The 72089-nt window shown below is 41.9% G+C and overlaps 1 protein-coding gene and 1 long non-coding RNA gene across 2 annotated transcripts; one reads left to right on the top strand and one right to left on the bottom strand.

Moving 5' to 3' along the window:
- Nucleotides 1–764: 764 nt before the first annotated feature.
- On the bottom strand, nucleotides 765–49156 carry LOC139167395 (uncharacterized). The gene is made up of 4 exons (XR_011559123.1): nucleotides 48704–49156; nucleotides 26369–26410; nucleotides 25797–25926; nucleotides 765–864 (listed from the first exon to the last, which is right to left on the bottom strand). It is a non-coding gene; the product is annotated as an uncharacterized lncRNA (long non-coding RNA).
- Nucleotides 48487–58254, top strand: SPRY2 (sprouty RTK signaling antagonist 2). The gene is made up of 2 exons (XM_070751867.1): nucleotides 48487–49498; nucleotides 56468–58254. The coding sequence occupies exon 2, from the start codon at nucleotides 56519–56521 to the stop codon at nucleotides 57461–57463; it is 945 nt and encodes a 314-aa protein (XP_070607968.1). The 5' UTR covers nucleotides 48487–49498; nucleotides 56468–56518; the 3' UTR covers nucleotides 57464–58254.
- The last annotated feature ends 13835 nt before the right edge of the window (nucleotides 58255–72089 follow it).

The raw sequence follows: 72089 nt of genomic DNA on the forward strand, positions 1-72089 counted from the left end.
TCCAAACTTCTGGTTTGCCCATTTGGCTGCTTTTTCTACCGTCCCAGGCTTCAGTGAGGCCTGTACGCATGTGTGGGTATAAGGGTGTAGTGTGTGCATATGCAGTGGCAGTGCAGGGGATGCGCATACAAGGGGGAAAGGAATGGGTATGGACACACGTGTGGGTGCTAGCACATGTACATAAATACTTTTGGCATGCAAACCAAACAGGTTTGCCATCACTGCTACATAAGCTATTGTATTTTGCTATTGTATTTTGCAGCATTAAAATGCTTTGTGATCTGATGGAAGATGGAATCAGAGCAACAGTTTAAAAATACTCTGTCCAGGAACTTTTTAATTGAATAGAATAGAAGAATAGAATTTTATTGGCCAAGTGTGATTGGACACACAAGGAATTTGTCTTGGTGCATATGCTCTCAGCGTACATAAAATAAAATATACATTTGTCAAGAATCATGTGGTACGACACAATGATTGTCATAGGGGTCAAATAAGCAATGAAGAAGCAATATTAATAAAACTTTTAATTAAAACTTTTTAATAATGGCATATACTGCTGGACCTCAGTGCAGAGATCATTTTGAAATACAACAATAGCCTCTGCCATCTTTTTACAAGCAGAAACTATTACTCACTGTTGCAAGTCTTCGGAGAGGGGCGGCATACAAATCTAAGTAATAATAATAAGGAAAGCCATTACAAAAGCAAATAAAAACCCACCAAAATCAGCAAGCTTGGGCAGTTAATCACGTGAATATTTACTGAACCAAAAACTCCTTGGAATAACTGGTATTTTGAGTAAAAAATGTACAATGCTCCAACGTCCAGCTGATGTCTACACCTAGCCAACCTTGGTTGATGCTGGAAGATAAGTAAGGGTAGAGTTGATTAGTTGATACTTTGGTGGGAGACCACCAGAAATCCCCAATTCCCTATAATGAACCAAAAAAATGTGGGCCGCCATTTACACATCTTTATCAGAAAACTACATGGATATATGCATCATGTTAAATAAGCCCAACTGGAATTTTTTTTTATCTTTTGTAGATAACAATCCAATGCAGATTATTATTCTTATTTTTTCCCTTCTCTCTATTCAACAATTCGACCAGATTATCTCAGGGACCGCCTTCTGCTGCACGAATCCCAGCGACTAGTTAGGTCCCACAGAGTGGGTCTTCTCCGGGTCCCATCAACTAAACAATGTAGCTTGGTGGGGCCCAGGGGAAGAGCCTTCTCTGTGGTGTCCCCGGCCCTCTGGAACCAATTCCCCCCAGAGATTAGAATTGCCCCCACCCTCCTTGCCTTTCATAAGCTGCTTAAAACCCACCTCTGCCACCAGGCATGGGGGAACTGAGATACTCTTTCCCCTAGGCCTCTACAATTTTATGCATGGTATATGTGTATGTATGTTTGGTTTTTATAATAATGGGTTTTTAACTGTTTTTAGTATTGGATTATTATTATATGCTGTTTTATTACTGTTGTTAGCCGCCCCGAGTCTGCGGAGAGGGGCGGCATATAAATCCAATAAATAAAATAAATAATAAATAAACAAGAGACTGCCACTTAATTAGTAAACCAGGAAAAGAAGTCACAAAATATGTCTTTTTTCCGAGACACTGCTTGCTGTTTACTTTCTGTAAGTGCTTATGTTAAAAAAAATGAACAATTTTAAAAATTGTTAAAATCAGGTTAAAAATCTAACCCATGGGTGTGGTTTTTTTTACATAAATTAATGTGAGAAATGACTCACATTAGAATTCAATAGAATTTTTCTATTCAATAGAAATTCAATAGAATTCAATAGAATTCAATAGAATTCAATAGAATTTTTCCTAATAATTAAAACATCCAAAGATGTGTAGTATGAGTTGAAACTGAAATGAAGAGAGAACCAATTTAGAACTAACTAAACGTTTCCTGACAGCGCTAACAATCAACTAGTATTTTATTTATTTGTCAAACATGTACTTGCCTTCAGAAGTTGTGGGTGCTCCATCACTGGAGACTGTTAAGTAAAGAATGGACAGCCACTTGTCTGGAATAGTATAGGGCCTTGATGGTGAACCTATGGCACGCGTGCCACAGGTGGCATGTGGAGCCAAATCGGAGGGCACATGAGATGTTGCCCTAGGTCAACTCCAGTGGGCATGCATATACTGACCAGCTGATTTTTGGCCTTGGAAAAGGCCATTTCACCCTCTGGATGCTTTGGGAAAGCTTCCCTGGAGCCCCGGAGCACAAAAAAACCACCTAATGGACAAACCGGAAGTTTGGAAAACACACTTCCGGTTTGCCCGTTGTGATGGTTTTTTGCACTTTGGGGCTTCGGGAAGCTTCCCTAAACCCCCCAGAGTGCAAAAACCAGCACAATAGGCAAACCGGAAGTGTGTTTTCCAAACTTCCGGTTTGTCCGTTGGGTGGGTTTTTTCACGTTCCAGGCTTCACTGAGGCCTGTGTGCATGAATCGGGGCAGCACAGGGGGTGCCCATGCATGGGCGGGGGAGGGAAGGGCTGAGGGGACCTGCACTCATGCTAGCAGGCCCACACACATTCTTTTGGTGCACGAACCAAAAAATGTTTGCTATTACTGATACAGGGTCTCCTGCTTCTGCAGGGGGTTGGATTAAAAGACCTCCAAGGTCCATTCCAACTTTGTTTATCTATTATTCTGAAAGAGGCAACTGTCGTCTGTAGCTAACAGAATGCAAATCAGGGATGAAATTTATTTATTTATTATTTATTTATTCAATTTTTTATGCCGCCCTTCTCCTTAGACTCAGGGCGGCTTACAACATGTTAGCAATAGCACTTTTTAACAGAGCCAGCATATTGCCCCCACAATCCGGGTCCTCATTTTACCCACCTCGGAAGGATGGAAGGCTGAGTCAACCTTGAGCCGGGGATGAGATTTGAACCACTGACCTGCAGATCTACAGTCAGCTTCAGTGGCCTGCAGTACAGAACTCTACCTGATGCACCACCTCGGCGCTGGTTGGACCCAGTTTGGCTTGGTTCAGTAGCAGCGCAAGGCTCCACCCACCCATCCAGACATCGCCATTTTCAAACCATGTCTGGTTTGGTTCTGCAAAGCAATAAGACCGACACAGACTTCAGAGGAGAATCAGAACTGCAGAAAAAACAATTGCTGCCAATCTACCTTCCATTGAGGACCTGTATACTGCACAAGTCAAAAAGAGGGCTGTAAAAATATTTACTGACCCCTCGCATCCTGAACACAAACTGTTTTAACTCCTACCCTCAAAACGTCGTTACGGAGCATTGCACACCAAGACAACTAGACACAAGAACAGTTTTTTCCCCAAATGCCATCACTCTACAAAACAAATAAATCCCTCAACACTGTCAAACTATTTACTAAGTCTGCACTACTATTTCTACTAGTTTTTTCTCATCATTCCTATCATCCTTTTACTCCCACTGTATGACTGTAACTTGTTGCTTGTATCCTTAAGATTTATATTAATATTGATTGTTTCTTCATTTCTTATTTGACCCCTATGACAATCATTGTGTTGTACTTCATGATTCTTGAGAAATGTATTTTTTCTTTTATGTACACTGAGAGCATATGCACCAAGACAAATCACACTTTGACAATAAATAATTCTATTGTTTCTTTTTTTTTAACCTTCTGCACAAGCACAAAGCCTTCTGTGCATGCACTTGGGGAAAAGGAATCCTCAATCTGAGTATTGCATTGACAGTTCTGTGTTAGCAAAAACTTCAGAAGAGAAGGATTTAGGGGTAGTGATTTCTGACAGTCTCAAAATGGGTGAGCAGTGTGGTCGGGCGGTAGGAAAAGCAAGTAGGATGCTTGGCTGCATAGCTAGAGGTATAACAAGCAGGAAGAGGGAGATTGTGATCTCCTTATATAGAGCGCTGGTGAGACCACATTTGGAGTACTGTGTTCAGTTCTGGAGACCTCACCTACAAAAAGATATTGACAAAAATTGAACGGGTCCAAAGACGGGCTACAAGAATGGTGGAAGGTCTTAAGCATAAAACGTATCAGGAAAGACTTAACGAACTCAATCTGTATAGTCTGGAGGACAGAAGGAAAAGGGGGGGACATGATCGAAACATTTAAATATGTTAAAGGGTTAAATAAGGTTCAGGAGGGAAGTGTTTTTAATAGGAAAGTGAACACAAGAACAAGGGGACATAATCTGAAGTTAGTTGGGGGAAAGATCAAAAGCAACATGAGAAAATATTATTTTACTGAAAGAGTAGTAGATCCTTGGAACAAACTTCCAGCAGATGTGGTTGGTAAATCCACAGTAACTGAATTTAAACACCCCTGGGATAAACATATATCCATTGTAAGATAAAATACAGGAAATAGTATAAGGGCAGACTAGATGGACCATGAGGTCTTTTTCTGCCATCAGTCTTCTATGTTTCTATGTTTCTAGAGAGTGAAAAAGCGACCCTGGTAGTGGCAAATCACATACTTCCAAACCAGCAGGGACGGTAAGTCATTTTCACTGCTGATCCAAATGAATGAATTTCCCATGCACGCACAACTCAAAGGACAGAGAGAGCAGCCTGCAAGATGTTTACTGTGCATCTTTACTAACAACTCTAAGCTGGCAGGGAGGTGAGTGAAAGGTACCCACTAGGCATTTCCACTAATCTCTTTGATCAAAGAGACATAATGGGAGACAATCCTTCTAATTGCTTTCAGGAGTTTCAGGCTGAGTACATTATGTGGCTTTTAGCTGTCCATCAAAGGGAAGCGCTTGGAAGTGAATTTTTAGAGGAAGAAGGAAGGAAATCGTTTAGAAAGTCTTATCATCTTTTGATGGTTTCATGTTAAATGATGTATTAGTAGGGGGGGGAAATGTTAATTGTGGAGGTATGGGGCTCCGGACTGTAATTTAAAAGAGACCTAAGCCTCCATTTCCGCACTTACTTTAAACTCTATCCTTTGCTTTTCCTGACATACAGTTTTATTCATTTATTTAGAATAGAATAGAATAGAATTTTTATTGGCCAAGTGTGATTGGACACACAAGGAATTTGTCTTGGCGCATATGCTCTCAGCGTACATAAAATAAAATGTACATTTGTCAAGAATCATGTGATACAACACTTAATGATTGTCATAGGGGTCAAAGAAGCAATGAAGAAGCAATATTATTAAAAATCTTAGGATATAAGCAACAAGTTACAGTCATACAGTCAACATGGGAGGAAATGGGTGATAGGAATGATGAGAAAAAATAGTAGAATAGAAGTGCAGATTTAGTAGAAAGTCTGACAGTGCTGAGTGAATTATTTGTTTAGCAGAGTGATGGCGTTCGGGGAAAAACTGTTCTTGTGTCTAGTCTTGGTGTGCAGTGCTCTGTAGCGATGTTTTGATGGTAGGAGTTGAAACAGTTTGTGTCCAGGATGTGAGGGGTCAGTAAATATTTTCCCCACCCTCTTTTTGACTTGTGCAGTATACAGGTCCTCAATGGAAGGCAGGTTTGGCAGCAATTGCTTTTTCTGCAGTTTGATTATCCTCTGAAGTCTGTGTCGGTCCTGTTGAGTTGCAGCACCAAACCAGACAATTATAGAGGTGCAGATGACAGACTCAATGATTCCTCTGTAGAACTGTATCAGCAGCTCCTTGGGCAGTTTGAGCTTCCTGAGCTGGTGCAGAAAGAACATTCTTTGTTGTGCTTTTTTGATGATGTTTTTGATGTTAGGTGACATTTATTTGTAAAATTTGTACAAGATAACAGATTATAAGTATAAACATGGACATGAGCACATGAAACGAGTACAAATAAATGGGGACAGTTGGACAGGGATGGTAGGTACACTAATGCACACCCTCTTACAGACCTCTTAGGAATGGAGCAAGGTCCATGGTAGACAGTTGAAGGTTGAAATTATGGGGGTTTGAGGATATAACAACAGAGTCAGGTAGAGCATTGCAGGCATTTCTATTTCTGAAGTTGTACTTTCTGAAATCGAGTTTGGAGTGGTTTACCTGGAGTTTCTATTCATTGTTTGCCCTTGTATTATTGCAGTTTTAGAACCCACTACTGGAGCCACTGATATGATGATCTGGAAATGAGTGGAGTTTTATACATATCCTACACATTTTGTTACTTTTTCTCTTCTTAGGTGAATTCTATTTATCTGCTACCCGTCCACTCCTCAAAACTTTGAAAGCAGTTGCAACAACTGTAATTTATTTCATTCCATAAATAAATATAGAAGGTGAATATGTTAACAAAAATTAATGACAAAACCTAACTCCTCTTCTCAAGTTCAAATCAGCAGGACCAGATGGATTACATCCCAGAGTTGTGAAGGAGCTGTCTGATAGATGAGAAAGTGGGGGGGGGGGGAAGAAAGGAAGGAAGGAAGGGATGGATGATGGATGGATGGATAGAAACATAGAAACATAGAAACATAGAAGTCTGACGGCAGAAAAAGACCTCATGGTCCATCTAGTCTGCCCTTATACTATTTTCTGTATTTTATCTTAGGATGGGTATATGTTTATCCCAGGCATGTTTAAATTCAGTTACTGTGGATTTATCTACCACCTCTGCTGGAAGTTTGCTCCAAGCATCTACTACTCTTTCAGTAAAATAATATTTTCTCATGTTGCTTTTGATCTTTCCCCCAACTAACTTCAGATTGTGTCCCCTTGTTCTTGTGTTCACTTTCCTATTAAAAACACTTCCCTCCTGAACCTTATTTAACCCTTTAACATATTTAAATTTTTCGATCATGTCCCCCCTTTTCCTTCTGTCCTCCAGACTATACAGGATGGATGGATGGATGGATGGATGGATGGATGGATGGATGGATGGATGGATGGACTGACGGACGAATGGATGGATGAACAGACAGAGAGACAGAGAGACAGACAGATCTTAGAATGACGTCAGATTGGGATCAGCCATACAGTAGCCTGGAGAGTATACTACAACGCAGATCACAAGTTGGAGAAGGCCCTTTTTAATGTCATCTGATAGAAGCAATGTGGAAGCAATGTGGAGGAGTCAAATGAAGAGACTCCAGGGCACGATTTGGTAACATGGGAAATTAGCTCCTGCTTGGTGAGCATGCAAATTTCAGTAAGATCAGACTTGTAAACTGCAAGTATGAAAGGATCACGCCCTGTTTCCTACAACTCCTTGCATCCTGTTGCTTCATTCACCTCTGTACCTGCTGTGGGGCAAATCCTATTTGCTTGAGTAGGGCAGTATGGAGATACACATGAAATCTTGGCCTCTCTCCTCTCCTGTTAGTAATCTTTGCTAAAGCAACTTGTAATCTGCAGATTATTTCTGTAGAGTATGAGTCTGCTTCTCCTTCCTCTTCTTTGTATGTGAAGAACTGAAAGAACACCCACTGAGGAACCATAGTTCAGTTGATATGGAGGCTGGTGGACTTATGTGAAATTTGGGGAGCAGGTCATTGATCTTGTTAAATCCGGGGATTGAAGAGGCTTGAGATAGGCTTCAAGACAACACCTCTTTATTCAACTATGTACTACATTGATACCTTGTCTTACAAACTTAATTTGTTCCGGGACGAGGTTGTTAAGGTGAAAGGTTTGCAAGACAAAACAATGTTTCCCATAGGAATCAATGGAAAAGCGATTAATGCGTGCAAGCCCAAAATTCACCCCCTTTGCCAGCCGAAGTGCCCATTTTTGTGCTCCTGGGATTCCCCTGAGGCTCCCCTCCATGGGAAACCCCACCTCTGGACTTCTGTGTTTTTGTGATGCTGCAGGGGAATCCCAGCATCACAAAAATGAGCGCTTCACTGGCAACGGAAGTCCAGAGGTGGGGTTTCCCAGCGAAGGGAGCATCAGTGAAATCGCAGCATCACAAAAACACCAAAGTCCTTGAAACCCCACCTCCAGACCTCTGTGTTTTTGCAATGCTGCGATTTCACTGAGGCTCCCCTCACTGGGAAGCCCCACCTCCAGACTTCCATTGCCAGCGAAGCGCCCGTTTTTGCCCTGCTGGGATTCCCCTGCAGCATCACAAAAACATGGAAGTCCAGAGGTGGGGTTTCCCATGGAGGGGAGCCTCAGGGGAATCCCAGCAGTGCAAAAACGGGTGCTTCGCTGGCAACGGAAGTCCGGAGGCCGGGCATCCCAGCAGCGGCGGTGGGTTTGTAAAGGTGAAAATAGTTTGTAAGAAGAGGCAAAAAAATCTTAAACCCTGGGTTTGTATCTCAAAAAATTTGGATGACGAGGCGTTTGTAAGACGAGGTATCACTGTACCTGTATATGAGAATAAAGGCATGCTTCGTTAGATATCCTAATATATTTTTCTGACTCTTTTTTTCAAACTGTTGAATCAGGAAGAAAGTCCACTTTTAGGTGGGAGGGGGAGAGAAATAGAATGTTATTGTCATTTATGTTGGATTGTGGGAATGAGGACAGGAGACTGACTTCAAAGTAACTTTTTACTTGGCAACTGCTCAAGGCAACCATCAACTTAACAGTCTGACAGCTACCCCTTTTATAGGGCGCTGTCAGACACAATGACCAATAACATTTGAGCATTCTCCTTCTCAAATGCCGGACCTGGGTGAAACCATGCATAATTGTCAGTACACAACGGTTTAGCTTATGAATGTTTATATGATTAATAACATGATAATCTTAGAGATTTATGCACACTTTTATTTGTTGAAACAGATGCTGAAAGATGTCTTAATACACTAAAGCTTATCTACGAATATATGAGTTTTATTATGCAGAAGGAACTGTTAAGGTATCTAGCTATTTTGCAACTGTGTGTGAATGTGCTGGAAGGATTTATTTTTGTGGAACTAGTTGGTGATTTTGCAATTTAAAAAAAGTAGAATTAAGATGACGGCTCAATTTATAGTCAGTCGTAAACACACTGGCAATTTGAACTGGGGGAAAAACCCTAATACTGTTCCACTTCAGAAAAAAATTACAAACTACCAAACTACACTTAGTTAACTACCAAATATTGTATACCATCCTTTTCTTCAGAGTAGATATTCGTGAAAAATAAAAGTGAGGCATAGCTATTTGGAGACAGGGTAGATAAAAGTTCCAGTATTAATTTTATTGGTTGTTTTGGGAAGAGTGCTCTTTGCAATACAAAAAGAGTGCTTAGTTTATTTTGACTTTTGTGATAAAGAACATTGTTTTGAATTTTCAAACGTGTGTGTGTCTGAAATTTGTATCCTTGAATTTTCGGGAGGCTCCTATCAGAGAGCCCGACAGAACACCATCCATCCATCCATCCATCCATCCATCCATCCATCCATCCATCCATCTATCTATCTATCTATCTATCTATCTATCTATTCTGCCGCACAAATCCCAGCGACCGGTTAGGTCCCACAGAGTTGGCCTTCTCCGGGTCCCGTCGACTAAACAATGTCATTTGGCGGGACCCAGGAGAAGAGCCTTCTCTGTGGCGGCCCCGACCCTCTGGAACCAGCTCCCCCCGGAAATCAGAACTGCCCCCACCCTCCTTGCCTTTCGTAAAGTTCTTAAGACCCATCTCTGCCGTCAGGCATGGGGGAACTGAGACATCTCCCCCGGGCCTATATAGTTTATACATGGTATGTTTGTGTGTATGCTTGCTTTTAATAATGGGTTTTTTAGCATTTTTTAAATTATTAGATTTGTTCTTACATTGTCTTTGTTATTGTTGTGAGCCGCCCCGAGTCTACGGAGAGGGGCGGCATATAAATCTAATAAATAATAATAATAATAATAATAATAATAATAATAATAATAATAATAATAATAATAATAATAGATTTCTATGCCGCCCTTCTCCTAGGACTCAGGGTGGCTCACAACATACAGCACAAGTATTTGTTGTGGGTTAGGCATATCACACTTGATTAAATAAACCAATGTCAAGAAATCAAACAAGTATTACTCTGTTAATACTGTAAGTATAATTTAATTTAATACTTACATTAAATATGTATTCTGAATATGTAAAAATATATTTTATTGATATGTGTGTGAGTGTGTGTATGTTAGGTGGATCAAGAATTAGTACAGAAGAGCCATTCTTCTCCTGAATAAAAATAAATCGGAATGCCTCTTTTCAGGCTGCTTGCCAACAACATTTGAAAAAAGGAAGAAAAAAATTGCCAAATTAATGAGGTTGCTTTTTTTTAGATGATGAGTTAATATTTGTTTAATCAAGCCACTCAAGATTTCTCTTTGGATTCCAAGGGATTCTTAAAATCCAGAGAAAAATAAGTGAAGGCCTGGAGTTAGACTGGTTACCATATTTTCAGGTACAAAGTAGATATAAAAAGGACCTAACTGAATTTGGAATATGTAAAAAACCTAGTGAGATAGATAAAATCTTAATAGGATCAGATAAAAAAATGTATTACCAAAATGTACAATTATTTACTAAATTATGAAAATGCAGAGGAAGTAGTTAAACATAATATGATAGAATGGATGACAATTTTTGGTTATTCTATTCAGTTAGACGATTGGGAAAAATTATAGAAAATTAATTATAAGATCACAAGATTTCTCTTTGGATATATCTGGAGACAGCTCCAAAAGTCTTACCGGTTAATAAAACAAAGTTTTCAGAGTCAAAAAAGTTTTATTGATTAATCATTGTTACTATATAGCCAGTAGAGGGAGCACTCCTGGTTAATTTCCTGCTGTTTTAGAATTAGCTAACCTTTGGTCGTTTTTTTACTTCCCTTCGGGACTCCAGCATCCTAATTCCTGTGACAAAATAACTTCCTTTCTCAACTTGTAACAAAAGAAAGTAAGGAAACTGGTTTTGAATTGCTGTTAGTACACTGCAATCAAAAGTTCGAGATTTTTATCTTGCCTCTTTATTGACACTATAAAGTTTGTGCAGACAGTCCCATGCATTACCTAAGCACAGAAAATGTTGAAGAACATGTTCATAATGTCTGACCTAGGTCTACAAACAGCATTAAACAAAATGTGTATTTTAAGGATTAGTGTTATGTATATACTCAGCTATTCGATAAATAGCTGGATAGGCTATTTATATATTTGGATTTAGATTTTAGATTTTAGATTTTAGATTTTAGATTTTAGATTTTAGATTTTAGATTTTAGATTTTAGATTTTAGATTTTAGATTTTAGATTTTAGATTTTAGATTTTAGATTTTAGATTTTAGATTTTAGATTTTAGATTTTAGATTTTAGATTTTAGATTTTAGATTTTAGATTTTAGATTTTAGATTTTAGATTTTAGATTTTAGATTTTAGATTTTAGATTTTAGATTTTAGATTTTAGATTTTAGATTTTAGATTTTAGATTTTAGATTTTAGATTTTAGATTTTAGATTTTAGATTTTAGATTTTAGATTTTAGATTTTAGATTTTAGATTTTAGATTTTAGATTTTAGATTTTAGATTTTAGATTTTAGATTTTAGATTTTAGATTTTAGATTTTAGATTTTAGATTTTAGATTTTAGATTTTAGATTTTAGATTTTAGATTTTAGATTTTAGATTTTAGATTTTAGATTTTAGATTTTAGATTTTAGATTTTAGATTTTAGATTTTAGATTTTAGATTTTAGATTTTAGATTTTAGATTTTAGATTTTAGATTTTGATTTAGATTTTAGATTTAGATTTAGACTTAGACTTAGATTTAGATTTTAGATTTAGATTTAGATTTAGATTTAGATTTTAGATTTGGATTTGGATTTAGATTTAGATTTAGATTTAGATTTAGATTTAGGTTTAGATATTTAGATTTAGATTTAGAGGCTCTGGAAGGGCATTTTTGGCTTCCAGAGAGCCTCTGGGGGATGGGGAGGTGTTTTTTACCTTCCCACAACTCCATGGAAGTCTTTGGAGCCTGGGGAGGGCAAAACACAAACCTACTGGGCCCACCAGAAGTTGGGAAACAAGCTGTTTCCGGCCTCCAGAGGGCTTCCAGGGGGTGGGGGAAGCTGTTTTCACAATCCCCAGGCATTGAATTATGGGTGTGAGCACTCGCGCATGCACGAAAGCATGTGTGCAGGCTCTTTCGGCACCCGAGGAAGAAAAGGTTTGCCATCACTGGTGTAGGGTTTCCTGCCTAAGCAGGGGGTTGGACTAGAAGACCTCCAAGGTCCCTTCCAACTCTGTTGTTGTTGTTGTTGTTGTTGTTGTTATTATTATTATTATTATTATTATTATTATTATTATTATTATTAAACCACTGTCCCCAACCATGGCTACGGAGTCTATGGAGAGGGGCGGTATACAAATCTAATAAATAAATAAATAAATAAATAAATAAATAAATAAATAAATAAATAAATAAATAAGTAAATAAATAAGTAAATAAATAAATAGATAGATAAATAAATAGAATGAATAGAATGAATGAATGAATGAATGAATGAATGAATGAATGAATGAATGAATGAAAATGGAGAAGAACTCGGGAGATTGTATCTGGGTTTCCAGCATGTTGTCCAGATCCATCCGGCCAGTGGTAGGCTCCTATGGGTACAGTCAGGTACCCAGTACTGGTAGCAAAATTTTGGTCAGGTACGCAGAACCAATTTGATTTTTCCCCCTTTTTTTCCCCTTCTGGGCTCTGGGTATGTTTTTCCTATCACAGTAAATGTGGTTGAATGTGTATAATTTTAGAAGAGCTGTGTGTACATACACTTTATATAGTAGATAACCAGGGGTGAGCTCCTGCCCAGACAAGGGGGAATGCAGTGGGGTAGCGAAAATGGAGCTCCACCCCACAACATCCAATTTGCACTGAAAAACGTTGAAACAAAATGCCTAAGCCACGCCCACAGTGTGGTAGTAAAAATTATGGTAACCCATCACTGCATCCGGCCGTGCCCCACGTCAAATGTTTAGAGGATGTTTTAGCTTTCCCTCAATTTATTAGTTCCAAATGACCTACCCAAAGCTCTATATAATCAAGCATGACATAGGAAAGACTGGGTGGCCTTCAACTGCAGCCAAGAGTCCAGCTCCTCGACCATGTCTCCATTCTTCCTGGAAGGTCTCAAAAAGATTCCTCACGTAAAGGCAAAGAATTAAAAATTATCTGAATAAGTGGACACAAATGTTTTGTCTAAGAACAGAGCTCGCTCTGTAGGTATCCCATTTGTTTCTATTAAAGCCACGGTCATTCATCCAGAGCTTAATTTGAGGGAGGGTTTCACTCTGGAATATGTATTAGCTAAAAAAAAATATACTATACAAATCAAGCTTTCTTTGTTATGTATAAACTGCCTTTTCCTTGACTGTTCACATTCAACGTTATCACTTCTCAAGTGAAAAGAATACATTAACTTTTCTCTCTCTTATTTTTTTAATAAAGGAATATTGTTTCCTATGAAGTGTGCTTTTCAAAGATCTAAACTTTTATTCAGCCCACCCTTATTTCTTCTTAGTGTTTTATGGGAAAATCTGTTCCTTGACACAAGGTATCTGTGTGTATATGCTTGTCTGTGTGTTTGCTTTTCTTTGGTCATTAATATGGATGCTAACTAGAGCTGTGTTGCTCATTAAGCAGCCAATATATTGATTTAAAAGCAGAAATAAGCAAATGAAATCCGGTAATGCAGTTCTATGATTTTTATCAATGCGATTTTGACTACGGTGTCCGTTTTTTCAAGTAGATCCATGGAAACATCTACTGCCTCAAAAATGATGCCACTGGACAGCCGCATGGTCACTAACAGAATGCAATTCCCTGCAGAGGTTGAAACATTTACTTTGGCTTAGAAACATAGAAGATTGATGGCAGAAAAAGACTTCATGGTCCATCTAGTCTGCCCTTATACTATTTCCTGTATTTTATCTTACGATGGATATATATGTTTATCCCAGGCATGTTTAAATTCAGTTACTGTGGATTTACCAACCATGTCTGCTGGAAGTTTGTTCCAAGCATCTACTACTCTTTCGGTAAAATAATATTTTCTCACGTTGCTTCTTATCTTTCCCTCAACTAACCTCAGATTGTGCCCCCTTGTTCTTGTGTTCACTTTCCCATTAAAAACACTCCCCTCCTGAACCTTATTTAACATTTTAATATATTTAAATGTTTTGATCATGTCCCCCCTTTCCTTTCTGTCCTCCAGACTATACAGACTGAGTTCATTAAGTCTTTCCTGATAAGTTTTATGCTTAAGACCTTCCACCATTTTTGTAGCCCCTCTTTTGAACCCATTCAATTTTATCAATATCTTTTTGTTGGTGAGATCTCCAGAATTCCAAATGTGGTCTCACCAGCACTCTATACAGCGGGATCACAATCTCCCTCTTCCTGCTTGTTTCTTCCTGCTTGCTTACTCCCACAATCTTCCTCTAGCTATGCAGCCAAGAATTCTACTTGCTTTCTCTACCGCCTGACCGCACTGTTCACCCATTTTGAGACTGTCATATATCACTACCCCTAAATCCTTCTCTTCTGAAGTTTTTGCTAACACAGAACTGCCAATACAATACTCAGATTGAGGATTCCTTTTCCCCAAGTGCATTATTTCACATTTGGAAACATTAAACTGCAGTTTCCATTGCTTTGACCACTTATCTAGTAAAGCTAAATCATTTGCCATATTACAGATGCCTCCAGGAATATCAACCCTATTGCACACTTTAGAGTCACTTTAGGCAAACCTTCCCTACCAAACCTTCCCCTATGTCACTCACAAACATATTAAAAAGAATAGGACCCAGAACAGAGCCTTGTGGCACACCGCTTGTAGCCAGGCTTGTATACATTTGCATGGATTGCTGAGCTGATTTCTCCCCATGCATCCTAGTGACCAGAAACATGATGCCTCCTTGCATTTTGCTTATTCAGCTCCATGTCTCTCATTCATTCATCTAACATTTTTAATAGTTAATGAGAACGAATGAATGCTCCCAAGAAGCAATAGGGAAATCTATTTAGCTATTCTGAATGGTTTCAGATCTAAGAATCTTGTAGAATGTACCTGGAATGAATTCCCAGACACCTTATAGCATTAAGGACTCTTAATGTAGCAAAGCTGGGAATAACCTCCAGCTAAAATCTTATTGCTACTGCTGCGTAGCTCTCGCTAGAATTCCAGGGCACTGATTTAAATAAAAATAGCTTTACGAAGGTAAATGTTAGTTATTAAGAAAGCATGGGTCTGTTCTGGGTCCTATTCTTTTTAATATGTTTGTGAGTGACATAGGGGAAGGTTTTGTAGGGAAGGTTTGCCTATTTGCCGATGACTCTAAAGTGTGCAATAGGGTTGATATTCCTGGAGGAGTCGGTAATATGGTAAATGATTTAGCTTTACTAGATAAATGGTCAAAGCATTGGAAACTGCAGTTTAATGTTTCCAAATGTAAAATAATGCACTTGGGGAAAAGGAATCCTCAATCTGAGTATTGCATTGGCAGTTCTGTGTTAGCAAAATCTTCAGAAGAGAAGGATTTAGGGGTAGTGATTTCTGACAGTCTCAAAATGGGTGAACAGTGCGGTCAGGCAGTAGGGAAAGCAAGTAGGATGCTTGGCTGCATAGCTAGAGGTATAACAAGCAGGAAGAGGGAGATTGTGATCTCCTTATATAGAGCCCTGGTGAGACCACATTTGGAATACTGTGTTCAGTTCTGGAGACCTCACCTACAAAAAGATATTGACAAAATTCAACGGGTCCAAAGACGGGCTACAAGAATGGTGGAAGGTCTTAAGCATAAAACGTATCAGGAAAGACTTAATGAACTCAATCTGTATAGTCTGGAGGACAGAAGGAAAAGGGGGGACATGATTGAAACATTTAAATATGTTAAAGGGTTAAATAAGGTTCAGGAGGGAAGTGTTTTTAATAGGAAAGTGAGCACAAGAACAAGGGGACACAATCTGAAGTTAGTTGGGGGAAAGATCAAAAGCAACGTGAGGAAATATTATTTCACTGAAAGAGTAGTAGATCCTTGGAACAAACTTTCAGCAGATGTGGTTGGTAAATCCACAGTAACTGAATTTAAACATGCCTGGGATAAACATATATCCATCCTAAGATAAAATACAGGAAATAGTATAAGGGCAGACTAGATGGACCATGAGGTCTTTTTCTGCCGTCAGTCTTCTATGTTTCTATGGGTGAAGCAGCTTGCAAGGTTCTAGTCCCTGAAGCTTGGATGGTTTCCGTGGCGGAAGCATTTGTGTGGATTGCATCTGTAACATAACATTTGCTCTAACAATGCAAGCCTGCAGAACTCCACAAATGCCTCTTTTATGGGCTCCTAAATCAAAAAGATCAGACTAGCCCAGTTCCTCTTTGGGGAATATACGATCCCTCCAAAACAGGGAACTGTGGTCAATTTTCTTTGCAAATTACTCAGCTCGCTTCCTGCGCTGCGTGGGAGACAGGGGGTGAATTATGGAGAGCCCAGCAGCGGAGGGAGACATGATTGAAGGGAATAGATAAAATGTCAGAGCGAGGGAAAAGGTCTAAACTATTTGAGAGAGTGGGATGCTTAATGCTAAATCACCCGAAATGTTTTGGCCAAACTTTTACATGCATGGTTTCCTGGCCTTAATTCTTTCTTTTTTCTTTTTTCTTTTTGCCCTTTTAAGAAAGTTGGGGGGGGAAATGGGGTAATAAAAATAACCAGCTGTTTCTTGTATAGTGCAGGAAATCGGGGCGATTTATAGTTGGAAGGCGAGGTTTGAAGGGGTTGCTTATGGCAGCTGGGATGCCAGAGAAGTCACTCAGGCCTGTCGACGACTTGATGGCTCAAAACCCATTTCCTGAACAGTTCCTTCTACACTCATCACCTCCGACAGCTATTATAGACAATGGTTTGGACAGGGCCTGGGAGTATTTTAAAGCCGCAGGGATCCCGGTTAGACAATCCAGCTGTCAATTACCTTTTCCCCTGTTGTGAAAAGGGGGCCTCCGGACAATGGCAAAGGCTCAGCGGGTGGGTGTGTCAGCATCAAGGATGTGACCCATTCTGCATTCAAATCTACTTAAACGGTAGAGAGCCTGCCCCACCCCCCCTTGGATGAGGTTGGCTGGAACTAGAAGGTATAGGTGTCCCACCCCCACCCTGCAAAAGTTCAGAAGTCTTGCTCAGGCAGAACCAACTTGGCCTCTGATTAGCATCTGAGCAGACCTTTGCAAATAAAGCATTATCTTTTTCTTCCTTCTTCTCCTTCTTTTTCTCCTTCCTCCTTTCTCTTTCTTTTCCTCTTCCTTCTTCTTCCTCCTACCCTCCCCGCTCCTCTCCCTCCTCCTCTTCTCCTTCCTTCTCCCTCCTTCCTCTTTCTTCTCCTTCTTCTCCTCCTTCTTCTTTCTCCCTTCTTCCACTTCCTTTTCTTCCACCTCCTTCTTCTTCCTTCTTCTTTTTCATTCTTCTCCTTCTTCCTTCTTCTTCTTCCTTCTTCTTCTTCTTCTTCTTCTTCTTCTTCTTTTTTTTTCTTCTTTTTCTTCTTCTTCTTCTTCCTCCTCCTCTCCTACTTTCTTTCTTTCTTTCTTTCTTTAATTTGTTTTGTCACATACGTATTGGTGGTATACAAAGACATACTATTCATATACATGATACTAGTAAATGAGAAACATTAGGACAGGGGATGGAAGGCACGCTGGTGTACTTATGCACGCTCCTTACTGACCTCTTAGGATTTATGTATGGTTTCTCTGGACTGTATGATTGTTTTTTATAAGGGGTTTTTAATTTTTTTTTTTTTTAAAGGATTTGTAGATGTATTGCTTGTTGTGAGCCGCTCCGAGCCCTCGGAGAGGGGCGGCATACAAATCTAATTAATAGTAATAATAATAATAATGATTATTATTATTATTATTATTATTATTATTATTATTATTATTATTATTATTATTATCGGGAGAGGTCAACAGTGGATAATCTAAGGGTAAAGTTTGAGGGGTTGTCCTTTTTCTTCTTTCTCTCTTCTTCTTCTTCCTTTCTTTCTCCTCCCCCTCCCCCTTCTTGTTCTTCCTCCTCCTCCTCCTCCTTCTTCCACTTTCTCCCTCCTCCTCCCTTCTTCTTCCTCCTCCCTCCTCCTCCTCCTCCCTCTCCTCCTTCTTCTATCTCTTCCCACCCCGCCTCCCCCGCCTCCTTCTTCCTCCTCCCTCCTCTTTCTTCCTCCTTTCTCCTCCTCCTCCTCCACCTTCTTCTCTTTGCTCAAGCAGCCCTAACTGCAGAGAAAGCACAGAATAACAGCAGCACTTGATATTGTATCTGTGGCTTGGAAGAGTGGAGGGGGGTTGAGGGGGAGAGTGGAGAGAGAGAGAGAGACCCAAACTTCCTGTGAACATAGATGACTTGCTGAGCGGCCTGTCCATCATAGAGGCAGCTTTGTCCAGCAGTCACTTCCCATTTGAATTTGACTGAGTGAGGAGCCCGGAGTTATTTGTAAAGAACAACAAGGCTTTTTATAATTTCGGGAGGGAAAGTGGTCGGTTGGGGGTGGGTGGGGAAGGAGGGTGCTAATGACTGACCTTGAATAAGGGGACAATCTGGTTTACCCAAGGCAGGAAGATGTCCAACTGGTAAGCCAAATGAGAAGTTGGAAGGACTGGGGAGGGGGGAGGGGGGAGGACAAAAAGGATGTTGAGAGCAGTGGGGGGGTTGCATTGAACCGGAGGTCACTGCTGTTATGTGAATTAGCCCTTGTTTTTTTCTTAATTTTACTTTTTTAAAAAAACGAGTGGGGGAGACCAATGCAAAGAATAACCCAAATTCTTCCACGTTGCACTTCATACTAACTCTTTGGGGATGTTAGATCCAAAACAAAAGGGATCACACAGTATCCTTGCCTTCTCTCCTAGTTTAAGGGAGGGAAAAAATAATAATAATAATAATAATAATAATAATAATAATAATAATAATAATGTGATACCTCTACCTAAGAACGCCTCCACATACATACTTTTCTAGATAAGAACCGGGTGTTCAAGATTTTTTTACCTATGCTCAAGAACCTTTTTCCATTTACAAACCCCAGCCTCCGAAACTGTAAGTGGAAAAGGCAGGGAGAAGCCTCCATGGGGCCTCTCTAGGAATCTCCTGGGAGGAAATAGGGCCTCCACCTTCCCTGTGGTTTCCCCAGTCGCACTCATTTGTTTTTACATTGATTCCTAAGGGAAAAATTGCTGCTTCTTACAAACTTTTCTACTTAAGAACCTGGTCACGGAATGAATTAAGTTTGTAAGTAGAGGTACCACTGTAGTAGTAGTAGTAGTAGTAGTAGTAGTAGTAGTAGTAGTAGTAATAATAATAATAATAATAATAATAATAATAATAATAATAATAATAATATGTTTTGGGGGCCGCCATAGAGAAGGCTCTTCCCCTGGGCCCTGCCAGATGACGTTGTCCAGCTGACGGGGCCCGGAGAGGGCCAACTCTGTCGGACCTAACCGGTCACTGGGATTCATGCAGCAGAAGGCGGTCCCGTAAGTAATCTGGTCCGAGTCCAGGGTCATTAATATTGAAAATGAACCTGCATAACAGAGGTATTACATTTTCAACTTGCTAATGCCCTTGTGAATTTTTTTTTATCATTTTGAAGGTGACTTGCAGAACTTCATAGAAGAGGAAAGCTCAGCTTACGAAATCTTACTGAGAAGTAAAATATACTGCTCAAAAGAAAATAAAGGGAGCACTCAAAGAACACATCCTAGATCTGAATGAATGAAATATTCTCATTGAATACTTTGTTCTGTACAAAGTTGAATGTGAAATTGATTGTCAATCCGTGTTGCTTGCTAAGTGGACAGTATGATTTCATAGAAGTTTGATTTACTTGGAGTTATATTGTGTTGTTTAAGTGTTCCCTTTATTTTTTTTCAGCAGTGTATATAGGAAGGCCTGGGTTTATTTATTTTATTTATTTATTTTATTTTTGTGAATGAACGTTCGAGGCTGGCTTAAAAGCTTCTAAGCCTTTTTTTTAAAAAAACGTCTGATTTAACTGGTCGGTGGGGAAAGCATGGAAGATTTCCTGTGTGGGAAATCTGGTTGACAGTTGTCCCATTGTCCCATTGAAGACTTCTCCAACATAAAGCAAAGTCAGTTCTTCAAACTGTCGAGGCAGAGAAGAGGAATGGGATGGAATGGAATAGAATATTAGAATAGAATAGAATAGAATAGAATATAGTAGAGTAGAACAGAACAGAATAGAATAGAATAGAATAGAATAGAATAGAATAGAATAGATGTTGTTTAAGTGTTCCTTTTATTTTTGAGCAGTGTATAAGAAAGGGCTTTCGAGTCATTTGTAGCTTTCAAGTCATTTGTATACCCAATTGGCAGATTCATGACCCACTGTGGTAGCTACATTGCGTGTTTTAATGTTCTGGGGTTGTTTTTATGAATTTTTAGCTTAAAATTGTAATTGGATTGGTGGGTATTGGATTTGTTATTATGTATTGTTTTTATCTTGTTGTGAGCCGCCCCGGGTTTCCGGAGAGGGGCGGCATATAAATCCAATAAATCTAATCTAATCTAATCTAGATTCCTCATACTGTTTACTTGGATTTACTTGGAGTTATATTGTATTGTTTAAGTGTCCCCTTTAAATTGCTGCAGATAAATCGTGCCGCAGATAAATTCAACCTGGGCAGCTTCCTTTCCTCCCTTAGGTGTTACTTATTTTAGTTCCTCTTATCCTGACAAGCACTTAGATGCTCATTCTGTTTGTACTAACGTATCACCAGTGATGGGCTTCTACGGGAATGATCAGGAATGCAGTTCCGGTAGCAAAATTTGGAGTTCCACTCCAGAGCACCCAATTTGCACTGAAAGATGTTGAAACAAAATGTATAAGCCACGCCCACAGTGTGGTAGTAAAAAATTTGGTAGCCCATCACTGCTTATCACTGACTGAAACCATCATGGTATTGCCATGGTTTTTTTTAAAAAGTTTTTTGTGTTTATAAATTATTATTATTATTATTATTATTATTATTATTATTATTATTATTATTATTATTATTTATTAGATTTGTATGCCGCCCCTCTCCGCAGACTCGGGGCAGCTCACAGCAGTGACAAAAACAATATACATTGACAAATCTAATAATTCAAAATCTAAAATAACACTTGTACATTTAAAAATCTAAAAGCAAAGAACCCCAATATAAAAAACATGCATACAGTCATATCATGCACTAAAACTACATAGGCAGGGGGAGATGTCTCAGTTCCCCCACGCTTGACGACAGAGGTGGGTTTTAAGGAGTTTACGAAAGGCAAGGAGGGTAGGGGCAGTTCTAATCTCTGGAGGGAGCTGATTCCAGAGGGTCAGGGCTGCCACAGAGAAGGCTCTTCTTTAGTCGACGGGACCCGGAGAAGACCAACTCTGTGGGACCTGACCAGCCAACTTCCCAAGAGATAAGCTTGACGACAGCGGTGGGTTTTAAGGAGTTTACGAAAGGCAAGGAGGGTAGGGGCAGTTCTAATCTCTGGAGGGAGCTGATTCCAGAGGGTCAGGGCCGCCACAGAGAAGGCTCTTCTTTAGTCAACGGGACCCGGAGAAGACCAACTCTGTGGGACCTGACCGGTCAACTTCCCAGGAGATAAGCTCGAGATCCAGACCTGAACACCGTATTAGAGCTGAGCTAGGGCAACAGCTCAGATGCCAGCACATATGTTCTAAATTTGATCCTGTTTTTGACCATTCAGTTGATTATTGCAATACTAGATTTGAGAAACCATAAGTCACCTCAAATGTTCTGGGAAGTGACTGGATGGAAAACTAGGTTTAGGGGCCCAAGAAACATAGTCACCATGGTCAAAGTCTACTTTAGCTAGGAATCCTGGCAGCCCGAGTCCAAATTTGTAAAAGTCTTGTCCCCATGCTGATATGATCAGAATTGCCACCAACGTCGCATAGCCTATATGTTTCTTCCACAATAGTCCCAGCATTGCAGTGGGAGTTTATAATATTCTAAGCTCTCCAGAGTCGCCTCCTAGCAAGATAGACAGCAAACACATGTAATAAATAATGATAATTGACCTCACCAATAGAGCGGAAAAGACTGTCCTGAAGATTACTGAATACCTCTGCAAGGGACTTTCCAGTAAGAACCCTCTGCAGGAAAATGTCCTTAGGCAAGGATAATTACAGGTTTTTAGCTCAACACAATATTGATCTGGGAGAAACTAAATATCTCAAGTGGTCCACTCATCCATACTCCGGAAGATCAATGGTAGATGCTGAAGATAAATGTTATATTGTAACCTCCGCTTTTTTTTAAAGAAACATCTAAAGTGAATACTAAGATTTGTTTGTTTATTTATTTATTTATTTTGTCCAATACACAATGAGGGTTTTAGTGGGTATATATCTATATACACATAGTAAAATACATGATGAAGGTTATAGAGGAGATACTCATAGTAAAATATATCTAAGAAATAATAGAAAAGAAGATATAGTAATAGAACATATCAATGAAAGAATAGAAGAAGAGATATAGGAATAGAAGAAAGGTATAGGAGATATAGGAGAGCAATAGGACAGGGGACGGAAGGCACTCTAGTGCACTTGTACTCGCCCCTTACTGACCTCTTAGGAATCTGGATAGGTCAACCGTAGATAATCTAAGGGTAAAGTGTTGGGGGTTTGGGGATGACACTATGGAGTCCGGTAATGAGTTCCACGCTTCGACAACTCGGTTACTGAAGTCATATTTTTTTACAGTTAAGTTTGGAGCGGTTAATGTTAAGTTTAAATCTGTTGTGTGCTCTTGTGTTGTTGTGGTTGAAGCTGAAGTAGTCGCCGCCAGGCAGGACGTTGCAGCATATGATCTTGTGGGCAATACTTAGATCTTGTTTAAGGCGTCTTAGTTCTAGGCTATCTAGGCCCAGGATTGAAAGTCTAGTCTCGTAGGGTATTCTGTTTCGAGTGGAGGAGTGAAGGGCTCTTCTGGTGATGTATCTTTGGACATTTTCAAGGGTGTTGATGTCTGAGATGTGATATGGGTTCCAAACAGTTTACAGCTCAGAAATATATAATTTGCAAAACACAGTCATCCGCCTGGACTCCTAGGCTCTATCCTGCCTGCTAACCTCCATTCTCCTTTTTGGGTGAACGCTAATGTTGATCTGTGCTCTTTCTTTTAATTTTCCTTCCGGCCAGTCTAAGCTTTAGGGAAATTACAGCAAAGAGCTAAACCTCTTGGTAACCAGAGCCAGAATTTAGAAAAAAAAAAAAAAGCATCTGGCAGATCTATAGGAAAGCCATCATTGAGCCAAGCTTACTTAAGCTAGGCTGTATCGCTATCTAAAACAGAGCTGAGGTGGGTGGGAAACTAGCTGCGGAGATGCCAGAAGGTAACCGCATTGCTGAACGAAGAGACAAAAATCTCTACAACTGCATGGCCTGGAAGCATTTATAGCCGAGATGAACAATCTTTTGAAGAAATTTTAGGAGCATGCCAGGAGCCACAGTCAGCAAACAAGTGGGACTAGGACAGAAATTTGGCAGGCCTGGAGGGAAATGGTAATTTTGGAAAATTACATCTATTCTTAATCTCCTAAATATCAAGAGAAAGAATTACCCCTTAAAATATTCCACATGTTACAGCTGTTAAAATTGCACGGCCAATTTTAGATGGCAAACCCCACCATCATTAGAAAGGGGGGAAGGGTTATGCAAGGACTTTGAAAAGTCCTCATACAGCTCTTAAGCTAAGTTAACATTGGAAGGTCTCCCTAACTCTTGGATCGAGTAGGACAGTGATTTTCAACCTTTTTTGAGCCGCGGCACATTTTTTACATTTACGAAACCCTGGGGCACATTGAGCGGGGGGAGGGTGGGGGCTAAAAAAAGTTTGGACAAAAAAATTCTCTCTCTCTCTCTTCCTCCCTTTCGCTCTATTTCTCTCTCCCTCCCTCTTTCTCTCCCTTCCTTCTTTCTCCATCCCTCTTTCTTTCTCTTCCTTCCTTCCTCTCTTTTTTGCTCTCTTTCTCTCTCCTTCCCTACCTCCCTCTATGTCTTTCTCTCTCTCTCTCCTTCCCTCCCTCTCTTTCTCTCTCTCTATTGCTTTCTTTCTCTCTTGCTTTCTTTCTCTCTCTGAGCTTCGCGGCACACTTGACCATGTCTCACGGCACACTAGTGTGCCACGGCACACTGGTTGAAAAACACTGGAGTAGGAGATCCTATATCAGTGATGGCGAATCCACTGCACAGGTGGCACATGGAGCCATATCTGCTGGCATGTGAGCCATTGCCTTAGCTCAGCTCCAATGTGCATGTGTGTGCTGGCCAGCTGACTTTTGGCTTGCACAGAGGCTCTGGGAGGGTTTTTTGGCTTCCAGAGAGCCTCCACGAGGATGATGGAAGGCATTTTTACCCTCCCCCGGCTCCAGGGAAGCCTTTGGAGCCTGGGGAGGGCGAAACATGAGCCTACTGGTGTTCTGTCGGGCTCTCTGGTAGAATCCTCCCAAAAATTCACAGGTACAAATTGCAGACACGCACACGTTTGAAAATTCAAAACAATGTTCTTTATAATGAAAATTCACATAAACCAAGCCCTCTTTTGGTATAGCAAAGAGCACTCGTCTCCAAACAAACTGTTAATTTGTACAAGTCCCTTATCAATTCTGTGATACTTAGCTTGCAGCTGTGAGGCAATTCACAGTCCTTCTTCTTTCACAAAGTGGAACACACTTTGCTCTGCTTTAGTTTCAAAGCGGGGGAAAATCAGCACACAAAAGGTCAAAGTCAGTAAAGCAGTCACGAAACACAAGGATCAGATAATCCTCCACAATGGCCAAACCCACCGGCTGCTATTTATAGCAGCCTCACTAATTACCACAGCCCCACCCAACCACAGGTGGCCTCATTTTCTTTGATAATAGTCTCTCAGTTGTTGTTGCCTATGCATCGCTCTCCGCATGCGTGGCTGTATCATTAACTCTTTTTCTGAATCCAAGGAGGAGCTAGATAATTGATCTCCTTCTGAGCTGTCTGCCACACTCTCCTCCTCCCTGTCACTCATGTGACCGGGGTGGTGGTCATGTGACTGGCTTAAAGGTGGCCAACTCCCATAGAAGCCGAAGCAGGGGATTCCGCGTCCTGACCCTCTTCTTCGTCAGGTGCTCCTGCTACCCAGTGTTGTGGTTAGCTCTGGCCCAGCTCCTGCCCCAAGGAATGTGCAGGTGGATGTGGGGGAAACATCCACATGCTGCAAGCCTGTTTTGCTCCCGATGGAATCTGCCGACGAAGCCTCCTCTGACCAAGGAAGCGTGAGTGACAGGGAAGAGGGGAGTTTGGCAGACAGCCCAGGAGGAGATCAATCATCTGTATCATCCGTGGATTCTGAACAAGAATTAATGACACATCCACGCATGCGTAGAGTGATGCATAGGAGACAACAACTGAAGGATTATTACAAGAGAAAATGAGGCCACCTGTGGTTGGGTGGGGCTGCTGTAATTAGTGCTACAGATAAAAGTGCAACCTGGTGTTTTAGCCTCATGGCAGTTTATCTGATTCATTGTTTCATCAAGATCGTGGTTTTTGTGCTGTTCAAGATTGTGTGTGGACTCTCTGGACTTTAGAATTGGACAGTTATTGGGTGAACAATTGGATTGCATTTAACCTGTGCCTTATGTGTACCAGAAAATCCCTTTGACATTGTGCTGTTTCTGTTTTTCTGTTTATAAAAACTTTTGGGTTTTCCTTTTATCCTGTGGTGTGTGTCTTCCTGAACTAATTACCCTGTAATTACGGGCGGTTGAAACACGCCGGGGTTCATTGGCGGCGCAACAGGCGCTCTGTGGATGTTCCCGTCTGGCAGCAGTGGGGAGGAGTGCACCTACCAGGTCCAAGCATCATGGGAAGCTGCTCTGCCTGCCAACAGGCCAAGGCAAAATGCTGGTAGCCACCATGGTCATGTACAATTTCTATCGGTGGTTCCCCAGCAGCAAGATCCTCTTCCTGGCCCCTTCCCTGAGAGCGAGAGAGAAAGAGTAAGAGAGAGAGAGAGATTGGAGGGTTGGAGAAGAGACGGAGTGGTTCCAGAGCTTTTTCAGTCATGTGCCATCGCCGCCCCAATCAACGGTGTCCCGCTTTACCAAAATTACAATCTGCTGTGAGCCGCCCCGAGTCTGCGGAGAGGGGCGGCATACAAATCTGATTAAACTTAAACTTAAACTTAAACTGGTCACCTTAGCCAAGACTCCAAATGGCGAATTTAAAGCCACATAGCTGTTTCCTAAAACAACACAGTGGATTGCAGCCCAGATGAACTCCCAAGGCCACTCAGACCTGGCTGCTAATAGAGATAATAAAGCCCCTTCCTTCCCTTAGGTGTATTATTATCCTCCTTTCAGTTCGTTATTGCTCTTTCAAATGCTAAGCATAAAAAAGAAAATGTCAAGGAAAGGTTTACCTTTCAAAGGAAATGCCAGCATTAACGATTGCCTCCCACTCACTAAAAAAGAAGAAGAAGAAGTGGTCTTGGATCAATATCATTGCATTAAGCCAGGAGACGAGACACTAAATGCTCAAGGGACACACTAGGAAAGCCATCAGCAGTTTTCTCTTTGCCCTGAATGAGCACTTTCAGGAAACCCATCCTGCAAAGGAAATAACTAGCTATTTGTACTTCTCTGAAGGAGGAGAAATAAAACAGACGGACGGGAACACTGCCTTTCTTCTCCTTGGCTGCTCCTACAGATGAAATATATTTAAATTTCAGAAGGCAAGAGTATCCGCTGCAGCCCTATGAAGTAGCCTGGCTTTAACAGAGTAGGGAGGAACTGAAGTCTTGCTGCACCAAATGAATGGATAACGGAGCGGTTAGGCCCCTTCGAGGTCGTCTAGACAGTGGAAGATTGCTGCCAGTTCAGACTGGCTCTTTAGAACTGGTAGCAGAAATTTACCACCACTTGCCAAAATGGCAGTGATGACCAGCAGTCCACACTCCTGAACTGGTTTTTGCCAAAAATAAATCCTCTGCACATGCACTAAGGCCAAAAAATCTTCTGCACATGCGGAAAGGCCAAAAAAAACCCTCTGCACATGGGCAAAGGCAAGAAACCTCTCTGCACATGTGCAAAGGCAAAACAAATCCTCTGCACATGCGCAAAGGCAAAAAACACCTCTGCACATGTGCAAAGGCCAAAAAACCCCTCTGCACATGCGCAAAGGCAAAAAAAATCATCTGCACATGCGCAAAGGCAAAAAACACCTCTGCACATGCGCAAAGGCCAAAAAACCCCTCTGCACATGCGCAAAGGCAAAAAAAATTCATCTGCACATGCGCAAAGGCCAAGAAACCACCTCTGCACATGTGCAAAGGCCAAAAAACCCCTCTGCATATGCACAAAGGCAAAAAAAATATTATCCACATGTGCAAAGGCTTCTGCACAAACGCAGAAGGTCATTTCCAGGTATTTTGCATGATGTGATGGGGGACAAACCACGCCCTTCCATCGCAATGCGAACCAATAGGGAAGGTAAGTGCTACCCAGCCCTGCTTCTAGTCCAACTAGTTCAGCTCAAGCAGGAGTCTGTATATGATTCAAGATCATATCACACAAAGATCAAGAATCATGCAAAGATCAAGAATCAAAATCACGTGAAGTGTTAATATTTATTTATTATTTGTTTTATTTATTAGATTTGTATGTCGCCCCTCTCCGTAGACTTGGGGCGGCTCACAGCAATAATAAAGACAATGTAAAAACAAATCTAATAATTTAAAAAACACTAAAAACCCTATTATTAAAAGCAAACATACACACAAACATACCATGTATAAACTGTATAGGCCAGGGGGAGATTTATTTATTTATTTATTAGATTTGTATGCCGCCCCTCTCCGAAGACTCGGGGCGGCTAACGACAATGAAGAAAACAATGTAACAAATCCAATATTAAAAAGCAATCTTAAAAAACCCCAATTTAAGAGACCAATCATACAAACAAGCATACCATGTATAAATTCTATAAGCCGAGGAGAAGGGGGGGAAATTTCAATTCCCCCATGCCTGACAGCATAGGTGGGTTTTAAGAAGTTTATGAAAGGCAAGGAGGGTGGGGGCAGTTCTAATTTCCGAGTGGAGCTGGTTTCAGAGGGTCGGGGCCATCACAGAGAAGGCTCTTCCCCTGGGTCCCGCCAAACAACATTGTTTAGTCGACGGGACCCGGAGTAGGCCAACTCTGTGGGACCTAACCGGTCACTGGGATTCGTGCGGCAGAAGGCGGTCTCGGAGATATTCTGGTCCGATGCCATGAAGGGTTTTATAGGTCATAACCAACACTTTGAATTGTGACTGTAAACCGATCGGCAACCAATGCAGACTGCGGAGTGTTGGTATAACATTGGCATATCTGGGGAAGCCCATGATTGCTCTCGCAACTGCATTCTGCACGATCTGAAGTTTCCGAACACTTTTCAAAGGTAGCCCCATATCACTTTATAAGGCCTTGGTAAGGCCACACTTGGAAGACTGCATCCAGTATTGGTCGTCACGATGCAAAAAGGATGTTGAGACTCTAGAAAGAGTACAGAGAAGATCAACAAAGATGATTAGGGGACTGGAGACTAAAATATATGTGGAATGGTTGCAGGAATTGGGCATGGCTATTTTAATGAAAAGAAGGACCAGGGGAGACATGATGGCAGTGTTCCAATATCTCAGGGGTTGCCACAAAGAAGAGGGAGTCAAGCTATTCTCCAAAGCACCTGAGGGCAGGACAAGAAGCAATGGGTGGAAACTAAACAAGGAGAGAAGTAACTTAGAACTAAGGAGGCATTTCCTGACAGTGAGAACAACTAGTTGAACAGCTTGCCTGCAGACGTTGTGAATGCTCCAACACTGGAAGTTTTTAAGAAGATGTTGGATAACCATCTGTCTGAAATAGTATAGATAGGGTTTCCTGCCTAAGCAGGACTAGAAGACCTCCAAGGTCCCTTCCAACTTTGTTGTTGTTGTTGTTGTTGTTGTTGTTGTTGTTGTTATAATATTATTATTATTATTATTATTATTATTATTATTATTATTATTATTATTATTATTATTATTCCAACCAAGTGGCTATCCAACCTCTTCTTAGGAACTTGCAATAATGGGACACCTATAATGTATGAAAAAAAGTCATTTCACTGGTTAATTGTTCTCACCGTCAAGAAAATTCTAGGTTGGATCTCTCCTTGATTAGTTTCTGTCAAAAAAAAATCAAATCAAATCAAGTTTATTTCAATCAAAGTCAAAGAGACCAGAACAAATAAAAACACTCAAGGAATATCCACTTAAAAATTCTAGAATAAAATGATAAATAACAGATAAAGATCTACGAGCCCTCATGGCACAGTGGTTAGAGTGCAGTACTGCAGGCTACTTCAGCTGACTACTAGGTGCAGTTCATCAGTTCAATTCTCACCAGGCTCAAGATTGACTCAGCCTTCCATCTTTCCGAGGTGGGTAAAATGAGGACCCAGATTGTTGGGAGCACTAGGCTGACTCTGTAAACTGCTTAAAGGGGACTGTGAAGCCGTATATAATTCTAAGCACTAAGTCTAAGCACTATAGCTATTGCTTTACTTAAAATCACAATTTGGTCAGTTACATATGGTCTAGCTATAGTATAATATCAATCCTTAAATTGTGATGGCTCATAGCCATTAAATACTAAAATGCAAAAGAGTAGTAACGCAGAAGGTTTTGCTACATTAGTTGTGTAAAATAGCTATGGCAGGATTAATCATGTGTTTAACCTATCCTCTTCGGAGAGGGGCGGCATACAAATCTAATAAATTATTATTATTATTATTATTATTATTATTATTATTATTATTATTATTATTATTATTCCATCCATTGCTTCTTTGTCCTGCCTCCTTCTTTATATACTTTCACTAGATTGGAATAGAAAAGAATAATTAGAACTGCAGAAAAAACAATTGCTACCAGCCTGCATTCCATTGAAGACCTGTATGCAGCACGAGTCAAAAAGAGGGTTGTGAAAATATGTACTGACCCCTCACATCCTGGACACAAATTGTTTCAACTCCTACTCTCCAAACGACTCTATAAAGCACTGCACACCAAGACAATTAGGCAATTAGGAAATTAGACAATTAGGCATGAGAACAGGTTGTTTTTCTCAAACGCCATCACTCTGCTAAACTAATAATTCCCTCAACACTGTCAAACTATTTACTAAGTCTGCACTACTATTAATGTTCTCATCGTTCCCATCACCCATCTCGTCCCACTAATGACTGTAACTTTGCTGCTTGTATCCTTACAATTTATATTGATTGGTTCCTAATATTATTTGCTTGCTTATTTGTACCCAGATTATTGCTTATTTGTACCCGGACTATCACTAAGTGTTGTACCTTATGATTCTTGACAAACTTATCTTTTCTTTTATGTACTGTGAGATCATATGCCCAAAACAAATTCCTTGGGTGTCCAATCACACTTGGCCAATAAAATTCTATTCTATTCTGTTTTGTTCTGTTCCGTTCTATTCCATTCTATTCTAATTCTACTCTACTCTATTCTACATTATTCTATTCCGTTCTGTTCTGTTCTATTCTATTCTATTCTACTCTACTCTACACTATTCTATTCCATTCTATTCTAATTCTACTCTATTCTACTCTACTCTATTCTACACTATTCTATTCCATTCTATTTTAATTCTACTCTATTCCACATTATTCTATTCTATTCCATTCTAGTCTAATTCTACTCTATTCTACTCTAATCTATTCTGCACTATTCTATTCCATTCTATTCTAATTCTACTCTATTCTACACTATTCTATTCCATTCTATTTTAATTCTACACTACTCTACTCTACTCTATTCCACATTATTCTATTCTATTGTATTCCATTCTAGTCTAATTCTACTCTATTCTATTCTACTCTACTCTACTCTATTCTACACTATTCTATTCCATTCTAGTCTAATTCTACTCTACACTACTCTATTCTATTCTACATTATTCTATTCTATTCTATTCTATTCTCTTTGACCCTGGAGCCTTTTTGTGCCATTTCCAGTCCTCCCATCCCCCATGGCACTGCCAATGTCCTCATGCCGTGCTTTAGACCCTCTTGTCCTGTTCTTTTCTGTGCTGCGAGAGTCCAGCCAGCAGCATAGCACAGAGGAGAACAAAGATAGCCATAGACAGCACAACACATTTTTATCCTGGCTCCTCTTTCCATTGCCACTGCAAAAGCCTGGGCTTTACTAAGGCTTCCGAAAGAATCGCTCCGTTGTCCATTCAGTTCGGAGCCCAACTCATCACCAAACAGAGTCAAAATGATTGGAACAGCACGAAAGGGCTTTGTAAATGAATGGCACTGAGCAATAATTCTGGATACCTCTATAGAAAGATTTATACATGTCATTAAGTGACCACTGGAACTTACAGGGGCACTCCAAAAAATGATGTATGTTTTTCACATTTGATGTCTGTCCATCATGTTCGAAGAGAACCTTAACATCTAATATGAAGGTGAACAGTGTGGTCCTAAAGAAGGCTGCTCAGTCAGACAGGTAGATGCTGAATTCCGCTGTTGCTTTGATCAGCAAGACGACCATTAGACCTGAGTCACTTATTTATTTATTTTATTTATTTATTGGATTTGTATGCCGCCCCTCTCCGCAGACTCAGGGCGGCTAACAACAATGATAAAAACAGCATGTAGAAATCCAATTAATAAAACAACTAAAAACCCTTATAATAAAACCAAACATACACACAAACATACCATGCATAACTTGTAATGGCCTAGGGGGAAGGAATATCTTAACTCCCCCATGCCTGGTGGCATAAATGAGTCTTGAGTGGTTTACAAAAGACAGGGAGGGTGAGGGCAGTTCTGATCTCCGGTGGGAGTTGGTTCCAGAGGGCCGGGGCCACCACAGAGAAGGCTCTTCCACTTGTGTTCAGGTCTGCAGCTACAGCTCCCAGTGTCCCTACACCTGCTGCTTCATCACTCACCCACCGCCACAGGACTTTTCACAGGAATTGGAGAGGATGTCAAAACTTGCACATGAATAGGATTAAAGTGATGGAGAGATGAGCATAATCAGATTCCATCTTGCTCCAAGAATAGGACACAGGTGTATAAGTGTATAAAATCATGCATGGGATAGAAAAGGTGGATAGAGAAAAATTATTTTCTCTATCACACAATACTAGGATGAGGGGGCACTCCCTAAAGCTCATAGGTAAAAAAGTGAGGACAAATCAAGGGAAATATTTCTTCACCCAGAGGGCCGTTGGTTTATGGAATTCACTTCCAGAAGAGGTCGTGACAGCTGTCAGCCTTGATAGCTTCAAGGCAGGATTAGACAGATTCATGGAGGCCAAGTGTATCGGTGGTTATTGAAATGGATGTCCAAGTGCCACTTCTATGTTGGTTGAGGCAGGCTGGATTCCCTTGGGCATCATTTGTTGGGGGTCAAGTTAAAGGGAGTGTTTTGCCTTCTCTTTCTGCTCAAGTTCCCCATGTACAATTGGTGGGCCACTGTGTGACACAGAATGCTGGACTCGAAGGGCTTTGGCCTGATTCTTATGATCTTATAAATTGAGATAGTTGCGGCTGCCTGGTCATAGTGGGTGACCAGGGCATTTTTCATGTCTTGCTGTGCTCTTCATATACCATATCACTTGAAGAGACCCCCTTCATGACCGTTGCCCTATTCTAGTAGATTTCATCTGCTCAGTCTGTCGGAATCTGTCTTCACATGCTCCAGATAGACAAGTGCCTATCTCACTGAAGGTCAATGACCCAACAGCTACTCTCAACCTAGTTGGGCAGCCTGTCGAGGCTGTTGCCCAGGGTGTGGCTGCTGTGCATGCTACAGCTACTGGGAATCACAGATGAGAGCTGAGTGACAGGTGGGGACCAAAGATGAATGAGCTACCCTAAAAGCTGTCCTGAAATGAGCTGCCATAAAAGGACATGACATAGAGTGGTTAAACCCAACAGCCCCTGCACCAGAGGTACTTTCCCTCCCTGAATACATCATACACCCCATTTCACATTTATGACCCTTGCAGTATCCCCATGGTCATATGATCCAAATTTAAATGCAGGCAACTGGCAGTCTCCCGGGGCCATGTGATCATTTTTGGGGGGACCATCCGACAACCAAAATCAATGGGGAAATGTTTTCTTGCTGGTGTTGAAGACAACTTCATCAGTGCTAGAAGAGAATTAGGTTTTTTTGCAGGAAAGAGGAGGAGGAGGAGGAGGACAACGACGACAACAACAACTGTGGAGTTCTTGATGCTCACTGAACTTGCTTTTTGTTGCATAGGTTTCATTACCCTAAGTAGATAACATCATCAGTACTAGAAGGGAATAGGAGGTTTTTTTGCAGGAAAGAGGAGGAGGAGGAAGATGAGGAAAAGGAGGAAGAAGAAGAGGAGGAGGAAGAGGAGGACAACAACTGTGGGCTTCTTGATGCTCACTGAACTTGCTTTTTGTTGCATAGGTTTCATTATCCTAACGAAGAAGAAGAAGAAGAAGAAGAAGAAGAAGAAGAAGAAGAAGAAGAGGAGGAGGAGGAGGAGGAGGAGGAGGAGGAGGAGGAAGAGGAAGAGGAAGAAGAAGAAGAAGAAGAAGAAGAAGAAGAAGAAGAAGAAGAAGAAGAAGAAGAAGAAGACTACTGATGCTTTCTGAGCACTGATGATGTTACCAAGTTAGAATAATCAAATGTCTCCGAGAAAAACAAGCAAGCTCATTGAGCACCAGGGACCCCTCATTTCAACCTTGAGCTACAAATATTCTCCTTTATTGGTAATCTGCATTTGATTGGCTAGGCTGCTGCGCTTTGTGTAATGCATAGCTGGCTCCTAGTGAGGCTCTACCCTCCAGATACATTCCATAAGATGACAAAGCCAAAGACAATTCTCACATCATATCATTAGCTTTACCCGGTTCTTAGGTTTCCACCATTCTTAATTTGCTATGGGAGATCAGTTTGGAATTGCAAGCCTGCTTTAGGGTTTTTTTTCCTCTTCACTCCTCTCTTCTCACCTCTGCTAAATAAAGTTTTCATCTTGTTTCCTCGCTTTGCTATTATTATTATTATTATTATTATTATTATTATTATTATTATCATCATCATCATCATCATCATCATCATAATCATCATCATTATTATCATTATTGTTGTTGTTGTTGTTATTGTTATTATTATTAAAGTTGTTCATTACTCAAACTGGCCTGAAAAACACCGCATATCCTTTTTGGGTCCCATTTCTTCTTGGAAAAAATGGTTTTGAGTTCAAGTTGTCCCTTCTTTCTCTTTATAAGGTCAGTGTATCCTTACTTGCCATTATAACCAAGGAGTGTGGGAGAATGTTTCAGAGCGCAGCTGGGATGGAGAGAAGTAGAACCACACAATAACACAATGAAGCCCTTGTGTCTGAGCAAATGTACTGGCCCTGAAAAAAGACAACAGCTGGCTATGTTTTCTGCCTTGAATACGCCCTGGGCAGTCATTCTAATCCTTTTTCCAATTGATACAGAGTACGACACAAAACATTCTGGCCTCCCAAATATACTTATCTCTTACCGTGATGGACTTCAAGTTTCCATCGTTCTCAATGACAAACATATTAACAGAACCTCAGAATAACAGGAGTTGGGGATCTTCTAGTCCAGCCCTCTGCTCAAGCAGGAAACCCTATACCAGTGATGGCGAACCTATGGAACGGATACCACAGGTGGCACATGGAGCCATATCTGCTGGCACGCAAGCTTAGTTGTTTTAGTATTGGATTATTACATGCTGTTTTTTATCACTGTTGTTAGCCGCCCTGAGTCTACAGAGAGAGGCGGTATGCAAATCCAATAAATACAACTACAAATACAGTGATACCTTGTCTTACAAACGCCTCGTCATACAAACTTTTTGAGATACAAACCCAGGGTTTAAGATTTTTTTGCCTCTTCTTACAAACTATTTTCACCTTACAAATCCACCGCCGCCGCCGGGATGCACCACCTCCGGACTCCCGTTGCCAGCGAAGCACCCGTTTTTGTGCTGCTGGGATTCCCCTGAAGCTCCCCTCCATGGGAAACACCACCTCTGGACTTACGTGTTTTTGTGATGCTGCAGGAGAATCCCAACAGAGGTGGGGTTTCCTATGGAGGGGAACCTCAGGGGAATCCCAGCAGCACAAAAATGGGCACTTTGGCTGGCAAAAGGGGTGAATTTTGGGCTTGCACACATTAATCGCTTTTCCATTTATTCCTATGGGAAACATTGTTTCGTCTTACAAACTTTTCACCTTAAGAACCTCGTCCCGGAACCAATTAAGTTTGTAAGACAAGGTATCACTAAGCTGTTGCCCTAGCTCAGCTCCAATGTACATGTGTGTGCTGGCCAGCTGATTTTTGACTCACACAGAGGCTCTTGGAGGACGTTTTTGGCTTCCAGAGAGCTTCTAGGGGGATGGGGGAGGTTGTTTTTACCCTCCCCTGGCTCCAGGTAAGTCTTTGGGCCCTGGTGAGGGCAAAACACGAGCCTACTGGGCCCACCAGAAGTTGGGAAACAGGCTGTTTTCAGCCTCCAGAAGGCCTCTGAGGAGTGGGGAAAGCTGTTTTCGCACTTCCCAGGCATTGAATTATGGGTGTGGGCTCTCGTGTATGCGCGATAGTGCATACAAATGCTCTTTTGGCACCCAATGTTCGCTATCACTGCCCCATACCATTTCAGACAAACGGCTGACCAATCTCTTCTTAAAAACCTCTAACCAGTGAAGGGCTGCACAATTTTTTACCACCACACTGTGCGTAGGGCTTATTTTGTGGGTGTGGCTTGCCAGCCATGTGACAGATGGGAGTGGCTTAAAGGTCATGTGACTGGCTTAAAGATGGCCAACTTGATGTCACTCACATCAAGGGTTAGGGTTAGGGTGCCTGGCCTCTCCTCACCTAAAAGAGATGTAATTTCACTTTCTACTATTACTGAACACCCAAAATATACCATTTAATTCCATGTATATATGCCATATGTGTATTACACACAGACACACAAAAATATACATTATCTACTATAGAAACTGTTTGTGTATGTACACAGACAGGAGACAGAGCTCTTCTAAGATTATACACATTCAACCTCATTTACTGCAATAGAAAAAGCATACCCAGAGCCCAGAAGGGGGGGGGGGGGGAAGAAAAAAATTCAAAATTTTTCTACCGGTTCTGCATACTTGACCAAAATGTTTCTACCAGTTCTGCGTACATGACCGTACCCATAGGAGCCCATTATTGCATCTAACCCTAACCCACAACTTCCACTGGTTGATTGTTCCCACAGTTAAAAAATGTCTCCTAAGTTTGAGGTTGCTTCTCTCCTTGATTAGTTTCCATCCATTGTTTCTTGGCTGGGAATCCTGGAAGCGGAGGTCCGGAGGCATAGGAATTCTGATTCCAGCTGACATACTTTCATGGAAGTGGTGAAATCCAACTTTTTAAAAACTACCGGTTCTGTGGGCGTGGCTTGGTGGGCGTGGTATGGCTTGATGGGCATAGCGTGGCTTGGTGGGTGTGGCAAGTAGAGGATAGTGCAAAATCCCCATTCCCTTCCCACTCCAGGGGAAGGATACTGCAAAATCCCCATTCCCTGCCCACTCCAGGGGAAGGATACTGCAAAATCCCCATTCCCTTCTCACTCCAGGGGAAGGATACTGCAAAATCCCCATTCCCTTCTCACTCCAGGGGAAGGATACTGCAAAATCCCCATTCCCACCCCAATCCAGGGGAAGGATACTGCAAAATCCCCATTCCCCGCCCACTCCAGGGGAAGGATATTGCAAAATCCCCATTCCCTCCCCACTCCAGGGGAAGGATACTGCAAAATCCCCATTGCCTCCCCACTCCAGGGGAAGGATACTGCAAAATCCCCATTCCCTCCCAACTCCAGGGGAAGGATACTGCAAAATCCCCATTCCCTCCCCACTCCAGGGGAAGGATACTGTAAAATCCCCATTCCCTGCCCACTCCAGGGGAAGGATATTGCAAAATCCCCATTCCCTCCCCACTCCAGGGGAAGGATACTGCAAAATCCCCATTCCCTCCCCACTCCAGGGGAAGGATACTGCAAAATCCCCATTCCCTGCCCATTCCAGGGGAAGGATACTGCAAAATCCCCATTCCCTCCTCAATCCAGGGGAAGGATATTGCAAAATCCCCATTCCCTGCCCACTCCAGGGAAAGGATATTGCAAAATCCCCATTCCCTCCTCAATCCAGGGGAAGGATATTGCAAAATCCCCATTCCCTGCCCACTCCAGGGGAAGGATACTGCAAAATCCCCATCCCCTGCCCACTCCAGGGGAAGGATACTGCAAAATCCCCATTCCCTGCCCACTCCAGGGGAAGGGTACTGCAAAATCCCCATCCCCTCCTCACTCCAGGGGAAGGATACTGCAAAATCCCCATTCCCTGCCCACTCCAGGGGAAGGATACTGCAAAATCCCCATTCCCTCCCCACTCCAGGGGAAGGGTACTGCAAAATCCCCATCCCCTCCTCACTCCAGGGGAAGGATACTGCAAAATCCCCATTCCCTCTCCACTCCAGGGGAAGGATACTGAAAAATCCCCATTCCCTCCCCACTCCAGGGGAAGGATACTGCAAAATCCCCATTCCCTCCCCACTCCAGGGGAAGGATACTGCAAAAATCCCCATTCCCTCCCCATTCCAGGGGAAGGATACTACAAAATCTCCACTCCCTGCCCACTCCAGGGGAAGGATACTGCAAAATCCCCATTCCCTCCCCACTCCAGGGGAAGGATACCGCAAAATCCCCATTCCCTCCCCACTCCAGGGGAAGGATATTGCAAAATCCCCATTCCCTCCTCACTCCAGGGGAAGGATACTGCAAAATCCCCATTCCCTCCCCACTCCAGGGGAAGGATACTGCAAAATCCCCATTCTAGGGGAAGGATACTGCAAAATCCCCATTCCCTCCCCAGACAGAAGTGGTATTTGCTGGTTCTCCAAACTGCTCAATATTTGCACTACGGGTTCTCCAGAACTGTCAGAACCTGCTGGATTTCACCCTTGATTTACAGACAAGTGCAAATGAAGGTGTAACTTACAATTTATTTAAGTTACAAATCAGGCCATGGATTTATTTATAGAAGCACCGGATGACTCAGATATCGCCAGCCTCCCACTCATTTTGACTACTGAAGGGGAAGCATCAAATGAAGAAAAAGAATGGCACTTGCAGCACATTAAAAAGCTACACACTGTCTAAAAACTACAATTAGGATTTCTACAATCCTGTTTTATTATATTATAGAGGTGAGTCTCAAACATTGTATGAGAGTCGCCCAGAAAGTAATGCATTACATTTTTTTTTCTCAGCCTACAGTAATGGTACAAATGCGAAACTTTAGAAGGAAGGAAGGAAGCAAGGAGGGAGGGAGAGAGGGAAGGAAGGAAGGAAGGAAGGAAGGAAAGAGGGAGGGAGGGAGAGAGAGAGGGAAGGAAGGAGGGAGGGAGGGAAGGAGGGAGGGAAGGAAGGAGGGAGGGAGAGAGGGAAGGAAGGAGGGAGAGAGGGAAGGAAGGAAGGAAGGAAGGAAGGAAGAGGATTGACTCCAGGACATAACTTTTTAATTATCACTGTATAAATGTTCACTATTATCTAAAACTTGCTGTTACGTTGTTGAGGGAAACTAATGACAGACGTCACATTTCTTTCCAGTGAACTGCATGTTAGATGTTGCACAACAGTGAAATGTTCCCTTTAATTATGCGTTAATGATAGTTGCTCTAGGGCTCCTTACTGACCTCTCCGCAAACATCCAGATTTTCTGAAACTGAAGGCCACAGTTTACCGGATTTGGATTAAAAAAAGAGGAAACTGCGGTTCCACAATATGCAAGATTCCTTTGATCTTTAAATGGAATCAGAACAACAAAGATGTCATTGGAGATCTATTCCAGTCACCCAGGATGTTTAATAAGGCTCGGCTGCAATGCAATCACCGTGAATTGCTGGAGATACAAGATACAAGGGTTTGAACCAGAATGCCTGGTCTTTTATGAGGGCCTTATTCAGACTTGAATATGAAATTCAAGATGAATAATGAATTCCACAAGCCTCTTAACGTGATTCTGGATTTGATTGTGGCACCGAAGATATACCTGTTCCCCTTGACTATATGCCCGCTATTTGGAATTTAACAACATATCCAGAACTATGGCCTCGGGCACTGCTCAAAAAATGTATATTCTGCAACATTTCCACTGATATGCATGAATGGGTGATTAATACGTTGTCTACATTTTTTGTTCTTGTTGCTGCTGTTTAAAGACTTAAGGAAGCTGACAAAAGCAGTCAGTTGGAGGAGTTTGTCTATTGCAATCCGGATTGCCAGTCTTGTCTTCACTTAACTTAACTTAACTTTACCTTTACATTACCTTTGTTTTTACTTTACTTTACTTTACCTTACCTTTACCTTTACTTTGCCTTTACTTTACCTTTACTTTATCTTTACTTTACTTTACCTTACCTTTACTTTACCTTTAGCTTTACTTTAGCTTTACTTTAGCTTTACTTTACCTTACCTTTACCTTTACTTTGCCTTTACTTTACCTTTACTTTATCTTTACTTTACTTTACCTTACCTTTACCTTTACCTTTACTTTACTTTACCTTTACTTTACCTTTACTTTACCTTTACCTTACCTTTACTTTACCTTTAGCTTTACTTTAGCTTTACTTTAGCTTTACTTTACTTTACCTTACCTTTACTTTACCTTTACTTTACCTTTACCATTACTTTTACCTTTACATTACTTTACCTTTACTTTACCTCTACCATTACTTTTACCTTTACCATTACCTTTACCTTACCTTACCTTTACCTTTACTTTACTGTACTTTACCTTACCTTACCAACTTATTAATTTGAATTTGAATTTGAATTTGAATTTGAATGCCGCCAACTCCCAAAGCACTCTGGGCAGCTCCCAACCGAAAATAAAAATAAAACAAACAATGTAATATTAAAACTCCTTAAAACAATCTAAAATAATTTAAAACCAACAGTTAAAAATAGTTAAAACAGTTAAAAGCCATGCATATCATTAATGGCTGGATCCCGATGGTGTGCCATCAGATCAATGACCCCAAGCCTGCCGGAAAAGCCAGGTCTTTACAGCTTTCTGGAAGGCCAATACGTTGGGAGTAGTACAGATCTCAAGAGGCAGCTGGTTCCAAATAGTCGGAGCAACCACAAAGAAGGCCCTTCCCTGTCGGCCCGCCAGCCAACACTGTTTAGCTGACAGGACCCGGAGAAGACCAACTCCGACTTTATACTTTCTTTTCATTATTCCTGATTAATGCTTTTTAATCAGTTCAATATAAGAATCTGAGATCAATAAGCATCTTCCTGTCTTAAGCACAGCATGAAGAAATTCGCACAGACCAGTTCGTATGGTTATTGAAATGGATGTCCATGTGCCACCTCTTTATTGGTTGAGGCAGGCAGGATTCCCTTGAGTACCATTTGTTGGGGGTCAAGGGAAAGGGAGAGTCTTGCCTTCTCTTTCTGCTCAAGATCCCCAGCTACAATTGGTAGGCCACTGTGTGACACAGAATGCTGGACTCAATGGGCTTTGGCCCGATTCAGCATGGCTCTTCTTATGATCTTATCTTAGCACACCTGTTTTCCAATTGGGGAAGCCTAATTTTTTTCCGCTTTCCAGAGATAAAATTTTGGTTCTCATGTATTGTTTGTTTATTAAATTTATTCACCACTCACTTCATCACAAGGCAACTCTGTGTGGCTTACAAGGTTAAAAGCAGTAAAACTATACATGTATATTTAGTAATTGTGTGTATATGTATATTTATTTATTGTTAGAGTTGAAAGGGACCTTGCAGGTCATCAAGTCCAACCCGCTGCCTAAGCAGGAAATCCTACAGCATCCCAACCAAATGACAGTCCAATCTCCTCTTGAAAATGTCCAGAGTTGGCAGACCGTTCCACTGGTTGATCGGTCTGACCATCAGGAAGTTCTATGTTGAATCTCTCCTTGGTCAGCTTCCAACCGTTGTTCCTCGTCTGGCCCTCTGATGCCCTAGAAGACAGAATGGATCCCTCCTCTCTGTGGCAACCCCTCAAGTACCTGTAGACTGCTATCATGTCTCCCCTGGCCCTTCTTTTCTCTAGGCTATCCATGTCCAGTTCCAGCAATCTCTCTTCATAAGTCTTAGTTTCTAGTCCCCTAATCATTTTGGTGGCTCTTTTTTGCACCTTCTCCAGAGTTTCTATGTCTCTTTTGAAGTTTGGTGACCAGAACTGAATGCAGTACTCCAGATATGGTCTGACCAGGGTGTTATAGAGTGGTATTAATACATTCCTGGTCTTGGAGTGTATCCCCCTGTTGATACAGCTTAGGATTGTGTTGGCCTTTTTAGCCGCTGCTGCACATTGCAGGCTCATATTTAGTTGAATATCCACCAAGACCCCGAGATCCCTTTCACCGTCACTACTGCTAAGTGGGGTTCTTCCAAGAGTGTATGCATGTCTAGCGTTTTTTTTTAACCTAGGTTAAGGACTTTACTCTTCTCGATGTTGAACATCATTTTTTTAGTTTGGGCCCACAGCGTTAATCTATCTAGGTCTTTCTGTATTTTGAGCCGATCCTAGGGCAGTGTTTCCCAACCTTGGCAACTTGAAGATATCTGGACTTCAACTCCCAGAATTCCCCAGCCAGCATATATATGTGTGTGTGTGTGTGTGTGTGTGTGTGTGTGTGTGTGTGTGTATGACTCAGCTCTCACCTGTGGCCCCCAGTAGCTGTAGCATGCACAACGGCCACACCCTGGGCAACAGCTCTGACAGGCTCTCCAATCCAGGTTGAGAGTAGCCTTTGGCTCATTGACCTTCAGTGAGATTGATTGATTGATTGATTGATTGATTGTTTGATTGATTAGATTTGTATGCCACCCCTCTCCGTAGACTCGGGGCAGCTCACAACATACAATAAAACAATTCACAACAAATCTAATAAATTAAAAAAAATTAAAAAAAACCATTAATAAACCAGACATACACACAGATATACCATACATAAACTGTATAGGCCTGGGGGAGGGGGGAATGCCTCAATTCCCCCATGCCTGACGGCAGAGGTGAGTTTTAAGGAGTTTAAAGGAAGGCAAGGAGGGTGGGGGCAGTCCTAATATCCGGGGGAGATCTGGTTCCAGAGAGTCAGGGCCACCACAAAGAAGGCTCTTCCCCTGGGACCTGCCAGATGACATTGTTTAGTCGACGGGACCCGGAGAAGGCCAACTCTGTGGGACCTAATCGGTCGCTGGGATTCGTGCAGCAGAAGGCGGTCCCGGAGATATTCTGGTCCGATGCCATGAAGGGCTTTATAGGTCATAACCAACACTTTGAATTGTGACCGGAAATTGATCGGCAACCAATGCAGACTGCAGGTGTTGGTGTAACATGGGCATACCTAGGGAAGCCCATGATTGCTCTCGCAGCTGCATTCTGCACGATCTGAAGTTTTCGAACACTTTTCAAAGGTAGCCCCATGTAGAGAGGATTACAGTAGTTGAATCTCGAGGTGATGAGGGACTGTGAGCAGTGACTCCTGGTCCAAGTAGGGCCGCAACTGGTGCACCAGGTGAACCTGGACAAATGCCCCCCTCGCCACAGCTGAAAGATCTTTATCTAATGTGAGCTGTGGATCGAGGAGGACACCCAAGTTGCAGACCCTCTCTGGGGGGGGGGGGTCAATAATTCCCCCCCCCAGGGTTATGAATGGATAGATGGAATTGTCCTTGGGAGGCAGAACCCACAGCCACTCCGTCGTATCCAGGTTGAGTTTGAGTCTGTTGACACCCATCCAGACCCCAACAGCCTCCAGGCACCGGCACATCACTTCCAGGGACTTGTCTACCTTGAGCATGTGAAAACACATTATGGTGGACTGAGCAGATGAAATCTAAGCTAAGCTAAGAGCATGACAAGACATGAAAGACGCCCTGGTCAACCAATGCGTTCAGACCATCTCCAACTGTCTTGACTCTTGTCCTGCTTTTGGAGCAAGATAGAATCTGGGAAGAGAGAGTGAGACTGACTACAGACACCTCTCCCTCACTTTAATCCAATTCACACACAAGTCTTGACATCCCCTCCAAGATGTCAAGGTCTTCTTTGAAAACAATCTGGACTAGATTACCTTTAAGGTCCCTTCCAACTCTGTTTAATCTGTCTGATACCCGGTTCTCCAACCCCCTTCCTCCATTTTTGTTCCTCAAACTATTTACTAAGTCTGCACTACTATTACTACTAGTTTCTTTCCCATCATTCCTATCACCCATTTCTTCCCCCTTATGACTGTATGTAATTGTTGCTTGCATCCTTAAGATTTTTATTAATATTGATGGCTTCTTCATTGCTTATTTGAACCCTACAACAACCATTAAGTGTTGGACCTCATGATTCTTGACAAATGTATATTTTCTTTTATTTACACTGAGAGCATATGCACCAAGACAAATTCCTTGTGTGTTTAATCACACTTGGCCAATAAAGAATTCTATTCTATTCTGTTCTATTCTATTCCTTTTCTTTGCCTAGAAGGTTTGGAGAACTGACTTTCCTTTATGTTGGAGAAGGCTTCAACAGGCCAATGGGACAACGGTCAACCGGATTTCCCATGCAGGAAATATTCCACGCTCTCCCCACCAGCCAGTTTAATCAGACATTTTTTAAAAAGGCTTAGAAGTTTTTACTACTTCCTCTACTTTTACTTTTAGAAGTTTTTAAACCAGCCTCCAATGTTCATTCACAAAAAACCCCAAACCAATCAATAAAATAAATAAACCCATGCCTTCCTATATATACTGCTCAAAAAAATAAAAGGAACACTCAAAGAATACATCCTAGATCTAAATGAATGAAATATTCTCATCAAATACTTTGTTCTGTACAAAGTTGAATGTGCACAACAGCATGTGAAATTGATGGTCAATCAGTGTTGCTTCCTAAATGGACAGTTTGATTTCACAGAAGTTTGATTTACTTGGAGTTACATTGTGTTGTTTAAGTGTTCCCTTTATTTTTTTTGAGCAGTGTATAATCCCCAGTGGAAAAACGTTTTCCAAAGAAAACCTGGAATCTCACCTCTAGCCCTTTTCCTATCCTCACTAAGCCTCCCCCACACATTTTTCAGGAAAAATAATAATATTTTTTAAAAAATTAAAAAAGTTTTTAACAGAAAGTCATTTTTGCAGAGTTGCAAAAAACGCAAGGAGCTGCCCTATGTCTCCCGGGGAAGCGTTCTGCTGCTCACGTAGACTAACATACACACATAGGCACTCACAAACAGACACGTGGAGGGTTGAACGGAGGCGGGTGCGGGGAAGGGGAGGGCAATCGGGTAGGAACGGGTGCGTTTGTGTGTGCGGAATTGCAGCTAACACTTCACGACTCCTTGGAATAACCATCCAAGCCCAACAATTTTTCTCCTCCCCCGCGGAGCGATTGGATTACCTTTTCTTTGAAGGGAGGCACGGGGAGGGGGGGCAAGGCGGAGAGGGTGGATGGGTGGGAAGGAGCCGCGAAGTTACTAGTCGTAAGGCAATGCCCCCACCCCAAGTGTTATTTTCGGCCTCTCTGCCTTGCCTAGGTCTTTTTCAATCTCCTGGCTCTTTTTTTGTGTGTGGGGGGGAGAAAGGGTGGAGGAGAAGAAGAGGGGGGGACCTGGTCTAACTGCGGTGCCTGGAAGACTTTTTATTTTATTTTATTTTAATTTATCTATCTACCTATCTATCTACCTACCGACCGACCTATCTACCGACGGACCGACCGACCTATCTACCTACCTATTTATCTTATCTATCTACCTACCTATCTACATCTATCTACCTACCTACCTACCTACCTACCTATCGTCTATCTATCTATCTATCTATCTATCTATCATCTATCTATCTATCTATCTATCTAACTATCTATCATATATCTATCATCTATCTATCATCTATCTATCTATCTATCTATCTATCTATCTATCACCTATCATCCATCTATCTATCTATCTATCTATCTATCTATCTATCTAACTATCTATCATCTATCTATCTATCTATCTATCTAACTATCTATCATCTATCTGTAATCTATCTATCTATCTATCTATCTATCTATCACCTATCATCCATCTATCTATCTATCTATCTATCTATCTATCTAACTATCTATCTATCATCTATCTATCTATCATCTATCTATCTATCTATCTATCATCTATCTATCTATCTATCTATCTATCACCTATCATCCATCTATCTATCTATCTATCTATCTATCTATCTAACTATCTATCACATATCTATCATCTATCTATCTATCATCTATCTATCTATCACCTATCATCCATCTATCTATCTGTCTGTCTGTCTGTCTGTCTGTCTGTCTGTCTGTCTATCTATCTATCTAACTGTCTATCATCTATCTATCATCTATCTATCATCTATCTATCATCTATCTATCTATCTATCTATCTATCTAACTATCTAACTATCTATCATATATCTATCATCTATCTATCTATCACCTATCATCTATCTATCTGTCTGTCTGTCTGTCTGTCTGTCTATCTATCTATCTATCTATCTATCTATCTATCTACTGTATCTAACTATCATCTATCTATCATCTATTCATCTATCTATCTATCTATCTATCTATCTATCAATCATCTATCTATTTTGTCAAGTATCTCTAAACTAGACTGCCAAAAATATGACCTCAGCAATAGAGTAATCAAGGCCTGGAATGCACTACCTGACTCTGTGGCTTCTACCTGACTCTGTGGCTTTCTTCACCCCAAAATCTTTAACCTCTGTTGTGCGCTCGTGTATTGTTGCGGTTGAAGCTGAAGTAGGGAAAACACTTGTGCCCATTTTGCCATCTTAACCCTTGCAGGTTCAAAGGGAGGTGTCGCGACTCACCCCCCCCCCCCCCACTTCCAAAGGCATCTAATGTCCTGCACCTTTGCAAAGGTTCAGGAAGTAATTGCGGGGACTTCGGGAGCGGGGGTATCCCTCACCCCCACAACTCCCTCTCCTTCCCCTTTCGGAGCCTCATTTTAAGGAAGTCCCTGGAAATCCCCATGTCTCTTCAACATTCCCATGTCTCTTCAACACTCTTGCACTGGCTACCGATCAGTTTCCGGTCACAATTCAAAGTGTTGGTTATGACCTATAAAGCCCTACATGGCACTGGAGCAGACTACCTCTGGGATCGCCTTCTGCCGCACGAATCCCAGTGACCGATTAGGTCCCACAGAGTTGGCCTTCTCAGGGTCCCGTCAACTAAGCAATGCCATCCGGGGGAAGAGCCTTCTCTGTGGCAGCCCCGGCACTCTGGAATCAACTCCCCCCAGAGATTAAGACTGCCCCGACCTTCCTTGCCTTTCGTAAACCTCTGAAAACCCACCTATGTCGCCAGGCATGGGGAAATTGATATACCCGTCAGCTATTATGATTTATGTATGGTTTATTTGGGTTGTGTGATTGTTTTTATTATAAGGGTTTTAAATACTGTTTTTAATACTGGATTTGTACTCTGTATATTGCTTGTTGTGAGCCGTTCCGAGTCTTCGGAGAGGGGTGGCATACAAATATAATAATAATAATAATAATAATAATAATAATAATAATAATTAATAATAATAATAATAATAATAATAATAATAATAATAATAATAATAATGGCATCCCAAATAAAACATTGTTTGCAATTCGGGATGGTTGAAGGGATGGTTAGGTAAAAGCAGGATGGGGTGACCAGGGGTGGGGTGGGGGGCTGAACTTTTCACATTGCCAACTGGACCAGAAAAAAGTTCTTGCTTCCGTCCAGTTAAAGAAAACACACACACAAGGCCATTTGCTAAGATCAAGATTCAACCAAGTCATGTAGAGCACAGATCATTTAACCTTCCTATGGCTTGGCAGGCTGACATGGGGGGGGGGGTGGATGGGAGGAGAGGGCCAGCGATGATGGGCCAGTAAGTGTTCAGCCCCACTTGCGAAACTGACCCCGGCCCGGTGTAAGGGGCTCCAACCAAGTGGAGACCCCTCTAATTTAGAGGAAGCAAATCCCATTCGGATTTCAGAGCCAGCTGGCAAATAGGACTGGTTGGAGGGAGGGGGAGAGAATGAGAAGACAGAGAGAGGAAGAGAGAGAGGGAGAGAGAAAGTGGAGAGAGGAGGGAGAGGGAAGAAGGGAGAGAGAGAGAATGAGAGGAGGAGCGAGGGGGAGGGAGAGAAAAGGAAGGAGAAGGAGGGAGGAGAGAGAGACAGAGACAGATAGGAGGGAGGGAGAGAGACAGAGAGGAGGGAGGGAGTGACAATGAGAGAAGACAGAAAGAGAATGAGACAGAGAGGAGGGAGATAAAGAATTAGAGAAAGGAGGAGGGGAGGGAGAGAGAATGAAGGAAGACAGAGAATGAGACAGAGAGAGAGGAGGAAAAGAGAGATAAAGGAGGGAGAGAGAATGAGGGAAGACAATGAGACACAGAGAGAGAGATGGAGGGAGAGAGAAAGAGAATGAGAGAGAAAGAAGGAGGGAGGGAGAGGGAAGGAGAGAGAGAGAGACAGATTGAAGGAGGGACAGAAAGAGAGAGAATGAGGTGGACAGACAGACACACATACATACACACAGAGAGATAGAGAGACTTTTTTCCTGAGCTTTTGAAGGTTCGAGTCCCCTCCTGTGCTTTTCCCCCTTTGTCCAAAATGTCACCGATTTTTTTTTTTTGGGGGGGGGGGGGTTTCAAACCACGTCTCCCTTTCCTTTCCATCCCTTGCCCCCTTTGCTCCCCCCCAAGCTTAAAAACGGGGCGTTTTAAGGGGGCAAAGAAGAATGCCCACTTATTTCTCTCTCCCCTTCCACCCCAGCCTCACCCGCACACTCCTTTCATTCCTGGGGGGCATCGGGGATTTCAGCGGCGTTTCCCCTCCAGCCGCCCCCAGCTGGAGGAAAGCAAAGGAAAGGAAAAGGAGCCGGGAGCGGGCTGCCTCCTCCAAGCGGGCCGCTGCTTCCCAACGCGCGAGTTTTTTTGCCAGTCTCCAAAAAAAAAAAAAAATTGCCCTGGCTTTTAAAAAAAAAGAAAAGAAAAAAAACCGGTGGAAATGAATGTAGCCCCCGCGCGAGCCAATGAGCGGAGACCGGATGCGCTATATCCTCCCAGGACAACAAACTGCTCTCTGTTCTTCCACCGATCCACATGACGCCATTCACTTTTGCTTTTGCCCAGAGATCACCCCTTGGCTACCCCTCCCTCCCTCCCTCCGGAAAGGAGGGGAAGAAGGCGGAGGGAGAGAGAGAGAGAGAGAGAGGGAAAAAAGGGGGAGGGGGAAAAAAGCCAGAGAAAGGAGGAGGAGGAGGGGGGAGCCAAAAAAAAAAACACACACCCAACCCACCCAACGCCGAAGCTCTTTTTTAAGAGACCGGATCTCGAACCTGCAAAAGAGAGAATCAACAAGCAAAGCAACAAGAAAGAACCAGCCGCTGGAGCCAAAAAAAAAAAAAATCCCCGCTGATTTTCCCCCCTCCCCTTTAAAACAACAGCGGCTCCCCCTCCCTTTTTTTTGCAATCAGTAAAGCTGCCTCGGGAGAGAGAGAGAGAGAAAGAGAGAAAGGAGAGAGAGAGAGAGGGAGAAAAAAAATTACACACACTCACGTACAGCACACAAACTCCGAGCGAGCGAGCAAGCGAGCCACCGATGCTGTTGGCTTGGTTTTCTTTCTTTCTTTTTTAAGCTACCCTTCCTTTCTTTTCCTATTTTAATTTTTTTGCAAAAGTTCGGAGTCCGAGGGGGAGGAAGACAACGATCCGACACCCCCCTCCAAAAAATAAAAAGCGACCTGGAAAAAAAACAATTCTGAGCAAGACTCCCTCCTCTAAGCCGATGCGGGAATCGTAATTTTTTAAACCCCCGTTTTATTTGTATGGTTATTGCTATTATTGTTTTTTCAAGGACCGCTTCGGTTGTCTTTGGCTGGCGCTCCTTTCGGCGGACTGGTGCAGGCGGAGAGGGGGGAAAAAGAAAAAAGTGGCTGCGAGAATGACGAATCGGCCTTTTCATTGAGAAAAAAAAGAAGAAGAAGAGAGGGGGAAGGAAGGAAGGAAGGGGAAAAAAGCGACAGGGAGATCGCGAAGGGGGAGCGAAATCCTCGCCGGATCCCGAAAGAAAAAGGGCGTGTTTGTTTGTTTTTTTTGCCTTGGTTTTTTTTTCTTACTTAAAAAAAATATATCCGTTGATTGTGGTGCAGCGGCGTGCGGCTGTGTCTGGCTTACGACTTGTTTTATATGTATTTTTTCCTCCTCTGGAGAAGAGAAGAGTGAAAGCCGACAGGAAAAGAGAGAGAGAGAAAAAAAACTTCCCAAGTTTTGCTGTGGATTTTTGTTTTCCTTTTCCCACCCTCCGTTTAAAAGGCGAAACCTTTTCGATGCTTTTCGCTGACAACCTGGACTCGAAGTGAGTTTGCAACCGGGGGGACGGACGGGGGAGACGGGACGCGTTTTCTTTCTTTCTTTCTTTCTTTCTTTCTTTCCTTCTTTCTTTCTTTCTTCTTCCTTCCTTTCTTTCCTTCTTCCTTCCTTTTTTGACTTTTGGGTTTGGATTTACTCGCCCACGGGAGTGAGAAAGAGGGAGGGAGAGAGAGTGCTCAGGGGTCATGGTGGAAAGGAAGGATAGAGAAAGAGGGGGAGATAGAGAGATAGAGCTCAGGGGTCGTGATGGAAAGGAAGGATAGAGAAAGAGGGGGAGATAGAGAGATAGAGCTCAGGGGTCGTGGTGGAAAGGAAGGATAGAGAAAGAGGGGGAGATAGAGAGATAGAGCTCAGGGGTCGTGGTGGAAAGGAAGGATAGAGAAAGAGGGGGAGATAGAGAGATAGAGCGCAGGGGTCATAGTGGAAAGGAAGGATAGAGAAAGGGGAAGATAGAGAGAGAGCTCGGGTTGTGGTGGAAAGGAAGGATTAGGGAAAGAGGGGAAAAGAGAGAGAGTGACTGCTCAGAAGTCATGGTGGAAAAGAAGGATGGAGAAAGAGAGGGAGATAGAGAGATAGAGTGTGCTCAGAGGCCATGGGGGAAAGAGAGAGGGGGCCAGAAGGCTTGGGGTCACCTCGCTTGTGCGGATCCAGCTTTGCCCTTCCTTTTCGCAAAGTGGAGAGAAAGAGAGAGAAAGAAGCTTGTCAAAGAAATGTGGGCTTCGGTGGAGGTGTTTCCCTGGATTGGGCTCCTTCTCCCAGGTTTGGGGAAACAGAGGCACAAGGGAACCTGGTGAGATGGCTTGGAAAAAGCACGCGGGGAGGGGATTTGCAGGTGCTGAAGGGTCCAATCCAGCTGCTGATCCTACTTTGGCTTTGCAAGCTTGGGGTAGCCCACCCATCCACCCTTGACCCGACCGCCAGTCCCCAAAGGGCAGAAAATCCACCTTTTTAAGCTCCCAAAGAGCTGCTTGCAAGGAGGAGCAACTCTTGTGCAAAAGCTTCCCCACTCCACACACACACATATCCTGGATCGGGATAGCAAAGTGCAGCCGGGCAGCTTTTGCAAAAAAAGTAGGCTCTGGCTAAAAATCTTTTTAGGGAATGGGGGGGCTTCCCAACCTGTCAACCTTGCATTTTCCTGCTGCCCAGATCCTGAAATCAGCTTTTGGGCTTAAACGGAAGGTTAACAACAACCACCACCACCCAAACTCCTCTAGTTGGGTGCAATTCGGAAGTGAGGGGATGTAAAAATCTGTTTTTAAATCTCTCTGCTGGAAAAGAGGAGCAAGGCCGCTGCCAAACCAACTTTGCAAAGCCACGCTGGTTGACATCCGCCCCCACCGCTTTCCTTTGCCTACTTTTATTTGTTTATTTATTTATTTTATTTGGAAAGGGGGACATTCCTTGGATTGGGAAACAGCTGGTCATCTCCCACCCCCTCAGTTTGGGCCATTTTCTAGCTGCCCTAGATATAACCTCCGGGCCCCCAACAAGGAGAGAGTTGGAAAGTGATAAGGAATGATGGAAGTTTTCAATGGCTTGGAAAGTTTGGTCTTTAATCTTGTCCTCTGATGTCCTTCCGTCTGTCAAAAAGGGACCTGGCTGGGTGCCTTGTCCATGTCCCCAAATATCGATGTTTGAGAGAGAGAGAGAGAGAGAATTGTTTAGAAAGTTCACAGTGGAAAGTGGGATTTTTATCCTATTATACCCTGTGAATAAACCTTGCTTTTTTGACACTGGCCGAAAAGCTACCTCGATCTAGTTTAAAAGAGACGTTTAACTGCTTTTTTTTTTCCTACCTGACATTCATAGAGAAATCCGTCTATTTGTAGACTAGGAAAAATGGAACTTTTGTCTTATGCATAGGTCAAGCTACATCCACTGCTGCCCCCATGGGCAATGATATTCTGTGTGTGTGTATTTTATTTATTTTGAGGGGGGGAGTTCACTTGCTGTTTTTTTCATGCCTTGATATGTATTTGTGCGTGAGAGAGAGTGAGCAGGGGGGGGGGAGAGATTGCTTGACATTTTATGCAGATCAAATCAAAGAGTGACTAGAGAGAGAATACTGCCTTTTAAAGCTTTCTCTCTGGGGCTCTGGGAGCAGAAAATAACATCCTATCCAAAGTAACACCCAGGGAGTCTTATAAGATTTAGGCCAGGTAGAGGAATATCATAAAGGAGAGCGAATACCTGACTTGGGGTTCCTGAATGGAGCTGCTATCTGGAAGGCTTTACATAAGCAGAGTGAGAGAGTCCTTGCTTGGGAAAAGAGAGAGCCAGCAAAGTTTTCCTGATAAGGCAATCTTATTAGTAGCCCCATCTCCCACCTCCGCCCAGCCAGAATGTTTCCTATTCATCTCCAGGTTGTTTGCGAGTGTTTTTTCTGCAAACTCAGGGCATGCTTTGGAATCAAACAAGTAGTGTAGTTTCCAAAAATCCTAGCCTTTCACCCTGCTTTATTTACATCTCATGTTTCCTCTGTGTATATATATATATATACACTGATAAAAAAAATAAAGGGAACACTTAAACGACACAATATAACTCCAAGTAAATCAAACTTCTGTGAAATCAAACTGTCCACTTAGGAAGCAACACTGATTGACAGTCAATTCCACATGCTGTTGTGCACATTCAACTTTGTACAGAACAAAGTATTCGATGAGAATATTTCATTCATTCAGATCTAGGATGTGTTGAGTGTTCCCCCTTTTTTTTGAGCAATATAAACACTGCTCAAAAAAAATAAAGGGAACACTTAAAAAACAGAATATAATTTCAAGTAAATCAAACTTATGTGAAATCCAACTGTCCACTTAGGAAGCAACACTGATTGACAGTCAATTTCACATGCTGTTGTGCAAATGGAATAATCAATGATAATATTACATTCATTCAGATTTAGGATGTGTTTTTTGAGTGTTCCCTTTATTTTTTTGAATAGTGTATATATATATATTTGAATCCTGAAATAAGCACTTGGCCTTATTGCCATGCACTTCCAAAGCCCGATTGGGCTTATTTTCAAGGAGATGTCTTATTTTGGGGGAAACCAGGTCTATGCAGAGGGAAAGTCTATAATAAGAGAAAGGGCTATGCTTGGGTTGCCAGGAGGAATAAGCTCAGGTGGAAAGTGGTCAACCTAATTGTTTTTAGGGCCAGCCTTTGCCACAGAAATCCTAAATCTATAATATGAAACCTCCAGGTTCCTGAATTTTCCCTCCATGCAGGGTTTTTTTTTAAAAAGCAACACCCTTTTTTATACGGTTATTGCAAAATAGGTCTCTACCTGACTTTCATCCAGCGGTAGCAGAGTTCTGTTTGTTCATGTTCTTAGAAGGCAAATTGAAGTCAGGATTTTAAGCCTGTCTCCAAAATGGCCTTTTTTGGGGGGTGGGAAGAGAATTAAATACTTTGCAAGCAAATGGCCACAAGATTGTGACCCTTTTCTTGCAGGGTTTCCCAGAAATAAATCCTGCAGAGTTTGCTGGACAGGCAGTGTTTGAATGCTTGTACATTCACAAATGTGCTCTGCTGAATTGCAGGGAATATAATAAAGGTTTAGCTTTGTTGTCTTTACCACCGGGAGGAAATTGTGCACCTTTGTGAAATAGATCTTGCTAAAATGTTGAGAAAATAAGAGATTTAGTTTTCTTCTCTCCTTCCCCCCCCCCTTCATTCCAGTTTGATATCTTTGTTACTCTGCGCATAGTTCATTGTGCTTCTGCAGCTAAGCAATATGCCTTTAGCAAAGCACAGTTTTTTAAGTTGGAGCAAGCGGTGTCACATGCTGTTCCTGGAATTGTGTGATTTATTGTTAATGTGTAGGATGTTTGCCCATGTAAAGCCAAACCACCTTTTCTGGCAATGTTCAGGAAGTGAATGGATTATCTCTGGGTGTTATGAATGCACAATGCAAACCCTGACAGTGCTTAGCATTGTAATGTTGGTACTTGCTGGCTTGGTGCTTTGAATTGCAAAGTGGGACACAAATGCAAAATTGAAAAGACAGGGAAGGTCTGTCGTTTTGGGTTTCTGGTTTTGGGGTTTTTTTCATCTCACACAAGACTAAGACACTCCGCGGCCTGCACTGGTTGCCGATCAGTTTCCGGTCACAATTCAAAGTGCTGGTAATGACCTATAAAGCCCTTCATGGCACCGGACCAGATTATCTCAGGGACCGCCTTTTGCTGCACGAATCCCAGCGACCAGTTAGGTCCCACAGAGTGGTTCTTCTCCGGGTCCCGTCAACTAAACAATGCCACTTGGCGGGACCCAGGGGAAGAGCCTTCTCTGTGGCGGCCCCAGCCCACTGGAACCAACTCCCCCCAGAGATTAGAATTGCCCCCACCCTCCTTGCCTTTCGTAAGCTACTTAAAACCCACCTCTGCCATCAGGCATGGGGGAACTGAGATACTCTTTCCCCCTAGGCCTTTACAATTTTATGCATGGTATGTCTGAATGTATGTTTGGTTTTTACTTTAATGGGTTTTTAATTGTTTTTACTATTGGATTATTGTGTATACTGTTCTATTATTGTTGTTAGCTGCCCCGAGTCTCCAGAGAGGGGCGGCATACAAATCCAATAAATCAAATCAAATCAAATCGAAGCAGAATACCTCTGGGATCGCCTTCTGCCACACGAATCCCAGCGGCCAATCAGGCCCACAGAGTTGGTCTTCTCTGGGTCCTGTCGACTAAACAATGCCATTTGGCAGGATCCAGGAGAAGAGCCTTCTCTGTGGCGGCCCCGGCCCTCTGGAATCAACTCTCCCTGGAGATTCGAATAGCCCCTACTCTTCCCGCCTTCAGCAAGATGTTGAAGACCTATCTATGTCACCAGGCATGGGGCGAATAACTATATTGTTCCCCCAGCACCACCTTTTTCTGACTGTAATATATGAGAATGGTGTGATTGGGTAGTAATGATCGTTTTTTAATACTATGGGTTTTAAATTGCTTTTTAACTTATATTGGATTTGTACTTTGTGTATTGTATTGCTGTTGTTGTGAGCCACCCCGAGTCTTCGGAGAGGGGCGGCATACAAATCTAATGAAACTTAAACTTAACTTAACTTAAAACTTAACCTCTAATAATACCCCCCAAAAAGTATGTGTTTATTCAAACAGCCTTGTTCCTGGCTGTCTTTCCTGCTACCGTTGCATAGAATTATTTCTTCTTTTCCTCTCGGCATTGCCTTCACGTTTTATGTGCTGCCAACATTTTTCTTAGATTGCCATATAGTCTCAGAGCTACTGTTCTGCTGGCTTCATTTTTCTCACAGAGCTTCGGGGCTACTTCCAGTAATTCTCGACTTACGACCACAAAATGAGCTCGGCATTTCCGTTGCTAAGCGAGGCGTGGTTCAGTTTTGCCCCATTTTGTGACTGTTTCTTGCCACTGTTGTTAAGTGAACTACTGCAGTTGTTAAGCTAGTAACCCGGTTGTAAAGTCAATCAAAATTCTTCACGTGGTCATAAGCCACTTTTTCAGAGTTGTTACTTTGAACGGTTACTAAATGAATGGTTGTAAGTCAAGGACTACTTGTATTATAACTCTACCACTTAAAGAGGATCAAGTTCCAGTTTTTCCCCACCCTAAATCCTCAATTTTGTATCTTATTTACAGAATAGGTTGCTTGAAATAACTGGGTCATACCTTTACTTAACTGTATGTAAAGTTTTTTCTACATGGGTCAAGAATTTGGAAAAAGCTCCGTCTGGAGCTTCATTCAGATGTAAACCCTAAAAGTAAAGTGAAGGAGATAGAGACAGATTTTCACTAAGTTCTTTGATCAGGATTGTGGGGTGAGCCAGATGCAGCTGCTTGGCTAGTGTCCACTTTAGAGAAATCTTAAGTTTGTGTCAATTGTGGAAAAGCTACAGACTAACTTACATGCAGGTCAATGTTGCTATTGAAAGTCATACCTCCAAGGAAGTATTGGAAGTAGTGATGCATTTCCAAACTTGACCCAATTCAGGTTAGCAAATAAAAGTTAGTTTACTTAAAGAAGGAGTCCCCAAATTTGGCCACTTTAAGACTTGTGGACTTCAATTCGGCTTTGGAACTCTGGCAGTTGAAGTCCACAAGTCTTAAAGTATTGGAAGTAGTGCTGCATTTCCATAAACTTGACCCAATTCAGGTTAGCAAATGAAAGTCACTTTCCTTAAAGCAAGGGTCTCCAACCTTGGCAACCTTAAGACTTACGGACTTCAACTCGGCTGAGGACCAGATTATCTCAGGGACCGCCTTCTGCTGCACGAATCCCAGCGGCCAGTTAGGTCCTACAGAGTGGGTCTTCTCCGGGTCCCGTCAACTAAACAATGCCACTTGGCGGGACCCGGGGGAAGAGCCTTCTCTGTGGCGGCCCTGGCCCTCTGGAACCAACTCCCCCCAGAAATTAGAATTGCCCCCACCCTCCTTGCCTTTCGTAAGCTACTTAAAACCCACCTCTGCCGTCAGGCATGGGGGAATTGCGATACTCTTTCTCCCTAGGCCTTTACAATTTTATGCATGGTATGTCTGTATGTATGTTTGGTTTTTATATTAATGAGTTTTTAATGGTTTTTAGTATTGGGTTATTATTTTACACTGTCTTATTATTGTTGTTAGCCGCCCCGAGTCTCCGGAGAGGGGCTGCATACAAATCCGATAGATAGATAGATAGATAGATAGATAGATAGATAGATAGATAGATAGATAGATAGATAGATAGATAGATAGATAGATAAAAATAAACTCTGGCAGTTGAAGTCCACAAGCCTTAAAGTTTCCAAGGTTGGAGACCTCTGCCTTGAAGCGTGTGTTTTATTTCAGGATCAAGACTTCAGTTGATTGACCTTACTTTCTGAGACTGGGTGTAAGTCTGTACCCAGTTTCATTGCCTGTCAAAGCAAACATCCACCCCTGGATAGGCAAAAGAAAAACTAACCCTCTCTTTCTTTCACTTAGGATTTCAGATGTGTTCTAAGCTTCCTGGAGTGATAGCTGTTGAGGATACTGATGGAGACGAGAGCTCAGAATGGCAGCGGGTTACAACCCTTGCTTCAAGGCCAGCATGACACCGGGAGACAATTTGGAGATTCTGACCTGAGGGATGTCCTAGCACAACAAGTTCACGTCTTGTCCTTGGACCAGATCAAGGCTATCCGAAACACGAATGAATACACGGAACCTCCTACAGTGGCTCCCCGACCGGGACTGAAGCCAGCGCCACGTCCAGCGGTCCAGCACAAGAGCGAAAGGCCGCATGACTTGACGGAGCAACGCCATCTCAACAGGCATCCCCATCCCCAGGTCCATGCTTCTTCTCAACTCCTGCTCTCCCGTTCCATCAGCACGGTCAGCAGCACTAGCTCCCGCAGTAGCACGAGGACCAGTACGAGTAGCAATTCGTCAGAACAGAGGCTCCTGGGATCGTCCTTGGGGACAGTGGTCGAGGGGATAATACGAGTACAGCCAAAATCGGAACTGAAGCCTCGGGAGCTGAAACCCGCCAGCAAAGAAAATTTGCATATGCATGCCTACCGCTGTGAGGACTGCGGGAAGTGTAAGTGTAAGGAGTGCACTTATCCGCGGACTCTTCCGTCCTGTTGGATCTGTGATAAGCAATGCCTTTGTTCAGCCCAGAATATGGTAGATTATGGGACCTGTGTCTGCTGCGTGAAGGGCCTTTTCTACCACTGCTCCAACGACGATGAGGACAACTGTGCCGATAACCCCTGTTCGTGTAGCCAGGCCCACTGTTGCACTCGGTGGTCCACCATGGGCGTTGTGTCTCTTGTTCTGCCTTGCTTGTGGTGTTACCTACCAGCCAAGGGTTGCCTTAAATTATGCCAGGGCTGTTACGACCAAGTCAACAGGCCAGGTTGTCGCTGTAAACAATCCAACACGGTTTGCTGTAAAGTTCCCAAAGTCCCACCCAGGAATATTGACAAGCCAACATAGCACCACTAATCGGGTAAACAAGGATGACGACAGAACATCAAGGGGGGGGCAACTAAGCGATCTATAACTGTGGCACTGTTTCTTGGTGGTGGGCAGCAATGAGAAAAGTACAACCTTGTGTAGACCCTTCTTAAGAATCCGCCCAGGGGAGATCCAGAATGGAATACGCTTGGCAACACCTAAAGTATTGCATAAGCTACAAGACTCAAAGCTACTTCTAAGCAAACCCGCGTGTTGTGCGTTTGTGTGTTTTTTAAAGGATTTAGTACACTTGTAAATTAGGAAACTACTTCAACCCACTCCTGATTATTTTCTGCCAGAGATGTGCTATATTTTTGTATATAGGATATTTTCAACTGTGAAAACACAAGTGTCATAGAAGCAAGTATGGTACACAGGTCACAAAATATTATACTAATATGTTGTACATTCAAAAGAATGTGAATCAATCCGTATGGCTTAGATTGTATTTTTTTTCTCCCCCTTATGGAAGCCCTTCAATGGCAAGACTCTGATTCTCTCTCTCTTTTTTTTTTTTTGCCCCTTTTTTGGACAGTTGCAGTAAAATGGAGTCTTTATTTTCTAATTTTTTTTTCAATATATTGTCTAGTGTAAAGAATATTTATTTGAAGTTTTATTATTTTATAAAAAAAATAAATATTTATTTTAAGAGGCATCTTACAAAATTTCACCCCTTTTTATGAGGATGCCACCATTGCTGCAAAATTAGGGGTGGAAAAAATACATATATTCCCTATAAAATAGAAAATATATTAACGTTTGAAATTAAACCGGGCTGTTTGTCATTTTTTTTTCACTCCCTACCCCTCAATTTCTTTGAACTGGGCAATTGTATCTAATTAGGATGTTTAGGGTAGGAGAAAGCAAATATCAAAGATATTTTTATAAGCCTTTGGACATCGGGATATTTTATTTTATTTTATTTATTTTGTCCAATACACAATAATACACAATGAAGGTAATAGAGGACACTTTCGAGGAAATAGAATTAGCGAAAGAATAGAAGAGAGAGTATGGGATAAAATAATCAATGAGAGAATAGAAGAAAGATATAGGGATATAAGAGAAGATATATGGGATATAGGAGAGACTATAGGACAGAGGTCGGAAGGCACACTAGTGCACTTATGCACACCCCTTACTGACCTCTTAGGAATCTGGAGAGGTCAACCGTGGACAGTCTAAGGGTAAAATGTTGGGGGTTAGGGGATGACACTACGGAGTCCGGTAATGAGTTCCACGCTTCAACAACTCTATTACTAAAGTCGTATTTTTTGCAGTCAAGTTTGGAGCGGTTAATATTGAGCTTGAATCTATTATGTGCTCTTGTGTTGTTGTGGTTGAAGCTGAAGTAAGAGTTAAATGATAAAGATTGTTAAAGAAAGATTGTTAGAAAAATTTAAGATCATCAGCAGTGCCAATATTACATCCAACCATGGCCTCTGTCAAAAAAAAATGCAATTGTACAGGTAGTCCTCAACTTACAACAGTTCACTTAGTGACTGTTCAAAGTTATAACAGAGATGAAAAAAGTGACTTATGACCATTTAGCATCTCGGTGGTCACATGATCAAAAATCAGATGCTTGGCATCTGATTCATATTTATGATGGCTACGACCTGACAAAATCAACGAAGAAGCCAGATTCACTTAACAACCTAACAGCTCCAGTGATTCGCTTAACAACGTTGGCAAGGAAATGTCGTAACATGGGGCAAAATTCACTGAGCAAATGTCTTACTTAGCAACAGAAGATTTGGGCTCAGTTGTGGTCGTACGTCCGAGGTCTGCCTCTATTTGATAACAATGTTTATTTCCCCCACTAATGACATTAAAATGGATGTGGAGCAATTACAGAATAACATAGCCTAGAACAGTGCTGGCGAACCTATGGCATGGGTGCCACAGGTGGCACGCGGAGCCATATTTGCTGGCACGCGAGCCATTGCCCTAGCTCAGCTCCAATGTGCGCCAGCCACCTGATTTTTGGCTCACACAGAAGCTCTGGGAGGGCGTTTTTGGCTTCCAAAGAGCCTCTGGAGTTATGGGAGAGGGCGTTTTGACCTCCCCCTGGCTCCAGGGAGGCCTTTGGAGCCTGGGGAGGACAAAACCCAAACCTACTGGGCCCACCAGTGTTGAGAAACAGGCCGTTTCTGGCTTCCGGCAGGCAGGGAAACTGTTTTCACCCTCCCCAGACATTAAATTATGGATATGGGCACTCATGGATGTTCACTAGCGCCCACGCATGCTCTTTCGGCACCTGAAGGAAAAAAGGTACGCCATCACTGGCCTAGAAAATTGGATTGTGTTTGTAGGTATGACACAAACCTACAAACCCACACTGCACAGCGGTAGTAAAACCGTAGCTGCATGTGCAGCTTTGGGAGTCTGGTATATGGATGTGTGTTTACTTCTGCGCATGCGCAGAAAGCAAAAAATTTGTGAGGGGACACATGTGCGTGAGAGATTTTGGCAATTTTTTGCTTCTGCACATACACGGAAGCCAAAAAAATCGCCTAAATCTCTCAAGCGCACTTGCAACCTCACAAGATTCCTACACATGCGCAGAAGCAAAATTTATCTGTGTGCATGCCAGCGACCCGAAGTTAAGCCCACAGCGCACTAGTAGCATACTAGTAGCAGTGGTAAGTAGTGATGGGCGAACCGAACCCGCACAATTTGGGTCCATATCGAATTTTGCGGTGTTCAGTATGCCGAACACGAATCCAAATTTTTTTGAAACTTTGGGCAAAGTTCGGGGTCGCGTTCGGCATTCGGAGCTTTGACGTCAGCGGCAGGTTGCTAAGGACACTAAGGTGATCACTTCCTGGATTCCATGGAATCCAGGAAGTGATCACCTTGGCGTCCTTAGCAACCTGCCGGTATACGTGACGTCAAAGCTCCCCCCCCCCAGAATCTCTTGGTGGGATTCCCCGTTCGGGTTCGGTTCGGGTTCAGTTCAGGTTCGGCCGAATTTTGCGTAAAGTTCGTCCGAACTTGCCGAACCCGAACACCGTAGGGTTCGCCCACCACTAGTGGTAAGTAGCCACCCCTGCCTGACTTATCATTTTCAATAGATATAAACCATGCCTTCCTTTGGATTCATTATTTAGCCAGGCCTAGTTTGTGAAAAGTACAAAAAATAAATAAATTCTATGCAAAGAATAGAAAAGCCAGAAGCAAAAGAATTTTTTTTCCCCCTGGAAATCTGAATACACTTTACCGCGTTTTCCTGAAAGTAAGATCTTATCTTATATTTTTTGGAACCCTGAAATAAGCACTTGGCCTTGTTGTCATGCACTCAAAAAAGCCCAATTGGGCTTATTATCAGGGGATGTCTTATTTGGGGGAAAATGGGGTAGTTTAGACCAGGTTTCTGGTTGATACATCATTGCTAGAGCTACCTCTGCCTAGGTAAATGTCCTGTTTCCAAGGTTCTCACAGGAAAACAAAATTAAGGCTTCCAGTATTAACAATCTTTTTGTCTCTTCAAAGGCTGGACTTCCAAGTCCATAGTGCTGATTATTACACAGACAATAAGTAAATAAAACCTGGCACAAGTGTTTGTATTACAGCTGGCTGGGGAATTCTGGGAGTTGAAGTCCAAATATCTTCAAGTTGCCAAGATTGGGAAACACTGTATTGGAGAGAGAGAAGTGAGATTGTTATTTTTATGAAATCAGCAGTATTGAAGTGCCTTCGTTGTCTTTTCCAAACTGAAGAATGTCCTCATGATTGTGTTGTTTGGATCACAACAGAAAGTCTGGAAAGGAATTGGGGGAAATTCTCATTCCGGTCGTGGATAATGAGATGCCTTATGAATTAAATTCGCAAGTGGGTGCAGAAATGTGGCCTGTACTGTAAATTACTGGTGCAGTTACATACCGCCGTTTATTTGCACATGGACATTCCATGTTTGAAGAGTGGAATTGAAGCGTACCAGAGATGATTGTTTGGGTATGATAAAATCAGTCTTATCTTTTGGCAGCTGAAGCTGTTGACACATTTTATGCCTAACAGAACAGTTTTGCAAGCCATTGGCTTCCTTGTGTGTTGTCTTTCCTCTCCCAACATCTTCAGCCAACATGGGGCAATTCTGCAAAGTCGAAGTTGGATGTATGACTTCACACAACAAAGTGCTTCTGTTGATACAACCTGGGGCATTTGGTGACACCTGAAAGAATAACAGAATAAGGGAGTTGGAAGGACCTTGGAGATCTTCTAGTCCAGCCCCCTGTATACCATTTCAGATCCATCTTTCTCCAATATTAAAAGCCTCCAATCTTGGAGCACCCCTAACTTCTAAAGGCAAGTCGTTCCACTGATTAATTGTTCTAACCGTCATGAAATTTCTCCTTATTTCTAGGTTGGTTTTCTCCTTGATTAGTTTCCATCCGTTGCTCCTTGTTCTGCTTTCAGGTACTTTGAAGAATAGGTTGACCTTCTCTTCTTTGTGGCAGCCCCTTAGATATTGAGACACTGCTATCTAATGAGAAGTTGATTTCGCCTTTTGAGAAAATATATGTACAATGTTCCCTCGATTTTCACGCGGGATGCGTTCCAAGACCGCCCGCGAAAGTTGAATTTCCGCGAAGTAGAGGTGCAGAAGTAAATACACCATTTTTGGCTCTGAACAGTATCACAAGCCTTCCCTTAACACTTTAAACCCCTAAATTACAATTTCCCATTCCCTTAGCAACCATTTAGATTGTTACTCACCATGTTTATTTGTTAAAGTTTATTTTAAAAAATATTTATTAAAGGCGGACGAAAGTTTGGCAATGACATATGACATCATCAGGCGGGGAAAAACGTGGTATAGACTTTTCGTGAAGTTCGGACCTGTGAAAATCAAGGGAACACCATAATTCTTAAATCTTGTTTTTATCATGCATGGAGAGCTGCATGTGTAGCTCCTAGCTAGAGGTATAACAAGCAGGAAGAGGGAGATTGTGATCCCGCTATATAGAGCGCTGGTGAGACCACATTTGGAATACTGTGTCCAGTTCTGGAGACCTCACCTACAAAAAGACATTGACAAAATTGAACGGGTCCAAAGACGGGCTACAAGAATGGTGGAAGGTCTTAAGCATAAAACGTATCAGGAAAGACTTAATGAACTCAATCTGTATAGTCTGGAGGACAAAAGGAAAAGGGGGGACAGGATCGAAACATTTAAATATGTCAAAGGGTTAAATAAGGTTCAGGAGGGAAGTGTTTTTAATAGGAAAGTGAACACAAGAACAAGGGGACACAATCTGAAGTTAGTTGGGGGAAAGATCAAAAGCAACATGAGAAAATATTATTTTACTGAAAGAGTAGTAGATCCTTGGAACAAACTTCCAGCAGACGCGGTAGATAAATCCACAGTAACTGAATTTAAACATGCCTGGGATAAACATATCTCCATCCTAAGATAAAATACAAAAAATAGTATAAGTGCAGACTAGATGGACCATGAGGTCTTTTTCTGTCGTCAGTCTTTATCTTGGTGTGTGTGTGTGTGTGTATTTTCACATAAGTGTATCCCATTTGGAAAATTACTTTCTGTAGCTCAGATAACCAACTTTTAGGTTGGTGGATCTCAGGTTTTATTAACCTTGTATTGCCAAATGTTCACATGTGTTGGAGTTGAATACAACTGAAAGACCACTCACAGTTATAAATGAACAGTTGACAGCTTTAATTTATTATACATATTTATTACAAAAAGTTGATTATTGGCTGAGCTAAGGGAAGAGTGATCTGGGAACAATTCTCCTTGAGGCAAATCATAAATTACCTGTGGTTCCCCCAAACTCTTAAAAATGCCGGCTAAACAATTAGAAACGAACTTTTGTTGCTTCGTACCAGATGTTAATAAATCTGCTTCTACCATTAATGTGCAATATTTAATTCTGAAGCTTTGCTTTTAAGGAATTTTATAATAAAGTCATTGGCAACTCTCAAAGGGACAGACAAGTTTGAAAATCCATATTGGCACGAGATGTGTATGTCTTCCTTACCAAACATTCATGTTCTTCAAATTATGAAAGCTAGAAGGCATCGCGATTTGTCAACTTGTCATCTTGTCAGACTTACACAATTAAAAACATTGAGCATCTAGAGTTGCATGTATTACTTGCATGAATCATGGTACTGTATTTCATTGTAGCATGGCTACAATTAAATTTGTAGGCTTCATTTACTCGACTCAAATTTGTAGGGTTTATTTACTCGATAATAATAATAATAATAATAATAATAATAATAATAATAATAATAATAATAATTTATTGGATTTGTATGCCGCCCCTCTCCGAAGACTCGGGGTGCCTAACAACAATAATAAACACAACATGTACAATCCAATAATAAAAAACAACTAAAAAACCCCTATTATAAAACCAAACATACACACAAACATACCATGCATAACTTGTAATGGCCTAAGGGGAAGAGCTATCTCAACTCCCCCATGCCTGATGGTATAAATGAGTCTTGAGTAGTTTACGAAAAACAGGGAGGGTGGGGGCAGTTCTAATCTCCGGGGGGAGTTGGTTCCAGAGGGCCGGGGCCGCCACAGAGAAGGCTCTTGCCCTGGGGCCCGCCAAACAACATTGTTTAGTCGACGGGACCCGGAGAAGGCCAATTCTGTGGGACCTTATCGGTCACTGTGATTCGTGCGGTAGCAGGCGGTTCCAGAGGTAATCTGGTCCATTGCCATGTAGGGCTTTAAAGGTCATGGCCAACACTTTGAATTTTGACCGGAAACTGATCGGCAGCCAATGCAAGCCACGGAGTGTTGAAGAAACATGGGTGAATCTTGGAAGCCCCACGATGGCTCTCGCGGCTGCGTTCTGCACGATCTGAAGTTTCCGAATACTTTTCAGAGGTAGCCCCATGTAGAGAGCATTGCAGTAATTGAACCTCGAGGTGATGAGGGCATGAGTGACTGTGAGCAATGACTCCCTGTCCAAATAGGGCCGCAACTGGTGCACCAGGCGATAAGGTTGGGGCCTAAAATTAAATCCAATCTTACTGCGATAATTGTTCCAGTGTAACAGCACAGACCCTGTTTAACAATAGGAAAGCTGTGTGTTGTCACCTGATGGTCCCACAAAGTCATCAGCAGTTGAGGGCATGGTACCTAAACCTGGTAGGTTTTAGAAGCCAAGCAGAAGCAGACCTGGTTCGTACTTGAAAAGGAGACCATCAAGTAATTCCAGGGACCTTGGAGAAAGTAATGACAAGCATCTTTTATACCACTGCAAGAAAATCACATGGGACTATTAATGAAATCAGTAGGGGTTGAACTTAATTCCAAGAAAAAGCCTTATTTTTTATGCAATAATAAGAGGGTCATTGAAAAGGATGTCCAAGTGCCATTTCTATGTTGGTTGAGGCAGGCAGGATTCCCTTGGGTACTATGTGTTGGGGGTCAATGGAAAGGGAGGGTCTTGCCTTCTCTTTCTGCTCAAGATCCCCATGTACAATTTGGTGGGCCACTGTGTGACACAGAATGCTGGACTCGGTGGGCTATGGCACGATTCAGCATGACTCTTCTTATGTTCTTATGTTCTTTATGCTTAAGAGTGACTATTCAAGGTTGTATGGCCAATTTTATTAGCAAATGTGTTACATTTTTTTAGAGTGATTAAGTCCTCTGGGTTAAATGATTAGATCTGTGTTTTTGAAGAATTTATCAAAGCAGAACTTTATTTAAATCTTTGTTGTCCCCAAAGAACTATACCTCTGCCTTTCCTTACACTGTTAATACCTCCCTGGGTTGTATTTGCAATGTTCAAAGTTTGGTTGCAACTTTATTATAAAATGCAGAAGAAAAGCATGGATTGTATCCCTCATTGGAAGCATTGCAGCGCCCTTGAGAGTTTTATGATGAGGTGATGAAAATGGTCTGTTTTGCCTCTCAAAAAAAAAATATCAACATTTTCCATGATTGTGTGCTGCTGGGTTCCTCTAAATTTCCATACTTTTCAATTGCCATTTGTTTTGTAGAAGGCCAATTACCTCAGGAAGTAATGACAGCTGAGCTTATTTCAATCTCATATTTCTGTAATAAATAGTTTATGGCCTTTAGCTGAAAGACTTGTTCAACATCCAAGGCATTTGTCAGAACTACGGGCAGGTTCTTTCCTATCCCATAGCCAGAATTTTGGCAAATGTGGGCTCTAAGAATTCAAGTGGCCATGCCAACATGCCACTTCCAACACTTCAATTCAACAAATATACTTGAGGGTTGGTCTAAAGGTACTATCCTATTTCCTCCTTCTTGGGTTGGAGAGAGTTTTGAACAAACCTTGAATTCTAGCATTGTTAAAAGAAGGACAATGAATCACTTCCTCACAGGCTGTCTCATAATTTTACCATCTGGCCTAGCAATATAGCCTCCTTCCCACATCAACTTCACTTCAGTAAATCTTGGTTTTACCTTAAGCCAGCCATGGCTGTGAGAAAATGAACAAGCATAGAAATATAGAAACATAGAAGTCTGACGGCAGAAAAAGACCTCATGGTCCATCTAGTCTGCCCTTATACTATTTCCTGAATTTTATCTTAGGATGGATATATGTTTATCCCAGGCATGTTTAAATTCAGTTACTGTGGATTTATCTACCACGTCTGCTGGAAGTTTGTTCCAAGGATCTACTACTCTTTCAGTAAAATAATATTTTCTCATGTTGCTTTTGATCTTTCCCCCAACTAACTTAAGATTGTGTCCCCTTGTTCTTGTGTTCACTTTCCTATTAAAAGCACTTCCCTCCTGGACCTTATTTAACCCTTTAACATATTTAAATGTTTCGATCATGTCCCCCCTTTTCCTTCTGTCCTCCAGACTATACAGATTGAGTTCATTAAGTCTTTCCTGATACGTTTTATGCTTAAGACCTTCCACCATTCTTGTAGCCCATCTTTGAACCCGTTCAATTTTGTCAATATCTTTTTGTAGGTGAGGTCACCAGAACTGTACACAGTATTCCAAATGTGGTCTCACCAGTACTCTAAATAGTGGGATCATAATCTCCCTCTTCCTGCTTGTTATACCTCTAGCTATGCAGCCAAGCATCCTACTTGCTTTCCCTACCACCTGACTGCACTGTTCACCCATTTTGAGACTGTCAGAAATCACTACCCCTAACTCCTTTTCTTCTGAAGTTTTTGCTAACACAGAACTGCCAATACAATACTCAGATTGAGGATTCCTTTTCCCCAAGTGCATTATTCTACATTTGGAAACATTAAACTGCAGTTTCCAATGCTTTGACCATTTATCTAATAAAGCTAAATCATTTACCACATTACAGACGCCTCCAGGAATATCAACCCTATTGCATACTTTAGAGTCATCGGCAAATAGGCAAACCTTCCCTACCAAACCTTCCCCTATGTCACTCACAAACATATTAAAAAGAATAGGACCCAGAACAGACCCTTGTGGCACACCGCTTGTAACCTGTCTCTGCTCAGAATACTCGCCATTAACAATAACTCTCTGATGTCTACACTTCAGCCAGCTGCAAATCCATTGAACTATCCAAGGATTAAGTCCAATCTTCATTAATTTATCTATCAGCTCTTTATGTGGAACCGTATCAAAGGCTTTGCTGAAGTCCAGGTAGGCAATATCCACGGCACCACCTTGATCCAGAAAGGCAGATGTTCACATAACTGTAATGATGATGATAATATTATACATTCAGTCATATCTTGACCCTTGTTAATTTTGTCTCTCCACATCTTCTGATCTTGCATTACTTCTTTGAGTTTTTCTATGCGCTGCTGTGTCAGCTTTGATGGTGCATATGACCATAGCACATGGTCATTTCAAGGATTTGAAGGCTCATTCTTAACTAACACTGTCTTGTCCCACATATAGGTTTCCCAGCCTGCACATCACTTATAATCTAGTTATCCAGACAAGTTGTGATACAGGAAAAAAATGTACCCCAGGATGGAATCAATAGAGTCATTTGAAACCATGAGATTGATCACTTAAGTTATTATTTTGCTGCCTCGGGGTTTAGAATTTTACTCAAGGTAGCATAAAATATCTATATAAGTTTCATATCATGTTATTATCTTTTTTGTGATCTCTCTGTATAGAGTGCTGGTGAGACCACATTTGAAATACTGGGTTCAGTTCTGGAGACCTCACCTACAAAAAGATATTGATCAAATTGAACAGGTCCAAAAATGGTGGAAGGTCTTAAGCATAAAACTTATCAGGAAAGACTTCATGACCTCAATATGTATAGTCTGGAGGGCAGAAGGGAAAGGGGGGACACAATCGAAACATTTAAATATGTTAAAGGGTTAAATAAGGTTCAGGAGGAAAATGTCTTTAATAGGAAAGTGAACATAAGAACCAAGGGGGCATGATCTGAGGTTACTTGGGGGAAAGACCAGAAAATATTGTTTTACTGAAAAGGTAGTAGATGCTTGGAACAAATTTCCAGCAGATGTCGTTGGTAAATCCACAGTAACTGAATTTAAACATGCCTGGGATGAACATATATCCATCCTAAGATAAAATACAGAAAATAGTATAAGGGCAGACTAGATGGACCATGAGGTCTTTTTCTACAGTAAATCTTCTATGTTTTTTTATTTTATTTTAATACATACGCAGGCCCAAACAGTGTTATACAGATCATAGAACATTTCATAAATAAGCTTTATTGTGTATTTATTTACCCCATATTTTGACTTGGGTGCTTAATGCTGATGAAAGCTTCAAGAAACCAGGATTTAACCCATGTGTGTCCAGCTGTACTTCTGAAATGGTGGTTGATTTGATGAAGAACAAGCTTCAAATAGAACATCTTTGGTGAATTGGATTCATTCCACCCCTGTGTTCAGTCTCTAAGAAGAAAACTCAAATCTCTCATTTGCTTTGTTTCAATTTCTTCTCTGTCTGTGGTCTTCTCTCTTTTCCATTCCATCTTTTTACTCTATTTCCTTGCCTGCTTTATTGTTAAAGACCCGATTAGGGCACAGAGCTAACCCCACTCAAAAGAATAAGAAGAGCAAGCCCTTATCACCTTGAGGTTTGACTACTGCAGTGCTCTCTACGTGGGGCTACCTTTGATGAATGTTCGGAAACTTCAGGTGGAGCAAAATGTAGCCATGTGAGCAGTCATGAGCCTCCCGAGGTACGTTCATCTCTCTCCAGCACTCCACGAGCTGCATTGATTGCCAATTGGTTTCTGAACACAATTCATAGTTTTGGTTATGATCTATAAAACCCTTCAGGGCATCGAACCAGATTACTTACGGGACCGTCTTCTGCCTCATGTGTCCCAGCAGCCGGTCAGGTCCCATAGAGTTGGCCTTCTCCAGGTCCCATCAGCTAGACAAAGTTGCCTGGCGGGACCTAGGGGAAGAGCCTTCTCTGTGGCAGCCCCGGCCCTTTGGAACCAACTCCCTCCAGATATTCGCACTGCCCATACCCTCCCTGCCTTTCACAAGAGTCTAAAGACCCATCTTTGCCAACAGGCTTGGGGCTGCCAAGACCAACATCTAGCCCCAGCCGACAAATGAATTTATGTCTGTTTGGCTGAACACGGGTGGCTGTTTTTTTAAAAATATTGGGGTTTTAATATGTTTTTTAAATTTAGATTTCTATATGCTATGCATTACTTTATTGTGAGTCCAAGGAATAGGGCAGCATAGAAATCTAATAAATAAGAATAAGAATGGAATAGGATGGGATAGGATAGGATAGGATTCTTTATTAGCCAAGTGTGATTGGACACTCAAGGAATTTGTCTTCGGTGCATAAGTTCTCGGTGTACATAAAAGATACATTCATCAAGAATCATAAGATACAACCTAGTGATAGTCATAGGATACTAAATAAGCAATCAAATCATACTAGAAAACTAAATAAAGCAATATAAGTTGTAAAGATACAAGCAACAAGGTTATAGTCATAAAGAGGAGGAGATAAATAATAGGAAGGATGAGAAGAATAGCAGTCATACAGTCTTAGTAAAGAGCTTGACACTGTTGCAGGATTTAGTTGTTTAGCAGAGTGATGGCATGCGGGTAGGGTAGACTAAAATAGCAGAAATTGTTGATTCAGCCCGTGCCCAGTTTCTTCCACTGTTAGATTACTGCATGGTATCTGTGAATGAACACAGACTTTGGCAGGCAAAAGATGCCTTTCACTGGATGCTATAAATCAGAAGTTTTCATTCTCTGCTAATGGGAAGTTGGCTGACTTCAACTTTAAGCCACAGAATCATTTTCTAATGCAGTGCTATCAAATTCTAGGGAAGAGTTTTTCAGCCCTACTTGGCAGATTCTAGGACAAAACCCAGCACTTTGTCCTGTGCCAAATCGGCATTCTCCTTCCTGCTCTATGAATTTGCATCTCTGTAAAAAAAAACCTGGTTGACCTACGTTGATAATAATTTTGCTCTGCAAATTTCCCGTTGCAGAAACAGAAAATTGCAGTCCTGATGGTGGGATTGCAACAATTGCATTTTAACAAAGGTGCCTGAAGTTCTGACATCTACTTAGCAACTTTATGTGCTATTCATTTTGTTATTAAAGATACAGGTAATCCTTATCGCACACAAAGAGAGAGAGAGAGACAGACAGACAGACAGACAGGATAGAAAGGCCAAATTCACATCCTCCTCTCAAGAGGATGAGGGCAAAAATGTGAGAAATTTCTAATTTGGAGATAGAAATCTTGAGGATGGAAAGGATATTCATACACTCCATAAAATCATGTTGGATTTATTAATCTAAAGATAAGTTAGAGGGGCTGGATTGGCTTGTATTTAGGCCAACATATAATTGAGAATTTTTTTTAAAAAAAAAGTAACTTTTTTTTGTTAAAAACTACGTAGGCGGTTGACCTACATTGATAATAATATTGCTCTGAAAATTTCCCATTGAAGAAAGAGATAATTGCAACCGTAACAATTCATACATTTCATAAAATCTTGTTGGGTTAATTAATCTAAAGAGCAATCATGGGCTTCCCAAGGTATGCCCATGTTACACCAACACTCCGCAGTCTGCATTTGTTGCCGATCAATTTCCGGTCACAATTCAAAGTGTTGGTTATGACCTATAAAGCCCTTCATGGCATCGGACCAGAATACCTCCGGGACTGCCTTTTGCCGCACGAATCCCAATGACCGGTTAGGTCCCACAGAGTTGGCCTTCTCCGGATCCCGTCAACTAAACAATGTTGTTTGGCGGGGCCCAGGGGAAGAGCCTTCTCTGTGGCGGCCCCGACCCTCTGAAACCAGCTCCCCCCAGAGATTAGAACTGCCCCCACCGTCCTTGCCTTTTGTAAAGTTCTTAAGACCCATCTCTGCTGTCAGGCATGGGAGAACTGACACATCTCCCCCGGACCTATACAGTTTATACATGGTATGTTTGTGTGTATGTTTGCTTTTAATAATGGGTTTTTTAGTGTTTTTTAAATTATTAGATTTGTTCTTACATTGTTCTTGTTATTGTTGTGAGCCGCCCCGAGTCTATGGAGAGGGGCGGCATACAAATCTAATAAATAATAATAATAAATAATAATAATAATTAGAAGGTCTGAATTGGTTTGTAGTATAATACATATAATACAAGTCAAGAATTAAAAATAATAATATCGGGGTGTCAAACTGAAGGCCCACAGGCCAGATGTGACCCATGTGATGTTGAAATCTGGCCCACAGGGCTGCCATGGAATCAGCAAAGGTCCAGCCTGTGGTGCCCCTTGCCAGCAAAAATGGACCTCAGTAGGGTGGGCTTTGTTTTCACTGCCAGGGGGCTCAGGAGGCACCCCAGCTGAAAACGGAGCCTGGGCGATCCGCCCACAGGTGTCCCAGGCACAAGTGATATCCAGCTGGTCACACCCAGCCCTGCCACACCTATCTGCCCTGCACACAAAGTCAAACACAACCCAGACGTGGCCCTCAATGAACTCGAGTTTGACACCCCTGCTCAATATGGTATGACCCCATTAGTAAAAAGCTGTGGGATATCTATTCCTGTCTTAGCTATGTTGTCTGCTGTATTGTGCCTTCTTACTGTAGTTCTAAATAAACTTCAACTCAGTTTTATCCTGGGCATCTTTTGCACCTATAGAGAAATACTGAAGTTTGGTCTTTTGGAACTAGGTGTTGGAGAAAGTCAAGAACTTTCTTTAGGAACTAGTGATCTTGTTGTGAACACCAAGACTTCAAGGGAGTCAGAAGTTTAGGGCTCCTTTTAACTAAGCTTGTAATGGTTATCCTTATGTCCCAGTCACCATGTTTATAAGAACTATACAGTTTATGCATGGTATGTTTGTGTGTATGTTTCTTTTTAATAAGGGGTTTTTAGTGACTTTTAATTATTAGATTTTTATATATTGTACTATTACTGTTATGAGCTGCCCTGAGTCTACGGAGAGGGGAGGCATACAAATCTAATTAATAATAATAATAATAATAATAATAATAATAATAATAATAATGATAACTATAAAGTACCAACCTCCTCCGAAGGTGGAAATGTCTGTCTATGGGACATTTAGCCACACCCATTCATTCAATTCAATCATTCATAACATCGCCGGAGACAATTTCGTTTATCATGGCCCTCATGT

This window comes from Erythrolamprus reginae, chromosome 4 (assembly GCF_031021105.1).
Source record: "Erythrolamprus reginae isolate rEryReg1 chromosome 4, rEryReg1.hap1, whole genome shotgun sequence".
Taxonomy (NCBI): Eukaryota; Metazoa; Chordata; class Lepidosauria; order Squamata; family Dipsadidae; genus Erythrolamprus; species Erythrolamprus reginae.

Excerpts from the sequence above, each read along its gene's own strand:
- SPRY2 (XM_070751867.1), top strand. The coding sequence starts at position 56,519 with ATGGAGACGAGAGCTCAGAATGGCAGCGGGTTACAACCCTTGCTTCAA.